The sequence below is a fragment of the Arachis ipaensis genome, chromosome B4 (genome assembly GCF_059453495.1).
Source record: "Arachis ipaensis isolate K30076 ecotype BB chromosome B4, ASM5945349v1, whole genome shotgun sequence".
NCBI lineage: Eukaryota > Viridiplantae > Streptophyta > Magnoliopsida > Fabales > Fabaceae > Arachis > Arachis ipaensis.
Window position 1 is genome coordinate 138052529 of NC_142439.1, and position 71521 is coordinate 138124049.

The 71521-nt window shown below is 36.4% G+C and overlaps 7 protein-coding genes and 1 pseudogene across 8 annotated transcripts; 4 read left to right on the forward strand and 4 right to left on the reverse strand.

Annotated features, from left to right (window-relative positions):
• The first annotated feature begins 2642 nt into the window (after positions 1 to 2642).
• On the forward strand, positions 2643 to 5196 carry LOC107635141 (inositol diphosphatase DSP3). Its single transcript, XM_016338519.3, has 5 exons — positions 2643 to 3163; positions 3658 to 3751; positions 4168 to 4225; positions 4348 to 4391; positions 4483 to 5196. Exons 1-5 carry the CDS (start codon positions 3006 to 3008, stop codon positions 4738 to 4740), a joined length of 612 nt encoding a protein of 203 aa, XP_016194005.1. The 5' UTR covers positions 2643 to 3005; the 3' UTR covers positions 4741 to 5196.
• A 12639-nt stretch (positions 5197 to 17835) lies between these two features.
• Positions 17836 to 18796, forward strand: LOC148569412 (uncharacterized; annotated as a pseudogene).
• A 703-nt stretch (positions 18797 to 19499) lies between these two features.
• LOC148569413 (uncharacterized) lies at positions 19500 to 20807 on the reverse strand. Its single transcript, XM_088485030.1, has 2 exons — positions 20272 to 20807; positions 19500 to 20130 (listed from the first exon to the last, which is right to left on the reverse strand). Exons 1-2 carry the CDS (start codon positions 20805 to 20807, stop codon positions 19500 to 19502), a joined length of 1167 nt encoding a protein of 388 aa, XP_088341156.1.
• Positions 20808 to 31022: 10215 nt separating this feature from the next.
• Positions 31023 to 31902, forward strand: LOC107635143 (protein METHYLENE BLUE SENSITIVITY 1). Its single transcript, XM_016338521.3, has one exon. It carries the CDS (start codon positions 31252 to 31254, stop codon positions 31564 to 31566), a length of 315 nt encoding a protein of 104 aa, XP_016194007.1. The 5' UTR covers positions 31023 to 31251; the 3' UTR covers positions 31567 to 31902.
• Positions 31903 to 33285: 1383 nt separating this feature from the next.
• On the reverse strand, positions 33286 to 37545 carry LOC107635142 (WRKY transcription factor SUSIBA2-like). The gene is made up of 5 exons (XM_016338520.3): positions 36850 to 37545; positions 36565 to 36726; positions 35211 to 36094; positions 34955 to 35113; positions 33286 to 34313 (listed from the first exon to the last, which is right to left on the reverse strand). The coding sequence occupies exons 1-5, from the start codon at positions 37198 to 37200 to the stop codon at positions 33578 to 33580; spliced, it is 2292 nt and encodes a 763-aa protein (XP_016194006.2). The 5' UTR covers positions 37201 to 37545; the 3' UTR covers positions 33286 to 33577.
• A 13840-nt stretch (positions 37546 to 51385) lies between these two features.
• On the forward strand, positions 51386 to 55077 carry LOC107637176 (uncharacterized). The gene is made up of 3 exons (XM_088485031.1): positions 51386 to 51968; positions 54742 to 54837; positions 54941 to 55077. Exons 1-3 carry the CDS (start codon positions 51386 to 51388, stop codon positions 55075 to 55077), a joined length of 816 nt encoding a protein of 271 aa, XP_088341157.1.
• A 9825-nt stretch (positions 55078 to 64902) lies between these two features.
• LOC107635144 (Putative adipose-regulatory protein (Seipin)) lies at positions 64903 to 68162 on the reverse strand. 2 transcript variants are annotated; one of them, XM_016338522.3, is made up of 2 exons: positions 67494 to 68162; positions 64903 to 65971 (listed from the first exon to the last, which is right to left on the reverse strand). In XM_016338522.3, exons 1-2 carry the CDS (start codon positions 68085 to 68087, stop codon positions 65294 to 65296), a joined length of 1272 nt encoding a protein of 423 aa, XP_016194008.3. In that variant the 5' UTR covers positions 68088 to 68162; the 3' UTR covers positions 64903 to 65293. The 2 variants fall into 2 exon arrangements, with proteins under 2 accessions (XP_016194008.3, XP_088339876.1); XM_088483750.1 differs by having other exon boundaries at positions 64978 to 66004.
• Positions 68163 to 68620: 458 nt separating this feature from the next.
• On the reverse strand, positions 68621 to 71042 carry LOC107635145 (Ribonuclease E inhibitor RraA/Dimethylmenaquinone methyltransferase). The gene is made up of 2 exons (XM_016338523.3): positions 70827 to 71042; positions 68621 to 69587 (listed from the first exon to the last, which is right to left on the reverse strand). The coding sequence occupies exon 2, from the start codon at positions 69572 to 69574 to the stop codon at positions 69074 to 69076; it is 501 nt and encodes a 166-aa protein (XP_016194009.1). The 5' UTR covers positions 69575 to 69587; positions 70827 to 71042; the 3' UTR covers positions 68621 to 69073.
• Between the last annotated feature and the right edge of the window lie 479 nt (positions 71043 to 71521).

Consider the following 71521-nt stretch of genomic DNA (forward strand, 5'->3'; position numbering starts at 1 on the left):
ACCGACATTAAAGTTTGTTTCCAACTTGAATGTCGGAATATTTTGTATCATAATTTCATTTCATAAAAACTTTAGTGATTATATATATATATATATATATATTTTTTGGGATCATTAGGAGGCACATGGATAATCATTTTGAGCTAAGCTTCAGTTGTCTTTAGTGATTAGATTAATTTATAAAATTTTGTTAGATAGACAATAACTTTTGTAAATAAGAGAAATGTTAGAGGGCAATAATTTTAGTGTTTTGTAACCATTAATTGGCCATCAATAGTATTTTTAATGGTGTGAGATTACATCTAATGGTGGGAAATCACTCACTTTTATTTTAATGGTTAAGTATTGGCCAGAAAATACAAAAGTTGCTGGCTCCCTAGACTTTTCCTGTAAATAATATAAATAATAGATTTTAAAATTGACCTAATAAAGTAAAAAAAAATACTTCATTCCTCAAATTACTTCATAAACTTTAATATTAGGATAACTATACGTATACCTAGTAAATTGAACATCTATTTATTATTAACTGTGTATGAGTAAATCGAATAAAAAAAAATAACCATCCAATTAAAACTAATGAACATAATCATCTGCATACATATTGAATTGTATTAAACATTCGACATATCTATTATTCATACTGTTTAATATTTTTATTATTTATCTATATTTTTTCTAATATAAATTAGAAAAAAACACACGAGGTCAATTAGTAGTACAAACCATGAAACCAATTAATTGAATTCCACTGACATTCCATTTACAGTAAAAAAAACAACCACCATAATCCTTATTCCTCTCTCCCACATCCGCACCCAGCCACCCCTTATCCCTCTCTCCCAGGGCCATCGCTCACCATGCTCCCTCCTTATCAATTAGTGTCCCTCTTGATTTTGAATGATTCTTTTTTTTATTAATTTTGGATTCTTTTAAGTTTTAAATTCTTTTTATGTTTTAAATATTTTTTTTTTAATTTTGGATGATATTTTTAATAATTCTAAATATATTTTTTTAATTTTTTTAATATTTTGTTGGATATATTATTTTATTAGATTTTGAAATTTTAAAAAGATAATGGATATATCGTTTTTATTAAATTTTAGATATTTTTTTGTTATATTTTCAATATTTCTTTTTATTAACAATTTTTAAAATGCATTTGCAATCTTTAAAATGAAATTTTAAAATAATTTTTAGATTTTTTAAATAAAAATTTAAAATAATTTTTTAATTTTTAAAAATAATTTTACAATAATTTTAGATATATGTTATTATTTAATTTTAAATTTTTTAAATTTAAATTTTTTTATTAAATTTTAAATATTTTTTATAATAATTTAAATTCATATCTTATTTAAAAAATTTCAAAAAATAGATTTCTAATTGACACCCTTTGTTAGTTATTTAACGGAGTTATATTAATAATTTAATATATATCACTAATGGCAGTTGGCAATAATTCGATGAAAAAAAAGGTTACACTAGTTACCGATGAAATCATCAATGACGTGCTATATATAATTCTGAACCCTCATCATCGTTATCATTATTAATTTATTATTGTTTAAATAAAAATTAACCTAACTTTCTTTCCCAATAATATACTTTTCCTGAATCAAGTAAGAATTAGTCAGTAAATTACTTAATTCAAAGCTGATAAATTAAAGTAATTATATTTCAGAAAAAAATATATTTTTTTAAATATGTATATCTAATAAAACCATAAAAGAATAAAAAAAGAAAAGAAAAAAATTTTATTATTGTATTGTTGTTTTTGATATAAAAAATAATGCTATTTATTTATACTAAATTAATTTTAAATTTAAAAATAAGTTAAAACAAACAGAATTTTTAGATGATTCTATTAAAAAAAGATCAACATAACAGACTTAAAAAAATATAAGCATAATAAATTGTATTTAAAAAAAAATAAAATAACAAATAAAAATAAGATAAAAATTTAATATATCTAATTTCTTATCAATTGTTTTATGAGTTAATTCTAAAATACTAATAATATAAATAATTTTATATTATTGTTTAAGAAAATTCATATATTTAGATAAATTTATAAATAATAAATTTAAAAATTAATATGATGTATATAATAAAAATTAGTCACGTATATATATATATATATATATATATATATATATATATATTAAAATGTAAAATATATATTAAAAATAAGTTATATAATTTATATATTTATATAAAAATACATGCTGATTAATTTAAGATTTTATTTTTAATATCTATTTATTAGTTTTGTTGCAATATCATTAATTTTCTTTACAAATTGTTTTTACACTTAATAAGAATTAAATCTTTGTTTCATATGTGAAGTTGTGAACTATTTTCTTGTTATTTCTTTGCTAATATACGTGTTGTTTCATGCCACCCTCATACATCATAGTTTAACCAAGCATAATTTTTTTTGGTGACTCTAACCAAGCATAATTAATATTAGTTTTCAAAAATTAAAAGATAAATAATTTTTTTAAAAAGAACACCAATTCCAAACTCAACCCTAACTAAAAATTTTTTTATTTATTAATTTAGTAATTAATAGAAAAAAGATTAGTTCTAGAAGCCACCTCACAAGAATTAATAAATAGGAAATTAAAAAAAAAAAAAGCGACATTCTCTGCATTTTTGGCGCTGTGAGGGACCTTCGCCAACAGCAATTTAGTTGTACCGCCGTTTCGGAATCCCACCCAATTCTCTAAAACGCCGTCGTTTCGATTCCGTCTTTCCCTCTCTCTTTAAATACCTAATAACTCATTAGAATCCCAATCCATAAGGAACAACCATGCATCAAAATTCGTTCAAAGATTCAAAGATTTAGGATTTAGAATCCTAACACCTTCCTCTCTTCCAATTCAATTCCATGTTGATTCACTGGTATCTCCGATTTTAGAGAGAGAAACAGAGAAAGGAGAGAGAATTTCAATTCTTTTGGGAAAAAACGAAAAAGTCTTCTTTTTTTGGTTTTAGTTAGAATGGGATTGATAGTTGAGGTTGATAACGTAGACGAGGACGCCGCCGTTTTGGTCCCGCCGCCGAATTTCTCAATGGTGGAGGACTGCATTTTCCGATCCAGTTTCCCCACTCCTTCCAATTTCCCTTTTCTCCAAACCCTAAACCTTCGATCCGTCATGTCAGTTTTATACTTTTATTCCCCACTCCCCTTTTGCATTTAATTTTATTTTTTTTTTTGTAATTATGAAAACTGGGATTTTGGCATTGGGGATTAAGGTTTATCTGAATTCTTCGCGTTTCACAATCTGGAGATCGTTTTTGAAATTCAATTTTAAGAGTTAGCTCTATGTTCTTTTGGTGCTTCAAATTTTTCATCTTTTGGATGTAATGTAATTTTTTTTTAAAATCCCAATTTGTTGGGTTTTCTTTCTTCTTCTCCTATTTATTTATGTATTTTTTTCACACTCAAAACTCAATACACCATATTTTTTTCAAGAGGAAAATTGCAACAGCGAGGAAAAAATGTGATTTTTTACAGAGTATGTTATCTTGGGTATTTATCATTGCTGCTTCTGTTCTTGGATTGTTGTTCTCATTATTGTTTTATTCTTGGTGTTATTGTTGGTATTAAATGCTTGACTTGGAATTTATGAGGATTGCAAATTGGTGCAGATACTTGTGTCCAGAGCCCTATCCGGAAGAAAATCTGGAGTTTCTTCGATCGCAGAACATTCGGCTCTTTCAATTTGGAATCGAGGGGAAGACGGTATGGTTTTCACTCTGTATTGTAATGTATTCATGTGTTTCTTGTTAATAGTTGACTAGTTGTTGGGGTTAGTAATGGTTTCAAATCAGGGTTATTTGATGATCTTTTGTTCCCTGTCCCTTGTGATTGAATTTGGTTATGTGAATCTTGGATTGGAAAGTGATTTTGTTGAAACATTGTTCTTTTTCACTACTCATCGTGTCTTGGGCTTAAAATCTGGATGTTGGTGCCATATGAATATTTTATCACTCAATAACTGCACTGGGTTTGCATATTTTCTATGAAACCCTGCCTTCACTTTTATTATTTCATTGAACTAGGAAGCATAGTTTGATGTATGCTCATCTAATTTGAATCATATGTATTATTTACTCAATGTTTTATCTTCCTGATCTGATACGCCCTCATGGTTTCAGGATGTTTCTTTACCTATTCTCAGGGATTCTATTATGGAGGCCCTGAAAGTTTTAATTGGTATTGAACTAAAACCATCTCATTCAACTTTGAGATGCAGCTTTTATTTTATGCATGCCCTTGTGCATGATGCTTCTATGATTATTGGATATTTAAACTCCTTTGCATTTTTATGGTTTCAGATGTGAGAAATCACCCAGTTTTGATTCATTGCAAACGAGGAAAGGTATTGTATCAATGTGCAAATTTATCATCTCATGATTATTGTTACTTATTGCTTTTGTCATTCTGATTGATCCTTCTTTTCTGTCTTGCAGCATAGAACAGGTTGCCTTGTTGGCTGCTTGAGAAAATTGCAGAATTGGTGCCTATCTTCTGTGTTTGAGGAGTACCAACGATTTGCGGGTGCGAAATCGAGGAACGGGGATTTAACCTTTATAGATAGGTTTGACATTGTAAGCCTGAGGCAGTGCCTTTACAGTATCATCTACCAGTATCAAGGATACGGTTCGAAGAAGCGGCGATTGCTGTATACAGACGAGAACTTGCAGAAGCCCCGACTGGCATCGTTTTAGTTGTGTGCCGGGATTTGAAACCCTTTTCCTTTGCCCATGAAATGGTAGATTTTCTAGTAGTGTCATGGTTCATTTTTACATGCTCCAACTCAAAGTTTTAGGTTTTTCAGAGTACTGCTAAAGAAACGGTCTTTTTTCTTCTTATCTTTTCTTTCTTTCTCTTTTTATTTTGGTTGTGTTGTTGCTATGTTTCTATGTTCCTTCCATTTTTATTTTCTCAAAAAAACACACACACACACACAATACAAGAATGCAGCCAATTATTTTCAGAAAAGAGGCTTCTCACGCCACACATTGCTTGAACTTTTGAACCAAACAAGAGCTTATTTCATAAGGATTGGATCCCAGTAATTTTATTCATAAGAGTGAACAATGTAGTCTGCACATTTGGTAACATGTTTCAGTTGTTGAAAGTTGGTTCAAACTTAATGGAAGATATATACATACTTATTTTAGTATCATAGTTATTATTATTATCAATATTCGCAAAATGTAAATTCTTTTCATGGCACATAAACACTACGATTAGTCTATAAGAAAGTGTAATAAGTATTATAAGGTCAATGATACAATCATAGGAGTTAGAATAATTGCATAGGTATATCAATTGGGAGTTTAATTGGAAGGGCAAAGTTAAAACCAGCGTTCTAAGAACCCGATTAGGGATCAGAAATTGGTATCGTTAACTGCAAATCGGTCATTGAACTAATTAGGGCCAGAATTGGTACTAGTAAAAAAAATTTAAAAATCAGTTAAACAATTGTTTAATCAATCGAATTGGTTTAGTTTTTTAATGGTTAATTGGTTTAAAATAATAAAATATAAAAAATTATTTTTTAAAAATACATATATATTTTATACATAAATATTATTATTATATTCAGTTGAATTTTGATTCAACTTTTAAAATTTTAAATCTTTAGTTTTACCGTTTTAATTATTGGTTTGGTTTGTATAACTAGTTAAAAGAAAAACAAGGTTGTGAGGAGCTTGTGAGCTATACTTTCACGAAGGAAATTTGGAAAGGTTTAGTCCCACGCGGATCGAGGGTTTGTATTGATAGGCAGGGTCAACACAAAGGATCGGCTAAGTAGACTGGGAATCCTACAACAGAATGATAATGTGTGCGTGTTGTGTAAAAAAGGTGTTGAAAACATACAACACTTATTTGTTACGTGTGAGCACTCTTGGCAGGTGTGGTGTGCATGGATATCGGCATTTGGACAAGAGTGGACTGCTCCCGGTACTTTGAAAGACCACTTTGAGAGTTGGCGAGTTATGCCGATGAGAAGCGAGCAACGCAAGTTTTGGCTAGTTGGGCTCTTCTCAGTAATATGGATTATTTGGCTACGACGGAATGAAGTCATATTTCAGAGCAAGACAACAGGAGTTGTAGAGTGTGTAGATCAATCGTTTTCATGTGCTACAGAGTGGTATAAAAAATAACTCATATGGTCGATAGCTATACCAGAGATAACATAAGAGTTATTTGTCTTTTATGATTTGTGTCTTTTGCTCCACCATAAATGTTGAGTTCTTTCTTTCTTTCAAAAAAAAAAAAAAGAAAGACGAGATAGATAAGAAAAATAAACGCTGTAGAAGACTAGAATCCTAATGCATTCCATGCGATGCTAAAAAGAATGTATTTATGTTCGCAAATTTGAGAATGAAACTATGAAAGTGAAAGCTGTTGTATTGTGTTCGGACATATTTATACTTCTTTATTGAAGCATTTACTCTTGATAAAAATAAATAAATAAACAATTTTTTTTAAAAGACATTAACTGATGTGTGTTTTTGGGCCAGAATGTGAGGTATAAATGCACCTGAATGTGAGATACAAATGCCTTGGGTTAAAGATTTTAACTTGTCTTTTTGCGACGGTAGGAATTTCGATGTCTTAGACAGTGGTAAGAATATTTACAAGGAATTCTAATACTTAAATTAGTAAAAATTTTAACAGACTTAGATGAGAATGAATTGAAAAAAATACAAAAAATGAGACTTAGTTATTTTTTTAAAATGATTTTTGAAGATCATGGATGATTATCTCCTTATTAAGTGGGAAGTTACCATATGTTTGAGTTGGTTTATGGTGATACCAAAATATTAGGAAGAAGCATTTAGCTTGCTTCCGTTACCGTGTAGGAAAGCCATATGCAAGTGGGTCCAACATGCATAGATTAACCCATACGGATTAGATGTTTTACTATTGGGTCAACCGGAGAAAGTCCCATTTTAAAAATTACTCATTCGGTCATTCCTTATTTAGAATGTGAATTGGACCTATATTAGTAAGCTCATGTATAAATAAGATTAAGGATATATGCGGAGTGAATCCGATTGAATAAGGCCAAAATTTTAATCTATTCCACACTAAAATTATCGAATCTAATATTTGTATTTTTTAGTTTCAAAGGTCAAATTGGATATATTGTGTATATCCGTAAAACATAAAAATATTTTAAAAATTTTATTTTTATTAAAAATATTAATAAAATTCTTTTTACTTTTTTAAATATTTTTATTCTTAAAATATTATTAAATATATTTTTTAAATAATAAAAATAAAATAATACAAAATATATTATCATTATTAATTGAAATAAAACATAAAAAAATTACTCATTTATTTATTTTTTTACGGATCTGCAGATATGCGGATATCTATATGAAATCCACAATCCGATTCTATTAGTGTGCTGATCAGATCCGCTCCTATAGTCTTGCGAATCTGATCATATATGCAATTTTTTTATCGGATTCGAATAAACACCACAAATATGTGAATTGAATCCAATCCATTAATACCCCTTAACTAGAATAATACTCTAAATTTCAACTATTTGTCTAGTGTTAAATGCTTACATATAGTAAAGAAATAGATTAAATTTCTAAAGTGGTCTCTCATATTCATGACATTCACCATTTTAGTTTCTCAAATCTAAAATTTATTATACTAATATCTCAGATTGACCAGGCACTATTTTAATTTCAGGACCCTTTCATTTTATGACCCAAATTAATTCTTCTACTTCGTAACCCTAATTCACCTCTATTAATGATCTCTATTGCATTCTTCTTCTTTTTTTAAAAAAATTGACATGTTCAATGCTTCTTCTTGTGGCTTTTTTACTTAAATAAATTAAACAGGTTCCAAAATTACTCAAATCCCCTAAAATAATTTTTGAAACGTGAATACCTTAATCCTAATAATATATAAATCGTGCTAAGGGAATGTGGTTTATATAATATATTAACCACTACACCCCATAACGATTTATACATGAATGACTTCTTAGGAATAACACATAAATCGTTTCAAGGTGACCAACTTTATTAATTGTATGTAAATCGTCCCATGTTGGGAGAATTTACATGGTTTCAGGCAAAAACAAAAGATTTTGCCATAATTTATGTGTAAGTTGTAACCCCCACGATTTATGTGTCAACTATAACCCCAGCACCCTGTCACGATTTATGTTCGAGTAGCACACCACAAGAACCAGTCACGAGTTACCCACAACTCTTCACGTTGCATACAAAAACTTCCATTTTCAGCCTATCTAAGCATTCAGCGATAAGGTTGGGGAGGAAAAGAGTTTGCAACGGTTGGGAAGACGCCTTGCCATCGTCGAAGCTCCATCGCCGCCGAAGCCCCACCGCTGCCACTGCCAAGCTGCCGACGCTGACGAAAAGGAGAGAGAGGGATGCCGTTGAGTAGAAGCGTGCGAGAGAGGAAGATTCCTTTGCGCGTCGCCGTTGCCGAGGAAAGGAAGGGAGGAGCTACGTCTTGTTGTTGCCACTGCGCCAGTCATCGCTGCTGTCGTAGAGCTGTGTTATTAAAGGCTGGGTATTCTGGTTTGTTGGTTAACTTTGTTGAATTGGTTTTCTTTATTTATTGAAAATGATTTGATATCAAAATTGATTTGATATTGAAAATAATTTGATATTGAAATGATTTGATATTGAAAATGGTTTGAGATTGGAAGTGATTTGATATTTGAAAATGGTTTGATATTAGAAATGTTTGAGAAAGTTTTGAGAGATGTTTGGAGGGAACTCTTGATTGAAGGGTGGTAAAGTCCTAATTTTAGGGAATGTCCTGCCAAAATTTTTATAAGTTTAGACTAAATTGAATAGTAAGAAAATGATATTGGTTGTCTCCCCCCTAAAGTCTAAAGACTTTGCCATGTGGTTTAATTTAATAAATCCTAATTTAAGGTAATTGAGTGATTAGTTTTAAGAATAAATGGTTATGATATTTCAATTAAGATTGTAATTTGTGAGTTGGACAATTTTTGAGTCTTTTGAAAGAGGTTTAGACTTGAAATGGTTTTGAAGTTAGTTTGAGAATTTTGGTTAAGTGAAAATGAGTTTTATAAAAGAGAAATGGTTTGATTATGATTATGAGTATGATTGATTAAAGTAAATGATTATGTCTGATTGTGGCCTGAATGACCAATTTGGCAAGGATGGTGATTTTATCCCGCTTACATGTTTGAAATCGATAATGATTATTGATTGGCAAGTTAAGGATGAAGGATTCTCTCTCTTATTGTGGTGCGGATGTGGAGAAGGTGGAAAGACACTCTCCTTCGTATTAATTCCCCCACATCTCTCTCTGGTTGCAAGGTAAAAAGGCACACTCCTTCGTAATACCTCCAGGAGAAGGTGGAAAGGCACTATCCTTCATTTATATTCATCCTAGGGATGCACAACCAAGACAATATCCGGATTAACTACCAAATGTGTCGGGTTCTGACACTTTAACCGATAAGTGAGCTCACGGCCAGTAGGATAGGCATGCATTATATTACATTTGGCTGCTAGTGTTTGGGTGTGCTTAAGTATTTTGGTTTGTCTATCTGATGAATTTTGTCTAACTGTTAATTGTGGTGTTTGCTGTGACTACTCTCTAATTGTGTTTGCTTTGCATTGTTTGTTGCATGTGATTGATTCTATTTTGAGACTGAGTTTTGGTGATGGATTGATGATTCTGAGACCAAGTGTTGATTGATTATATGTTGGGGCGGAGGCCGTGATTTAATTTTGTATTGGGCCAGAGGTCGTACTTGATTATGTTATGGTTTAAAAAGATTCGTAGGATGAGCGATAATCATTTACATTTGAAATCCCTTCATTTCTTTATATGTATCCTCTTATAACAATTTAAGAACTTCTCTGGTGAGACCGTGTGGTTAGGTTCTCACCCCGTACAGATTTCTCTTTTCAAGACAAACGAAGAGTTTAAGAAATTTTTTCTGCGCATTTGATTGTGTTATATATATCTTAGTTATAGTTTTTTCTCGTGTTGTTATATATTTTTGTAAGAGGGATAGGAATTGTGATTTGTAATGATATGTATGTTTAGTATATTTGTAAGTTACTTGTATATATAAGAAGTCTTTTGTGTGTGTGTGTGTGTGTGTGTAGATATATGAAGATTGTGATTGAATTTGTTTATATATGCATGTTTATAAAAAGAAAAAAAGTTTTCAATTTTTCAAAGAAAACAGTGATACAATTTCGAGTTAAAGGCTCCTATTTTATCATTAAGTATATAGAAGTCGTCGTAATATCCTCGCTATCAAAGTGATGCAACTGGAAGCGTGACATTCTGATAAAAACAGTGTTACACTCATAAAGTCTAATTTTGACATCATTGAGATGTATATATATTGTATATTCTTCATTCAAACCCTTAATAATGGCTTCAAAGTGCTCATCAAGTGTTAAATGATGACCCATAGTAGCCAAAGAATCATTTTTTTTTTAATTTTCTTGAGATACTCACCAATTGAACTTCCTTCTTTCTTGATGCTTTTCAATTCTGTCCTCAATTGCTTGATTTAATCTTCGAAAAATTTGCAAAGTGCTCTTGAATTCTTTCCCACATCTGATAAGCAAATTTACAATCAATCATTTTTGTTTTAAAAGATTCATCCATGAATTGAAGGAGCCATATAGTGAGAAGATTATCACGTTGTTTTCACTGTTTGTAGTTCTTTAAAGTTGTGTTGGATGCATGATTTGCTTTAGAATCATACATTGATGGGACCAACTCTTTTTCGAGGTGATCCTCAATATCATTAGCTCCTATTGTGAATAAAGCAAGTTTTTCTCAAGTGAAAAAGCTTGCTTCATCAAAATTGTCACCAATTGGTATGAAATTCTTAAGTATTATTTGTGAGAAGGAAAAGATTGTTGGTTATGGTGGAGGTTCTTAGAAGATGTGGTTTTTGGTGAATCTGTTTCTGGATCGAAGTTTTGCTCTGATACTATGTTAGGTACCAGATATCAAGGATAATAATGAAAATAATGAAAAGAAGAATGCAATAAAGATCGCAAATGAGGATAAATTAGGATTATAAAAGGGTGGGACTAATTTGGGTCGTAGAACGAATCTAACTTAGAGATAGTCCAGCACTTCATTTGTTAATTCAGCGTCAAAAAGAGTCTAGATGCTCGAAATGATTGAAAGCTATAGATATAACACACACATAAAGAGATCATTTTTGAAGAAAAATGAATGATACTATAGTAACTAAAACGACTATGTTACGTTATATATTAAAATTAACCATTAATATAAAATACATATTAGGATATAAATACACGTTAAAAAAATTAAATCATAAATGTATTTATATACAAATATACTAGTAGCTGATTTTAGTGTAAGAATAATATTTTTTTAAACTAAAAATATGGTAAACAGAAAATAATTAGTGCTAGGTGTTGTAAAATAAATAAATAAGGATAAATATAAAATAAAGAAGTAGAGGTAAAAGACTCTAGTATTAATATTTACCATAATTAATATCTCAATATAATAGAAATTATATATATAGCAGCGTATATAAAAAGGAGAGAGAAGAGTGTTTTAGTATAAAAGAGAGATAGAGAATTTTATTGATTGTGTGTAATTCACGGGTCACACCTTATCTATTTATACATGTAGAAATATTCTCTTTTCATAGCTTCATAAATGCGCAGTCCAACCTTGGAACTTTTTACACCGTCTACTATTAAGTTTTTTTACTGCCCAAAATGGTTCGATTGGAGGAATGGACATTCATATTTATCATAACACTCCCCCTTGAATATCCATTTAGGATTATGCCTCATTAAAACTTTCTAAAGAAAAATGAAATGGGAAAAAAATTTTAGTAAAGGAAAAAAAAGTACAATATCCTTTGTGATGGAAACTATCTCATTAAAAACCTTGTCAAGAAAAATCCATTAGGGACAAAAACCTGACCAAGGGAAAAAGAGTACAATATCCTTTGTGATGGGGACTGCCTCATTAAAAACCTTGTCAAGAAAAATCCATTAGGGACAAAAACCTAACCAAGGGAAAAAGAGTACAGTCTCCCCTTCTTGTCGGCATTATTTAATATCTTGGAATCGGCGCATCCCAATCTGATGTACCAATCTTTCAAAGGAGGATTTTAGGAGTGACTTTGTAAATAAGTCTGCCAAATTATCACTTGAGCGGATCTGTTGGACATCAATGGTTCCTTGATTTTGAAGATCATAAGTGAAGAAGAATTTGGGAGAAATATGCTTTGTTCTATCACCTTTGATGTATCCACCCTTAAGTTGAGCAATGCATGCTGTATTATCTTCAAACAGAACAGCTGGAGCTATCTTATAATCAATCAGTCCACATGATGACAGAATATATTAGATCAAACTCCTGAGACAAAAACACTCGCGACTAGCTTCATGCATCGCTAGTATTTCAGCATGATTAGAGGATGTCGCTGCTATTGCCTGTTTCGTGGACCTCCATGATATAGCTGTACCACCATATGTGAACAAGTATCCTATTTGAGATATCCCTTTGTGTGGATCAGACAAGTATCCTGCATTTGCATAGCCAACTAGTTGTGACATGGATCCATAGGGATAAAATAATTTCATATCAACTGTTCCATGAAGATATCAAAAAATTTGTTTGATTCCATTCCAATGTCTTCTAGTTGGAAAGGAACTATACCTTGCTAGTAAATTCACCGCAAATGATATGTCAGGTCATGTATTATTAGCAAGATACATTAGCGCTCCAATGACACTAAGATATGGTATTTCAGGACCAAGAATATCTTCATTTTCTTCTTTAGGACGGAATTGATCCTTTTCCACATCCAAAGATCTTATGATCACCGGGATACTTAATGGATGCGACTTATCCATATAAAATCTCTTCAAGATCTTTTCCGTCTATGTTATTTGATGAATAAAGATCCCATTTTTTGTATGCTCGATCTGCAAGCGAAGACAAAATTTAGTCTTTTCAAGATCTTTCATCTCAAGCTCTTCTTTTAGAGTTTTTATAATTGTTGGAATCTCTTCAAGAGTTCCAATGATATTTAAAACATTAACGTACACAGCAATTATAATGAATCCAGATGCAGATTTCTTTATGAAAACACATGGGCAGATATCATCATTCTTAAATCCTTTTTTGGCCAGATACTCAGTAAGACGATTATACCACATTTGTCCAGATTGCTTCAGACCATATAAAGATCTTTGCAATTTGACTGAGTATAACCCTTGCGAATATTCATTAGATGGTTTAGATATCTTTAGTCCTTCAGGGACTTTCATATAGATATCACGATCTAATGATCCGTATAAATAGGTTGTTACTACATTCATTAAATATATATGTAGTTTATGATATGCGGATAAACTGACCAAATAGTGCAATATTATTGCATCCACTACAGGGGAATATATTTTTTCATAATCTATACCGGGCCTTTGTGAAATACCTTGTGCCACAAGTCAAGCTTTGTAGCGTACAACTTCATTTTTCTCATTTTGTTTTCTCACAAATACCCACCTGTATCCAACAAGTTTTACATCTTCTGGTGTATGGACTACAGGTCCAAAGACTTCACGTTTTGCAAGTGAATCTAGCTCAGCTTTCATAGCTTCTTCCCATTTTGGCTAATTATTCCTTTGTCGACATTTTCAACTGTTCTTGGCTCAAGATCCTTACTTTCATTCATGATATTTAATGCTACATTATATACAAATATTTCATTGACAATTGTCTTATTTCGGTCCCATTTTTCTCCTGTAAAGACATAATTTATCGAAATCTCATCATTTTTAGAATTTTTAGGTATCTGAACATCTTCTGGCGTTAAAACTATATTAGAATTTTAGACAACTGCAGGTGTCTTTACTATGTCTTTTTCAACAAGAATAGTACTTATCTCTTTTCTTTTTTCAAGGATTTTTGTCTTTGGAACGACAGATCTACCACACTTCTGGCGTGAATTTGTTTCAATGGCCACTTGTTCAACTGGCACATATATTCGAATTGGGAAATTTTTAGCTGGTATATAGGATTTGGTTATCCTCTTTGTATCAGAAAATGCATCAGGCAATTCATTAGCTATTCTTTGCAAATGTGCGATCTTTTGAACTTCTAGTTTACATTACCCTGATCGAAGATCTAAATGCATCAAGGATGATGCATTCCAACTAAGTTCCTTCTCAAGAAGCTTATTCTCTCCCCCCTAATGTTAAAAATTTTGATTCATCAAAATGACAATCTGTAAATCGGGCTTTAAATACATTTTCAGTTTGTATCTCAAGATACATCACTATAGAAGGAGAATCATATCCAACATATATCCCCAATTTTCTTTGGCGTCCCATTTTGGTGCGAGAAGGTAGTCCAATGGGAACATATAGCACACACCTAAATATTCTTAAATGGAAAATATTTTGGCTGCTGGCCAAAAGCTAAATGCATAGGAGAGAACTGATGGTAACTTGTTGGCCTCAAACGAATAAGTGCTGCGGCATGTAAAATAGCATGCCCCCAAGCCGAGGTTGGGAGATTTGTTCTCATAAGTAAGGGTCAAGCATTTAATTGGAGGCGTTTAATAAGTGATTCTGCTAACCCATTTTATGTGTGAACATGAGCTACTAGATGTTCAATACTTATTCCACTAGCCATACAATAAGCATCAAAGACTTGGGAAGTAAATTCACCAGCATTATCAAGACGAATTGCTTTGATAGAATTTTCTGGAAACTGTACTTTTAATCGAATAATTTCAGCAAGTAATCTCACAAACGCCAGGTTGCGAGAAGACAATAAGCACACATGTGACCATCTCGAAGATGCGACTCTTAGGACTATAAAATATCTAAAAGATCCACATGGTGGATGAATAGGTCCACTATATCGCCTTGAATCCTTTCTAGGAATTAAAGGAACTCAAATCTAATCTTTACTGGTGATGGCTTTAAAATTAACTTTTCCTGAAAACATGCATCACAACAAAATTCACTAGATTTAAGAATCTTCTGGTTCTTTAGTGAATGTCCATGGGAGTTTTCAATAACTCTCTGCATCATGGTTGTTCTCGGATGACCCAATCGATCATGCCAAGTTATGAATTCATTTGGGCTAGTAAACTTATGGTTTACAATGGCATGTGATTCAATTGCACTAATCTTGGTATAATACAACCCAGATGAAACTGAGGGTCATTTTTCTAATATAACCTTTTTATTTAAATCATGAGTTGTGATACATAAGTACTCATGATTTCCCTCATTCATTGTTTCAATATGACATCCATTTCGGCGAATATATTTGAAACTCAATAAGTTTCTTAGAGACTTAGTAGATAATAGTGCATTATTTATTGTAAATTTTGTTTCTCCAGAAAACAAAATTATAGCTTTTTCCGAGCCTTCTATCACATTGCCTGAGCCAATAATAGTATTAACATATTCTTCTTTTGACACAAGATGGGTAAAATATATATCACTTTTAAGAATAGTATGCGAACTTGCATTATCCGCAAGTCAAACATCTTCACTATATATCCTTGCCATTTTTTTTCAAAGACAAATAATAATAATAAAGAATGAGTAGAAGTATATGTGCATAAAATTATTTTCCTAATTATTTTTCTAAGAAATACTGTACATAGTATCATATACTAAAAATTTTATTATTATTTTAGAACTTGGAACATTTAGTAATTTTGAAATTCATAAACATAAATACTTTATCAAACATTATTTATATACATCACACTTGAAATTCAAATGCATAGAAAATAAAAGGGCAAAAAACGCTAATAAGCCAACATCACTTCATATTTACGTATATCAGCCAAAATGAAAATCGTTTCAGCAATGAGCCAAACCGTATTTTAATGTAATTCGAACTAGGCTGGTTCGAACTGCATTTAGCAATAAATCGAACCAGGGCAGTTCGAATTACAAAGAAAGAGTTGAACATAATTCGAACCAAGGTGATTCGAACTCCATATGCTCATAATTCGAACCAGCCTAGTTCGAATTATCCATGTTAATGCGTACCAAGTAATTCGAACCACCCTGGTTCGAATTACTCAATATTTGGCTCCAACAGTAATTCGAACCAACCTGGTTCGAATTACTCATTATTTGGCTATATAAGGAGTTCGAATCAGCCTTATTCGAACTATTGTTCCTCTTCCCTACCCCACCAAATCCTAGAGAAAACGACCCAGATTCGATCCGACAAAGACCTGAACAGAATACTCAGCCGATGGGGGACGATCCGGCAAGGTTATATCGGTTGGACGGAGTTGCTCATATAGTCGGGGTCATCAACGATGAGGTTAGTACATAAAAAACTTCGTGCTAGCGGTATATCTGAGTTAGTGGTTTTGCATGCGATTTTAGTGGCGGTTTATGTTAGCGGTTAATCGTAGTGGTATTGCTAGTGGTTTAGTAGAGAGGTTTTGCATGCGGGTTAGATGGTGGTTTAGTTGGTGGTTTATGTTAGTGGTTTATGTTAGTTATTTTATGTTACCTGTTTTATGTTAGCGGTTTATGCTGGTTGTTTTATGTTGGTGGTTTAGTTGGTGGTTTATGTTAGTTGTTTTTAGTTAGTGGTTTATGTTAGTTGTTTTATGTTAGCTGTTTTATGTTAGTGGTTTACGTTAGTTGTTTTATGTTAGTGGTTTAGGTTAGTTGTTTTATGTTGGCGGTTTATGTTAGTCGTTTTATGTTAGTGGTTTGTGTTAGTTGTTTTATGTTAGCTATTTTATATTAATGGTTTAAGTTTAACTGTTTCATGTTAGTGGTTTAGTTGTGTGGTTTATGGTAGTTGTTTTGTATGTGGTTCTCGTTAATGAATTTTTATGCGGTTTTATTTTGGTATGATGTTTTGTTGATAATTTATCGTCTGGGGTATTTTTGTCATTGGTTGTGAAGCTGGTTCTAACAATGTGGTGCATGTAATGCGCAGCCACAGTGATGCATCAGGAGCATGCAGCGGCAGCAGGGCATGCGACTCGATGACAGATACGTTCCTTACTTGCAGATGGCCGGATTATACCATCTTGCCAGGCTGAACGACAGATGGTTCCGGTTAGATGAGGCCCTTGTTAGTGCCTTTGTCGAGCGATGGCGTCCGGAGATGCACACGTTTCATATGCCGTTCGGAGACTGTGCGGCGATATGCCCGTGCGTACATCATGATGTTGTTGGGTACGCAGCTGTTTGCCGACAAGAGCGGCAACCGCATTCACATCAGATGGATTCCCTACGTAGCCAGGCTTGAGGAGATGGGTACCTACAGTTGGGGGTCTGCAGCACTGGCATGGTTGTACCGGTACATGTGTCGAGTGGCGAACAGACATGTGGTCAAGTTAGTGGGCCCACTACAGCTACTTTAGTCTTGGATCTTCTGGCGATTTCCCCGGTTTAGGCCTGCAGGGTATGAGACGTTCAGCTGGCCATTGGCCTCGAGGTACTCTATTTAGCCTTCTCTACTTCAATTTAATATACATAGCTCCATGTTTATTAATACTCTATTAAAAATCTCTCAGACATTTAATTAGCCATATGACCCATGTGAGATACAGGTGGTCAGGTTACAACCCTTCTGCTAGCGAGAAGGGTCCTAGAGTGCAGATGTGGAGGCTGAGGATAGACAGGTTACAGGACAGGAAGGTGAGTACGCAACTTACTAAGTTGCTTTAATTAACCACACTTTATGAATTGCGTCCAGGAGTTGCCATGACAATGTTGAGTTTCTCTGTGCAGTTTATCTGGATGCCGTATAACAGCCCCGACGTACTTCAGGTTGTGCATCCAGAGGCTTTAGAGCCTTGACATATGGCTTTGTGGCGGTCTGTGACGTCACTGATATACTTTGCCGTCATAGAGTGGCATCAGGTCGATAGGGTTCTTCCACAGTTCGGCGGGGTCCAGTCCCGACCACATCCCGCCCTGAACATCGACTTTCTGATGTCGAAGGATGGCAGAGGCGGCGATCGATGGTTCCCGTACCACTTGCAGCAATGGCATCTCCATTGGGAGTCCCGTGCGGAGACCGTGCTGAGGTTTGATGTTGTTGCCGACCCTGGACCGTCGCATGAGTTCCTGGAGTGGTGGAGTCAGCATGGGAAGAGGTTCTTGTCTCCGGAGATGTCTTTGGGGGATCTGAGAGCCGTTCCTATTCCGGTTGCTGCATCACAGCGGGGTGCTGAGCGAGTTCCTGACATGGATCGTGTTGAGGACGTGTCAGACAGGCGTCGGGTTGAGAGGAGAGCTCGTGTGAGGACACGACGGAGCTAGCGTGATTGGAGGTGGCTTGATCAGGCTATGGAGGAGGATGACGATGCCGGTCCCGCTGGAGGCGGACGACGAGACCAGGGAGCGAGACGGAGAGGGCGTGCTGCAGTGGACCACCCTCGTTGTGCGGGGGACGACCATGATGACGATCAGCATGGGCCGGTTGGCAGGGATGGTGCAGGAGCTGTTGCAGTTGCTGGTGTTAGTGGCCATGGTGGTGGACAGGGAGGTGAGTGGTATGGGTCAGGTATGGGTGATGGGGCTGATACTGGTGACGCTGGACTTGGGTCGGGGCCTCTTGGAGATTACTTCGTTGGTGTACCCGCCCATGACCAGACTCTGCAGGAGAGTACCCCATGGGTTAGTTCGGGATCACAGTGGGCAGACTTCCTTGCCTCAGATACGCTTGATGCGGACTTTGGGGGTTCACACTTTTTAGACGAGATTACTGCCATCATGCAGGAGGACGTGTCGGCCCGGAGGCGTGGTCAGACCTCCGGCACACAGGCACCTTTAGATGTTGATCTAAACGAGCCTTCTACGACATCAGTTGCTGACCATTTTGCTTTGGGAGGTACCCCACCATCTGCCTACACTGCTGCATCAGTTTCTGTTGCCGGTCCGTCTGCAGCACCGGTCCATCCGACGTCACCGGCACAGCCTGCCCCGGATGATGAGGAGGATGAGATCGAGGACGAGGAGCCGCTTATCCGCAGAGGTCATAGGACACGGGTACCCCGTCGTTGCTTTACGGGCTCGCATCTGTTTAGATGATTCATGTTTAGTGTATGTTGGATCTTCCAGTTCATTCATGTATGATAGCCGTGTGTACTTTTGTTGTTATTTTAGCCATGTTTACTTTTGTTGTTACTTCATCATATTGTACTTTGAAAACGGGTGTTAGTTCATTCATGTACTTTTGTTGTTATTTTAGCCATGTTTACTTTAATATGTAGATTTTTTTTTAGCCTTTCCATTTGTGGGACTTGTAGTTAGACGCAAACTGAAACATAGCATATTCATTAGTTAACACAGCATGCACAATACAACGCAGAAAGATCAACAAATTACATGAGTGCCCAATTACAACATCGAACAAGGAAACTTAAATAAAATAACTACCAACACTAAGAACATGGCTACTAATGGCCCCCTCCAAGCTGTGGGCAACTCCAACGTGTGTGTCCGGGTTGGCGACATAGGCCACATCTCTTTGGCCGGTTCGGATCTGCCTCGTCAATATTTGTCCGTATCCTAGTGGACCTCAGACGACCCTCTCTCGCATGCCTCTTGTCAGGGTCAGGTATAACAGTGGGCCCGTCGTATGGTGGCCAGAAACCCTCCGGAATCGGAGGGGTGAAACCCATCCGATACACACTGAATACCGAACTAATCCGATACACGCTGTGAACATAAGCGGTCCAGGTAACCCGTGAGTAGGCACAACATGCAAGTGCGTGTTGACACGGGAAATGAAGCGCCTGGAAGTACCCGCAGTCACATGTCTGAGAGGCAAGCGAAACTCTGTAGCTACCCAATGAGAAAGAACCAGTCGGAGTGGTCTCTGCTACGGTGAACTCGGAGTTATCCCTGTCATACAACGTCACCATGAAGCACCTGTCCATCTTCAAGTTGGCCTCAATACACTTTACCAAGTGCTGACTGAATTGTTGTCCGGTTTCCATCTGGGCCTCCGCCTCTCTCCCCTTGCGAACAAAGAGTTCCGCAAGCCTTCCATATGTTGCCTTCACGAGGGAGCATACAGGGAGGTTTCTGACACCCTTGAGGATTGAGTTCACACACTCAGAGATATTCATCGTCATGTGACCGAATCTCCGCCCCTCATCACAATGCTGAGTCCACAAGGAATAATCAATCCGGTTCGTCCACTCACACATCGCTGGGTCTTCAAACCGCAGAATATCAAACCAGTAGTCAAACTCAACCTCGATCTTGGCATATGCCGCATTCACAAGAAGCCTCCGTGCATCTTTGCCCTTGAAGGTCAGGGCAAAATTAACCGCTACGTGTCGAATGCAGAATGCACGGTATGCAGATGGAGGTAACCAACCTTCGTCAGGAGCCTCAAGCGCAGCCTTGATGCCGTTATGCCTGTCCGATATAACCAGAAGACTCTGCTGCGGTGTCACGTGCTCTCGAAGGTGGGAGAGAAAGAATGTCCAAGACTCTGCATTCTCACCCTCTACTAGTGCAAATGCAACAGGTAGAATGTTGGAGTTCCCATCCTGTGCAATCGCGATGAGCAACGTTCCCCCGTACTTACCATACAGATGGGTGCCGTCAATACTAACTAGCGGCTTGCAATGTCGGAATGCCTCGATACAAGATGGAAATGTCCAGAAAAGTCTGTGAAAATAAGCTTGAGACTCGTCTACTTGTCCACCAACTCGAACGAGGCTCGTCCGTAGGACTGCAACTGTACCAGCCATCGTCAACTGGACTCCCAACACCCACATGAGGAGCTCATTGTATGACTCATCCCAGTCACCGTAGATGAGGGCAATAGCCTTCTGCTTCGCCAACCAGACCCTCCTGTACGTCGGTCTAAACCCAAAGTGTGCTGCTGTGGCATTTAGGAGCACCTTGATGCTGACGGATGCATCAGCCCTAACCATTGGCATAATGAACGCCGAAATCACATGATAATCCAAACTCCTGTGGTCACTCGAGATGGAGGTGGCCAGACAAGTGTGAGGTCCATTGTACCGTTTGACCTCCCAAATGCCCTTGCGCTGCCGGAGACTCAGTCGAATCAACCATGTGCACCCATTCCCAAACTCAGAACACTTGCCCACATACCGGCGATAATCAGACTCCACTACCTTGTACTGTACCCCTCGCCGGATGCTATAAGTCTTCACACTTAATAGGGCCTCATCTTTATCCTGAAATTGCTGACCAACCTGGAACTCTGTCAGACCAGCAGTCCCTTCCGCATCTCTAGCTCCGAATCCAACAGAGTGCCCAGAAACCCCCTCCTGCCTCATGGCATCCAGGTCCAAAGAGGAAAAATGTGGTGGATACTACTGTGTGCCAGAACTAGAACCACCGACCACCAATGCAGGCTCACTCGCTCCAATATCATCGCCGCTGTCATCCTCAATCATATCCGGCTCGACGTCATCCTCCTCTGCATCACCCAATAATCCGTCTCCGACGCCAAGCGGTGGAACGCCCTGTAAAGCGTTCGGCAGAATATCAAATGATCCTACCTCGTCGCCTACGCTGCCATTGAGATCAACAGCAAAAGACGGGGAGGCGACAGGTTGGACCGCTGGCTCGTACACAGGGACGGAGGAAAAAGCGACGGCAGGCCTGGAACTAGAACCGGCTGCCGTGGCTAAAGTGGTGGTATTCCGGTTCGAACCCCCTGAGCTGGATACCACATCATCCAGCTTTGCCAACAATTCTGGTGTCCTCACCTCCGGAAACTGCCGCCGACAAAGAAACATGACTTGCAAGTCCTCATCACTACCAATCGTGAAACAATCATACTTCAGGGTATCCTGGAGGACCGTGATTGGAATGCGATAGAAAAACTTCTTAACCCGCTTCGCACCTTCCAGACCAAGTTTCATCAGCACAGATCTAACAAGGTCATCATAGCTCGTCGTTGGACTCACGACAATACAGAGAGGATCCTTATCTGTGAACTTCACACCGGAACAAGTTTTCCTCTTAATGGATCCTCTGTGGTGAACCAAAACAACAAAACTCTCCTCACTAGCCATCTTACACCCTCTAATGAGAGCAACTCACGTTTACAACCATATATATACTGCTCTGTCTCCCACTAATTCGAATCAGCCTTCATCGATTTAGGGATTGTGTAATTCGAACCAACCTGGTTCGAATTACTTGATGCAGCTTCTCTCTCTGTAATTCGAACCAGCATGCGTTGCTAGTTCGAACCAACCTGGTTCGATTTAGTTAGATCTCTTTATTTATAATTCGAACTGCTTTGGTTCGAATTATTAATGAATGCAGTTCGAACCACTCTGGTTCGAATTATATTAATATATGCTTTGGCTGATTACTGAAACAATTTTGGTTTTGGCTTATATACGTAAATTTGGCCTGGCATTGGCTTATTATGGTTTTTTTCCCAAAATAAAACTTAACAATAAGTTTTTTGCATTATTTATTTACATGAATACTTAACAATCTCACATATCAAACTATTCTATCATTTATCAAATAACCAATATTTCCTTCAGGATCTTCAAACAAATCAGATACATCATAATGAGTGGTGGAATTTTCAGCATCATTTGAAACGAAATTCATCTCTTTCCCTTTGTCGTCCTTTTTCAAAGATGCTTGATAAAGATTGACTAGGTGCCTTGGGGTACGACAGGTACGCGACCAATGGCCCTTTCCACCACAACGGAAACATTTATCCTCTGTTGATTTATTTTGCCCAGTGTTTCTTTCTTTATCCCACTTCTGGTGAGATCCTTTCTTGTGAACATAATTCTTCTTCCTTCCATAATTTTTCTTGTTACTAAAACCTTGCCATTTACCTCTTCTAGGGTAATGATTTGCCATATTTGCTTCAGGAGATGGAGCGGCGCTAACTGGGCGCGCTTAATGATTTTTTAAAAGCAACTCATTGTTGCGTTCAACAACAAGAAGGTAAGAAATTAACTCAGAATATTTTTTAAATCATTTTTTTCGATACTGCTGCTGCAGGAGCACATTCAATGCATGGAATGTCAAGAAAGTTTTCTCTAACATGTCATTATCAGTTATCTTTTCCCCACATAATTTCATTCGTGAGGTGATTCGAAACATTCTGAATTATATTCATTTATGGATTTAAAATCTTGTAGACGCAAGTGCGTCCATTCATATCGGGCTTGAGGAAGTATCACTGTCTTTTGAAGATTGTACATTTCTTCAAGGTCTTTCCATAGATCTGCAGGATCTTTTAATGTGAGATATTCATTTTTCAATCCTTCGTCAAGATGGCGATGAAGGAAGATCATGGCTTTGGCTTTATCCTTCTGGGATGCATTATTTTCAGTCTTAATGGTATCTCCAAGATCCATTGAATCAAGATGGATTTTAGCATCTAGTATCCATGATAAATAGTTATTTCCAGATATATCAAGAGCATTAAATTCAAGATGAGAGAGTTTTGACATAATAAAAATTTGTTATCTGAGTCTTCCTAAAATTTTATCAGAGTATCGTGCTGATAACGTGTTGTAAAATAAATAAATAAGAATAAATATAAAATAAAAAAATAGAAGTAGAAGACTCTAGTATTAATATTTACCATAATTAATATCTCAATATAATAGAAATTATATATATAAGAGAGAAAGAAAAGAGTATTTTAATATAAAAGAGAAATAGAGAATTTTATTGATTGTGTGTAATTCACATGCTACACCTTTTCTATTTATACATGTAAAAATATTTTCTTTTCGTAGCTTCATAAATGGGCTCATTTTTTTGCAAATGGAAAAAAGTATGGTGTAACACCATGAAATGGAGGCTTAGCAAAAATATTCACTGCTATGGTGTTAGATGAAATCGTAACCTGCGTGTTAGATTTTTAATTTTTTTTTTATTTCTGAAATTCACTAAACGCAGGCAACGTTTAACATGTTTCAAAATTCGAAATATTTTTATTCTTTCTTTTTAGCCCAAAACGCAGGTTGCGTTTGGAAATGGGCGTTTTTTTTTTTATTTTTTTTTGTGGCCCAAAACGCAGGTTGCATTTAGGAATGGGTTTTTTGTTTTTTTTGGAAACTCCAAAACGAAGGCTGTGTTTTTCGTGGGTCAGAAAAATTTTTGGAAGCTGCAAAACCCAGCCTGCGATTTGAATAAAAAAATATTTTAAACAAGAGCCTTGCCTATAAATATGAAACGAGACTCGTGCTAGTATCCTCACTTCACTTCTACTCCTATTACTCTTTCTTCCATATTTGAATGATACGTAGTGAGTTTTTTTGGCATTTAATATTGTCAAAAAAGTCAGATTAGGTGAGGTTGAAGTTATATAAGGTATTGCAAATATGCGAGTGTATTTTAACGGTGAGATTATACCAAACACACACGAAAGAGTGACTTTTGTATGTGAATGTCCGTTTTCATTTGCTATTCCATGTACCATGAGTTTTGTAAAGTTGCAAAATAGTTTTTGTGAGAACATACAAAGTCACATTTCGAAAAGGATGAGCAATATTTTGTATAGAAATCATGTATAAGTATTTGGTGGAATGATACAGTTTCAACTAATGTCCATCACTGACGACGCATGCATGCAGCGGATGTTCTATATTTATCAACAAACCCGATTTTCACGTGCTGATGATAGAACTGTACGTTGAGTTTGAATAGCATACGGGGATGGATGCGGTTGGCGACGATGTCAACGTTAATGAACTCGGGGATATAGATTAGGAAGAAGATAACAACAACAGTGAATAGGAGTTTGAAGCCAACTATGAAGTCGATGACGAAAACGATGACGATGACAGAGACTTGGCAGGCAATCCGACGGTACAGAATGAGGCGGATGCGTAACGTCTTCCAGCGTCACCATCATTTTCCCAACTGGAAGGTGAAACGTGTGAGTTTCCAGCCTCAACCATTCTACCAATACACTCAGTAGTGCAAAATGGCTTTTCATTTCGCCTACTCGTGAAACGTGTTGAAACCCAGTAAACACCTGTAGCTACCTCGTTAAAGGTGTAACACCCTCACTATCAGAAGTCACGCTTCCGGCTGCGCTACTCTGATAGCAAGAAGTATTACGACTACTTTACATACTAAATACTAAAATAGGAGCCTGTGACTCGCCACTGTATCGTTGATTTCTTTGAAAACCGGAAATAAATACTTTATCTTAAGAAAAACAAGCAGGCATAGATTCATATATAAGACTTCTTACATAATATCTTATAATATAATATATATAAATCATACAACTCTTATCCCTCTTGCAAAAATTGTAATAACAAAGACGAGGGAAGAAAATAATCTAGTTAATACAACATATAAAACTAAACGGAGTTTAACTCTTCTTAATGCTTCTTCATTCGATTCCTGAAAAGGTAAAGCTGTAGCGGGTGAGAACCTAACCACATGGTCTCACCACGGAGTTTCAAAGTTGTCATAAGAAGATATTTCAATAAGAAAACTGTTTTCAAATTCAGTGATTATCATTGCCTTATGAATCCTTTTAAAATCCAATAGCTAATCGTTCAAAACCTTTTCAAAGAAACAATGTTCAATATTTTCAGAAATCCAAAGTCTTTCTTTTCTCATAAGCAAATCTCAATCAGCAACCAACCACGCAATCAAACAACACAATCATTAATTCAGCACCCAAGTCCATTCTCAAATGTAACACGCCAGGACAAACACAGGCAAGACAGACAAGGAAAGCACAAGTAGGAAGCAGTTACAGCAAATAGTTCAAGTAGCAGTTAAGAACAGTTTAGTAATTAGGCAAACCAAAACAAGTTCAAACCCAAGCAAAGCATACAAATGCATATGATGCATGCCTGTCCTATGGCTGATGAGGCTCATTTGCCGGTTATCCAGCCAACCCGACAAGTCTGAATTGTCCTTAGACTGTCCCCCGATGTGTATCCCCAAGAGTCTATGCATAGCTTTTTCTCAAATAATCAATATTGCTCAATGGGGTAACATTCCCGGGAATTTATATAGTGCCCGGTCACACTTACGTCGTAGGGTCAACAAAGTATCGAGTTTTCAACCTGGTACACGTGGTGGCAAGCCACGGCACTCAATCCAGGGAACCTCGTATCTCAGATATTTCAAATTCATAAGCCATATAAATAATTCAAAGATCATATCTCAACATTCTCAACATTCTCAACATCATAATCATTCATTAATCCAAATCTCATTTCCAAATTCATTCAAAAACCATATTTCAGAGAAAATTCTCAATCATCCTTCTTTCCATTCCGTTCACTAACAATTCCCAATCCAAAACATAACTCTTCCTTTGATAAATGAGATAGTTTTAAATCATATAATACTTAAAACCTTTTTAAAATAACTACTTTCAATGAAACTTCTAATTTTATAAAATTTCGACAGCATCTCCTCTAAAACTCGAATACTGCCACCCTTTTCGGGTCCCATCCAAACATTTCTCAAACCATTTTCAAATCTCAATCACTTTCCAAAATTCAACCAATTCCAGTATCAAATATTTTCAGACCAGACCAATTCCAATAATAAAACTCTTTTTAAAGTCAAACCAGCTCAAGTATTAAGTCATTTATAACATCAGACCGACTCAAAATCAAACCGCTTTAACTTCAAACCAAGAAAAACTACTTTTCCTAATAATCAAGTAAATAACTTTTCAAATCCACTTCTTATCAATAACCGTACTTGACTCAAGCAATCAAGCGCCCAATAATCCAGTCCAACAAATCATCACATCCACAAGACAAATATAATCACAGAAATATATCTTTTTGCATCAATATTTATTTATCACAACTCTGTAATGTAAAATAGATTTTAAGAAAAACCCCTACCTCAACTCATCGAAACTCTCAAAATCAAAACACATCAATCCCTTTTCCCTCGGCTTGCGACAGCGGCAGCCGCAACCTCTGCTTTATCCACTATCCGTAGCAGCAACCAAAACTCTAAGCGCGACACGCAAAAACCGGAACTCGATCCTACGTTACCAACATCTCAAAATCTTTATCAAATTTATAACAGAGCAGACATACACTAGAGGTGAAGGTTTTGGAAAAGATATGCTTACTGGAATAAAGGAGAAACATGGAGACGAAGCAACGACAGTAGCTCCGACACTTAGAAGAACAAGACTCAGCATAAACGAACCACAGTCGGAACCCAAACTGGAGTGGGCTAGGGTATGGCAGCTGTAGGGACGTCCTCCAGCGGCTGCAGCAGCGGTTTTCTGGCGCCGTTCAGTGAGGTAGAACAGCGGTGATAACTTCCACCGTCGTCATCTCCTCTCTTCCGGCGACAAGCTCCTGCGGCAAGGATGGTCGAGCTCCCTTCCAGTAACGGCAACGACGTTACTTTCTTCCTCTTTCTTCGATGGCGGCTACGAGATGCGGCTTCTCGATCGTGTCTCTCTTCGACTCCCACAAGCGACGGCGACACGCGGTGGCCTCGACTATGGTGGCAAGGAACACGGCGGCACGAGGACGAACGGCGAGGCAAGCTTGACGGCAGGACATGGCGCAGTGGCGGCGCGGGTTGGAAGCGGTCTGGTGGCGCGGACAGCTCCCCCTTTTCCCGGCGTTCTCCCTCTCTCGGATCCTCCCCCTACTCTCGCAACCCTCACTCTCCTTTCTTTCTTTTCTTCTTTCTTTCACTGAACTCTATGTGTGTGTGTTAGTGAATGAGTGTATTGTTTGTGTGTGTGTGCTGATTGTGTGGGTGGGGTAACCATGAGTGAGGAGGGTGAGAGAGTGAGTGTCACATGTGAGGGATGGTGAGTGTCACATGTGAGGGATGGGGTGTTATTTAGTTAGGGTTTGGGGTAGATTAGGAAATTTTAATAAAGATAGGGGTAATAATATAATTTTATAAAATAAATAAAAAGATAAAATAATAATTAAAAACCAATAAATGTAAAGTATCCATCTTTAAAAATATCTTTTAATTACCAATCTGTAAGTTATTTTCAATTAAATACCAATTTAATAAAAATTAGAGATAAGTAAATTAATTCTCTTTTATTTATAAAATAAGGTTAAAAATCTATATATTAAAATTAAGGCATACAAAATATTCATTATTTTTTAGTTATAAGAACTCTAAATAATAAATAAGAGTTTACTCAATTTTTATACAAAAATATTTTAAATGTAGTCTTAAATAAATATAATACATCATAATAATTTATTAATAATTTTTAAATATTTATGGGTCTTACAAAAGGTATCTGGCGAATCGAGTTTCCTGAGAAACAAATTCCTTATAGCCTATAAAAAGAAAAATAATAATTATTTAAATTCTAAATAATATCAGGTAATAGTTTATTCAAAAAATAATAACAGCAATATTATTAAACGGTATTTATTTATTATTATTCAAAAAATATTAACAGTAATATTTATTATTATTAAAAATAATTTATTTAACAAAGGAACTCTTTAATAAAGGAACTCTTTACTAAAAATGTCCATATATGAACCCTTTTCTACACGATTAACACTAAGCTTATTGCTCTGGTCTTTGTTTTTAACAAAGGAAACAGAACAGTTTGTGATTCTCTCCATAATTAGAACACTATGAGTATGTTTCCTTTCATAAACCAAATCACTTTGATCTTGAAGGGTCCATTCAGTACTCAATAACAATTGTAAAATTAGAATAAAATCAAAACTCAGAATGCATAAGAATGATAAATCAAAACCAAATATGCACTTTTTCATGTTCTTCTGCATATAACTAATCAACAAAGAAGCCAAAACAACTTTAATTTTTCAAGTTTTAGTCCAACTAAGTTTGAGAAATTGAACCAACAAACATATTGTTCCCTAAATCAAGTTGTTTCAACCCACCAAACTTAGTAACAAACTTAGGAAACTCCCCAAAGAATCTGTTATCACCCAAATCAAGAAACTAAAACTTTTACAAAAAGAAGAGTTAGGCAATGCAGGTTCTGAAACATTCCCATAAAAGGAGTTTCCATGAACTCTAAGAGAAACAAGTCTATCACATAATTTCCAAATTGAAGTAGGAATCTGCCCAGTCAAAAGATTCTATGGACTGAATTTTAAATGATCTTTTGAGCATCAAAATTAATTTTAGTTTTAGCTTGACTATTTTAACATAAAACATAAATCATAAAAATTAACTTAAAAATAAAAGCTGAAGAAGCACAGAAGCAGTAAATAGTCAGCGAGGAGTGCTTAATGCTTACCAGTTACCAGAGAGACGACGAGAGATGAAGGAGGGACGACAAAGACCAGAAACCACAGATTGGAGAGGCAGTGACGGCGAGAAGCGAGAGCGACGCCGACGTGGGGATCTGGTGAGGATCTGAGCCCTAATTCCTAGGGTTGGTGAGCGACGGCGGCTGTGACAACGCCGACCGGCTTACAGCGACAGAACGAACTGTGACGGCGAGTCGGTGACTGATTGGTGGTCTGGTGTAGCTGAACCGAGGCTATGGTCCTTGGAGAAGAATCGAAGAAGTGACGAAGTGAGTTTTAGGATTGGGAACTAAAAGGGAGTGACAGTGAGAACTAACCCTAATTTCTAAAATTATATATATATATATATGCACTTCGGAGCGGGTAGGGACGGATTTAGCCTGAATCCGACCCCAACTCACCACGATTCAGACCCGCCCTGCTCCGGGTCAGGTTTAAATTCGCCCCGACCGAATAGGAACGGGCGGATACAAGTATTGCTGCCATCCTTATAACAATTTGTTTTCCCGAGACTTAATAATAATAATAATAATAATTCATGACTAGTATGATAAAAAACTATTATTGATATAATAATAATAATAATAATAATAATAATAATAATAATAATAATAATAATAATAATAATAATAATAATAATAATAATAATAATAATAATAATAATAATAATAGTTAAAACATATAAATAAAGAACATAAAAATAAACATATTTATTCATCATAAAACTAAAAAAAAAAATCACTTACTCATTGAGAATGATTCAAATATTTAATAATGTGTTTTTCAGGTAAAATAAATTACGAACCTTCTTCACTAAATAAAGTCTCAAACCTTCACTGATCTTCCTCCTCACAAATTTACTCCCTTTCACCCTCAACCCCAATCCTTTCACTCTCAAAACTCTCACTCACAGCAAGTAAAATGAAAGGAAAACGCCTGCCTTTTGCTTTTAAAGGCCAGCTCCACCACTCTCCTTTACATGTGTCACACATGCAGGTGGGGAGGTTGCCAATCACAGGTTGCGTTTTGTCTGCTAAATGCATGTTGCATTTTGGAGCTTTGAGGATGGTCAAAGTTGCAGGATATGTTAGCCATGCAGGGAGCAGGAACATGTTTCGAGGCTTCCTTCTCCTCTCCTGCCAAACATAAACTGCGTTTTGCAGCTACATACAACTTTTTAATTTCACCTCGGTCAAAACGTCTGCATATTACATATTACTGACTTTAACAATTCTACATTTGTGAATTACACACAATGACACAATATAATTACACATCACCATTTTAACTTTTATAAATAAATTAATTTCTGTTATAAATATGCAGTTCAACCTTAAAACTTTTTACATCTACAATTAAATTTTTGGACCGTCCAAAATAATTTGACGGAAAAAATTGACATTCATATTTATCATAACACTAGGTAAATTTTTAAACAACTAACTATTTGTTAACAAAAATTCGTTATCAGACTACCCTTACATATTGCTATGGATTAAGGTCGTGCGAGAATCTATGTATCTAATACCCTGCGTTAATCACAAGGCATGTGAATGATATATGGCCTAAAGGCATTGGTAGAAGCAATCAGTTTATCCAATGAAAATTTAACACGTGTCAAATGTCTTCTTTAAAAGAAAGAAACATAAAAAAAAAAAAAAAAAACCAGTGAAAACGAAATGGCTCACAGATAAGCCTCCATTCCTATCCGTTTTCCCTATTAATAACCCAACTCACTCTTCCAAAACGCCCACGCACCCAAAATTAGGGTTTCTCATCCTTAGGGTTTACCTTGCCCTCCAAAAACACCCCCCAAAAATCTAACTCAAAATCGAAACTTCCGATTAATTTCTAACAAATCCGATCACCAATCAAGAACCCACAACGATAGATTTATTCTGCATAGAACGATTCCCCTAAAAAAAGAACAAAGGAACCCTAGTTTTACGCCATGACAGGGAAAGCGAAGCCAAAGAAGCACACGGCGAAAGAGATCGCCGCGAAGGTCGACGCCGCCACCACCAACCGCGGCGGAGGAAAGGCAGGTTTGGCGGACCGGTCGGGGATAGAAAAGGGCGGTCACGCGAAGTTTGAGTGCCCGCTCTGCAAAGCGACGGCACCGGACATGAAATCGATGCAGATCCACCACGATGCGAAGCACCCTAAGCTTCCGTTCGAGGAGGGGAAGATCGTTAATCTCCACGCCACCCACGTCGGCGATACCTCTAAGCCTAAACCCGGCGTTCGTGGAAGCCTAAAGAAATAAAATAATATGAAATCTCTCCAATTTGGGAACCCCCTCACTCTTTTGATCGAACCTTTTTTGTTTTTCCATTTTTTTTTCTTTTAAAGTTGGTGTCTTTTGGGGGATATCGAGTGATTTGATATTATGGGTATGCTTAAGCTTAATTGTGTTTCCTGATCTTGGTTGTAGTTACTTTGATGATGATGATAATGGTCTATGTACTATGTGAAGAGAAGGGTTCTTTTGGTTTGAAGGGATTTAAACTTTGGTGGTTATTGATTTTGAGGCCCTTCTTTTCTAAGCCTGGAATGTATATTAGTTAACTCATAATGGCTGTTAAGATGTTTTTGAGCTTAACTTCTTGTCCTCCTCATAATATTTATCTTAATTTTAGTGGATGATCTTAATAAATCCAATGATATGCTCAACTTTTTTTTCCTTTTGAACATAAATTCTTCCATGAAGGTTGAACACATTGTGCTTAAATCTTCAGTGTAAATTGAACAAGAATTTTGGGAGAATTTGCTTGTAAAATCTCCTTTCACTCTTGATATAACCTATTTATATTAGTATTGGTCATATTAGTTGAAGGACCATTTACGTTAGTACTGGTCCAATGGAACTCAACTTCAAATTTAAATTGTTTTTCTCGGGTGTGATGTTGATGTTAAGACTGTTTTTAGATGATATAGTGTGTGTTTGAAGGTGTCTCTGTGATTCATCTGTTTTATAATTAAATGCTAAATGGCTAATATTTTGCTTGTATGATAACTAAGTCTTTTTTTTTTATTCTTATTATATCAAAATATCTCGAGTCAATGAATGGAATCATGGTGAGTGCTTCCTCTCCTCCTCTAGTGCCATTGATAATTTGATATGTTGGAATAAGAATAAGGTTCTATGTTTGTGTAGGGTCTTGTGGCATCTTTCCCTATCAATATCTGTTTTTGACAATATTTGGTTGGGAATTTATATTTGTGTAGGGTCTTGTGCTATTAAATGCTTGTATCACACTTGGTTTTTATCATTCCAATGATTTTAGCATAGACTTTCATTTCTTGGTGGGGACTTGTTTCCTACAATTTAGAGTAGGGCAAGGTTAACCTAATCATGCCCTTCACCTGCAGTCTCACGCCTGGTATGTTAGAAATATTAGATTTTGTTTGACCTTTTATTTCCAACTAAGCAGTGTTCTTGTACATTTCATTAAGTCAACTTCCACTCTTTCATAATTGGATGGGGCTCGCATTAAGTTCTTCTAAAGTAAGAAAGTTGGTAAAAAAAGATTTCTTAAACTAAGATAATAGGGTTCGCATATGATAGAAGTTACATATTAGATAATAATTAACCTCTCATTTTATCATTTTACTAATCACCTCAATTTAAATTATCTTTTCTTACAAATGAAGCAAGTCAAGTTAGGAAGTAGATCAAACATGCTAAGTTGCTAGCAGTGTAGGCCAAAAGAAAAAGATCTCTTGCATCATTTCTGCTCTAGCATTATGTATTCTTCCCAAATCAGAAAAACAAACAAAAAAAAAAGAAGTGGTTTATGAAAATGTTAACAGCTTCTAAGGGCCTGTACTAAGTGTCTGATCCCATTCATACATTGATTCTTATCATTCATGTACTCATGTGAATCTATATTTTTGTTTATATACACTAAATAGCTCAAGCATTTCAAAGCGAAAATCCAAATATAAAAATTAGAAAAATGAAGCTAAAATTATACACCAACAGTTTGATACAAATATTGGTATGCAATTTTATATTAAGAAGACTAAACTCTGTTCCATAAATATTCAGAGAAAAATGTAAACTATAATGATAGGACAACAAAACAATTAACCTACCAAGAACTAGTTACAAAATACAGGTGTTCGATTTGTGCAAAAGAGCACACCACAGTTTGTTTCCTCAAATACCAAGGGGAAAAAAACTAAATAATTTATGACCTTTCTTTAAAAAAAAAAAAACACTAAATAAAAAACCAATTGAATTTGCTGTTGCTAACAGAAGTTAAGACCAAAATTTATGAAGGGAAATTTTGCATGACTTGCTGGTAAATGGATGATGGTGCTGCTGATGAAGAATTTCCATGATCAACTGGAGGTAAGCATGTTCCATATATTGCATCATCCTTCTGCTCCTGTTTAGGCCTCAAGAACCCAGTATCAATATCCTTCACTTGTTGCCCTGAAAGGAAAGGCTGCACTGGATTCATTGGCTTTGCACAGTTGAAGTTTAGTCCAGCAAGAGAGAAGTTTCCGGATGAGGGAAGATTCAAGGGAAGCGGCATTGGAAAGTCGGGATACACTGAGGGAATAGATCCAGCTTGTGGGGCAGTGCAGCGATCGGGATTCAGTCCAAACGAACCGTAAGGCATGGTGCTACTCAAGGAAGGATACTTCATTTGGCACATGGGGGAAGAACCGAACTTCAAATTGTTGCTGAATGCTCCAACCAAACTCGGCCGAAGAAAGTCGCTGCCGAATTCAGGTTTTCGATCAAAATGAGACGTAAGAGTTTGATGATTTTCAGACTTCGGGATAACAGCACTGCCAGGTAATGCAAGAGCTGATTGGCCATTAGGACCACTGGGAGGTAAACCACCATCATTCGAGCTTACATGATTGTTGGTTCTGGCCGTCGGCACTTCATGATTATGTTTGCCCTCATATGTAGTGATTACATATTTCGTATTGTGCGAAGCCCTTTCGACGTGTTTCCTCACGGGACATCCGGCACTTGTGCATTTATAGTAGCTCCTGGAGGAAATTCATGAGAAAATGCAAATGAGCAAATGCGCAATCGGTATACCATGACTGCTCAATTCGGCTACAAGTGTAGATCTAATGTGAAAAGCATGATGCGAGTGAAATGTATAGAGAATGAATTGATACCTGAAGAACAAACCATTGATCTACTTAGAACATGCACCAGTTCAGATAATGAAATGAAGACTTAACAGAACTACCAACATAAGTGAATATCTACAAACAATATCAAACAATAGCAACTCGCGTCAACAAAGAATGGAAACTTTCTACCTGTAAAGAGGAAAAGACAATGGCAAAGAATGAAAAATTACAGCTTTCAGAAATAACAATAACTCACTCCGCTCCCATTAATCTACCTGCCACTATCACTTTCGGTGCATCACCGGATCAAGCTATAAATTGCAAGCAAATTCATTGATCCAACAATGTTAGACTGTACGAAAAAGTGCAGTGACAAATAAAAAGGAACAAATTGTAATAAATTAGAACTTAGTATACTTGGGTGTATTTCCTTAAATCAGGTTAAAAAGCCAACGAAATAACTGAAATTACCAACCATCCAATATTAAGACACATTACAAACAAAACCATATCCAATGTGTAAAAATAAACAAAGGAAGAATTGATACCTTGGGTTTGGGTTTCCTTTGACAACCTTTTGTCCATACTTGCGCCATCGATAACCATCATCGAGTATGTCAATCTCGGTCTCAATTTGGACCACCACTCTTGGCTCACGAACAGCCCTAGAAGGCAAAGTTGATTCAACCAAGTAGTTCTCTTTTTTCCTGCAATAGAAAAATAATGCAGAATCATAAAGGTTGTGTTTCTAGTTGTTATAACTAACATGAAAAGTTGCAAACAATATCAGATGGAGTTTAAAACCTTCTTTTGGAATCTGATTCATCATCTTCAGCATCATCCTCAGCTGGTGCTAGTGCTTGAGTGGTTCCATCTTCATCACCATCATTACTGGCAAGTGTGGAAGAATGTTCGGGAGTGTCTTCCGCTTCAAAGGCACACAAAGGTTTACCTTTGTTAGTCGACATAGGATCCGAAAGTTCAGTCACGACAGAAGTTGAGGATGTTCTTTCCTGACCATCAGCCTTCCAATCCAAACTGTGCTTTGTGTCTTTTGCTCCCGGTTGAACATTTTTCCAACCTGGACCTTCAAGTTTAGCATAGTTTTCACCAGCTTCACCCATCTCTGACATCTCATCAGTGGAAAGCCCTAACGCTCGACGACCAAGGTGTGGTTTTGAATGGTTATGAGTACCCTTATAGATAATTTCTGTTATTTGGCCATCATGGGATCTTTCCACCTTCTTCTTGACCTGACAATTAGGTTGAGTACATTTATAATAACTCCTAGGATACTCGCTACCTTTTACTTGTTTCTGACCATACTTTCTCCAATTATAACCATCCTCCGAGGTCCTTACCACTCCAGTTGCAAGCAAGGTCTCCTTCTGGTCTTTCTCCATAACAGGTTGCCTTCTGATATCCCCACCAAGAGTAACATTTTTCGGCAGAGTGCTTTCATCACCAGCTTCATCGGAACGTGATATTTGCATCATCTCAACTTTATTAACATTAACAAGTGAACAATTTACCATTTTCACATCATTGAATGAACGGGACTCAATACTTTTTGCGTTTTGTCCTTTCGAAAAGTCTTCCGGGAACGAAAAATCTATCGGCGGCAGAACTGGAACAATTGATTGACAGTCTGTATTTCCTCCCTTTACCATGTGCCAATTACTAGAAACCTAAAGAATTCAAGGTTACCATATGATAAATGTATTGTTATTACAATTTAGAAAAATAACAGTTAGAAATCTTTCACATATCACAAATGAGAGAATGATGATCAATTAATCATATCCTGATTTAGCTAAAAGAACTGGACACATGCCCAATTGGATTTTTTTTTTTAAATTTAATATCAAAATTGTCAAAAATTTCAAGTTGTAAGCTATAATGCTTTATCATTAAGGACGTAAACCAAACACAAACGCTGCTCTTCACATCAACCACATCCAACTGAAGAAAAGTGATTTTCATTCTTCGTATCAAATCAAACTATTAAAAAAAGAAAAAGAAATGAACAGAAATAAATCATTAGCATCAAAAATGAAAATTCAACACAGAATTGAATCACATGATAAGAAATCAACACACCACCGTTTCTTTTCATAATATACTAGTGTTATTTTATTTTAATTTTTAAGAAAATTACCTGATTCAGAGACGCAGAGTAAGGAGGCAAAGGATTAGGATCGGCAAGGGTGGCATTGTTCTTAAACTTGAGGGAAGAATCAGGAGCATCATTGAGATTCCCTTGATCAAGTGGCAAAGAACTTAGCCAATGAAATGAGCCAGTAGTTGGAGAAGGCATAGCCTGGAAAAAAAATACAACATACCCAAAAAAAATTGATCTTTTGATCAGATTGAAACAGAATAATCAAAAGGGTCACTGAAAAAATTAACAAAAAATATAAAAAGAAGGAGAAAGCCAAATAACCTGAGAATTGGGAAGCATGATCGGAGAATCAAGCAATGCAGTGGGACTAATGCCTGGGGGTATAGTAATGCATGGTGATGCAGAACAAGAAGATGGAGATGGAGAAGCGAAAGGGCTTGTTGTGATTGCGTTTGTTCTGAACCTAGCTGTGTTGATCCTTGCTGCATTGGAATTGAAACCCCTTCTCTCAGCTATGCTTCTCTTTGCTGGAAAAGCCGGAAAGACTCCACCTTTTGAATCAGAATCCATGTTTTTTGAATCACTACAATTGTTACTACTAACGTTGTTGTTGTTGGTGGTTGTGTTCGTGTTCTTATTATCTATGTTGTTACGGTGGTTGTCATCTTCCATGGTTTTTTTTTTTTTTTGTCTATTCACAGAAGAAAGTTAATCAAGATATGTTTTTGATGTTGTTTATGTGTCAGAAATGACTTAAAACTAGGTGGGTATGAATCAAAATTAAGAATTAGAAATGAAAATGAGAAAAGTATGAATCTTTTTTGAAAGGTGGTGGTGGGGTGGGTTCGGGTTCGGTTCAGCTCCAGAGAGAAGAGGAAGAGAGTGGAGCTGAAACCAATGAAGGTGAAGAAGCGTGTTCTGCAATGCAATCTTTGTTTTCTTCCACACACACAAACGTACACAAAACACACTTCACTTGTTTGTAATTGACAAATTTGGGTCCTCACCTTATGCCACTCACTCATCTATATATATACTTAAATAGTTATATATACACTTACTCACATAGGGACTTGTGCTTTTTCTATGGAATAAATGAATAATAAAACGAATTAAAACTAAAAATGAATTTCATTTGTATTTGGACTTTATTTTTATTGGTGGAATCAAAGAATAAAATGAAGTTCAAAAAATAAATTTTCCATTTTGGTTTTAAGAAATTACTCATCTTTTTCTAAATAAATTTTCCATTTTGGTTTTAATCATAAGATTAAAATAGACAACTTTTAAATTTCACCACCAAATTTAAAAAATATATATGACTAAAAAAATATCTTATAAGAATAAAAAGTTTATTTGAACCAATAGATTAGCACAACTTTTTTTCTTTCATTGATTATTGATATTGCGAATGTAAAAGGTAATTATTTTAGCATTTAAGTAATAATACATGATCAAATTCGTATTTTTATTTTATAGTAAAAATTCATGAAAATACCTACTTATACATTATCACATTAACAAATTTATCTTTTAAATTTTGTTTGTTATGTTAACTACTTATTAATACACATATATATCTTATAGATAACAAAAACATTAAAACTCTTGTACCATATAGGTTCCCATCATTTCTTAATTGATGGTTATTTTAGTCTTCTAGAACAGTAAAGAATCAATATCAATGTTATATATAATGATTGTTAGTTAGTGGTCCATGCACAAATCTAGTTTATTTGTTTGCTAATATAATTTGATGTGGGGGGTGCATAATTTAAAGAAGGAAAGTGAAAGTAATAGTTGTATGAGAGGGAGAGAAAAGTGTTAGTAGTTAGCACACGTAATGGTTGTAACAAAAATAAGTGACATTAGTATCGGAAGAAATGACACATGTGAATAAACCCTACCCATTTTAGCATTTGCTTTGCGGGATTTAGTTGCTTTTCATCAAATCTATCAGCAGCCATTTCCGGATCTTCATTTCTTATATTAGATATCTCATAACGTTAATTAATATTATTTTATCTTAATCTTCTTTTTAAGAATAACCAATGAGATACTAGTAATTAATTTGTTAATTATCATCTTTGTCGTTGTTTATTGTATTTTATTGTGTATCTATCTATATACACATCACTAGTGGCAAATCTTATCACCTTAGTCTCAATGGCTTTTAATTGCAAGTTTGCTTTGCATGAAATTAATTAGCATACAGAAATGGCAGGATTATTACGTAATTATTATTACTATTATTTAATTGCTTGACTTTGACGACCCTTATATTATAATACAATGTACCAAAAACTTACTTGAATGAGAAGAGCCTATACTAATTTCATCAATAAAAATCTAGGGAATGAACTAAGCAAAGCAATCTCAATTGGAAAAAAAACCTCTAAAATAATAATTATATATTATAATAAATTTTATATAACATAGTATCTATAATTTTATAATTATATATTTAAAATTATATAATTATTTTAATAATAACTAATAAATATTAAATAAAATAATTTAAATTTAAATTATTTTTTATTGTCTTCCAAATATTTTGTACGATATATAGAATGTACCAAAAACTTACTTGAATGAGAAGAGCCTATATTAATTTCATCTATAAAAAGAAGGGAATGACCTATGCTAAGCAATTTTAATTAGTGTAAATCCAATAGTAGATTCTTTACCATAATATCTCTCTAATAAAATTATCATTGACTAGTAATTGATGATAAAAAAATATATACCATTAAATACTATGTATTATTTGCCCAAAAAAAAAATATGAACGATATTATATATATTATATTGTATTAGGTATATGATTAATGAAAAATCTATAAATATTAGTAATATATAATAGAATGTTATTTATAGTTGATTATAATAAGAAATATTTCTTTTTTAGAGTAAAGTATCGTTTTTGTCCCTAACGTTTTGGGTAAGTTTCAAAGTTGTCCATAATGTTTCAATCGTCCTATTTAAATCCCTAACGTTTCAAAATTGACTCAATGTTATCCTGCCGTTAGGGATCCGTTAACAGAATTGACGGCGGAACAAAATTGAGACGATTTTAAAATCATACTCAACGTTTCTGGGGTCAAAATCAATTTCGTCCCTGACCTTTTTTCCTTATTAAAATCATCATCAACGTTACAAAACGTTATAAAATCATCCTTTTGTCCATAAACAATATTTTTTGGACAATTTTACCCTTTTGCCCTTTTACAAAAATAAAATAATATTAAAACTAATATTAAAAAACAAAAGAAACCCTCTCCATCCCTGTCGTATCTCTCACTCTCTTTCGGTCTTTCTCTTCTCTCCCTTTCCGCCACCCCACCATCGCTGCCCCCACCTCCTTCTCCATCTTCTTCTCCCTCTCCACCACCACCTCTCTCTCTCTCTTCACTACCACCACCACCACCTCCACCACCATACCACCCACTACCCTTAACTCTAACACCAATTCTGCTAACTCTTCATCCATTAAAATCAATATCTGAATGGTTGAACAATATCACCCAATCGGTTGAACAAAATCAACACCCCCGCACCAACATCAATTGAATGCTCAACGCAATACTCGAACAGAGAAACAAAACCCCCACAAACTCAGCACCAAAAACAATTTTATAACCGCAACCCAAACAAAAATAAAGAAATCCATAATTTAAAACAGAATTGTAAGGGGGTTTGTTCCTACTTTCGCATTAAGTCAAACACCTGCAAAACAACCCCGATATCTCCATCTCATTTCTCCTACTCTCTTCGAATTTTCCCTTCCCCAAATCACAATTCTTCTTCTCAGCTTAAACAAAAAACCTTTCCCCTTCAACCAGTTCAGCAACAACAACCACAAAATAAATTTCAAGGGTTAAGTACTTTAGATTTAGCAACAACAAATTCAGCATTTTCAGCCATTTCAACAACAACAACCATAAAATAAATAAACAAAAATTTTAGATTTAACAATTCAACAATCATCATCAATTGCAACTTCAGATCAAAATCAGCAATAATAGAAATGTTTTATGTTCTTCAAAAATAAAAAAAATAAAAAAGGAAGCACGAAAAGAGGAAGGAAGTGACAAAAATAAAAAAATTCTTCCTACTACTGCTGGCGCTGGCGCTGTCGCAGCTGTGGGTGTGATGGAGCTCGATGCTGACAAGAAGAGCTTTTTCTGCAGACCCGAACTTGATCCGGCCAAAGGCCCGTGTGATTTTGCGTGTGGTTGAAGAGGATGCGATTGCATGTGAAGATCCCGTAGACCTTGCGGTAGCGGAGATGTGGGAGCGCACGGCCTCTAGAAGGCAGAGGGTCAGGGCTCAAAGTTTCAATCTTGGTGACCTAGCTGTTGTTGCTGATTCTGCAGTGGCTGTGGTTGTGGTTGCTCTCTTTGGGAGAGAATCCAGTCACCGTTAACCCGCTCATGATGAACCCTAATCTTATTAGAAGGATAAGCGATGTCTTCGTTGGTTGTACGAAAATAAACATAGTAATGGTGAGGCCCAAGTCTGCCGGTGATCTCGTCGGACCACCAACCGTCATTGTCGAAGGCATCAACTGCCTAGTAGAGAGAGAACTCGCCGCAGGAGGAAAGGCCGGATGTCTCTCGGGAAGAGCGTTTCGGTTAACGGCTCAGAAACCATCACGGAGGAGTGTCTTGTAATGGTGGTGGGCATGAGGAATATGGGTTGGGTCAGGGAGGTGAAGGTAAGGAATTAGTGGTGAATTATGGTTGAGGCAGTATGGTGAGTCCATTGGTACTTGGTGGCATGCATAGAGAATGGGAAGAAAGGGAAGAGATACGGGAGTGGGGTGGGGTGGGGAGAGAAGAAAGGGAAGAGACACGGAGTGGGGGTGCAGGTGTGGGGTGGGGGTGGGGGTGGGGGGAGGGTTTTATTTTTATTTTTTAATTAATATTATTTTTATTATTTATATTAATTATTAAGGATAATTTGGTAAAAAAAAATAAAATTGATATAGAAAATGACGATTTTATAACGTTTTGTAACGTTGGGGATGATTTTAATAACAAAAAAAAGTTCGAGACGAAATTGATTTTGACCCCAGACCTTGGGGACGAAAAAAGTACTTATCCCTTATATTAACTTATAACTTTAAGTGTAAAATTATAAAAAAAAATAAATTTATTTAGAATAAAAGTAATGTGATTAAGTATAATTTACTTAGATGTGATTAAAAAATAATTGAATATTATGTACAGTAAAAAATTGATATTATTAAAGGATAAGAAACTAAAATTTGTTTCTATATATCGTTTTTGTCCAACATTTTCGTCCTATTTAAGTCTCTAACGTTTCAAAATCGTCTCAATTTTGTCCCGCCGTCAATTCTGTTAACGGATCCCTAACGGCAGGACAACATTGAGTCAATTTTGAAACGTTAGGGACTTAAATAAGACGATTGAAATATTAAGAACAACTTTGAGACTTATCCTAAACATCGAGAATAAAAACGATTCTTTACTCCTCTTTTTTATGTCTAAGTATCCAATTGTGTGAGAGTTTCTTTGTGTGCTTTTCTTGTCTGCTATGCACGCTTATTAAAGATATAATCTTGTATCAAAAATCAAAGTGTTACAATATCCTTATCCCTTATAACATATAAAATATATTTTATGAAATTGTGATAATTTGAATTAATTTTTTTAACAATTAATTTTTTTAATTTGATTTTGATATACTAATAGTATAAAATAATTCTACATGTGCATTTAATTATATAACGTCACATCAACAAAAATAATCATTTTTAATATTGACTGCTTGAATAGTTATCTAATAAAATAAATACAAAGCGTGTAAAATATTTTATACTGTCAATGTATCAAAATTGTTTCTTAAATTATAAAAATTTTAAATATGTACTAAATAAATTTAGAATTACCTTATGTAGGACAAATTAATTACATCTATTAAAAATATATACTACGTTTTTCGAAGGTTATCTGAAACTAGTGATTTGGCCCTGAACGTGAGGTCCAAGTTCCTTTTTATAATGATGCTGACATCTCCTCCGAAGTGGTGAAACCGTCTGAGGTCTTTAAGTGAGAATTGGGGGTGGTACATACAAGGGACTCCGATATTTAAGTTAGCAAAGATTTTAGATAGATTTTTTTAATAGATTAGAGTTGAGAAATACCTGAACTTGATGGTATTTATATAGTAGAAAAGATAAGTTTGTTACCTTGTTATAACTTGTCCACCTATCATGGTGGGTGGTTATTTCTCATTTTATCTAGAGATTGTTGAGATCTCATATTTAAATATATCAGCATGTTTGTAGGAGCAGTTAAGATTCAGCATAATAAGTCAAATAAATGAGATCAGACACGTAAGGAGAGTGACTTTGGACTCTGAAGTGAATTTTAGTCATTTTGGACCTGACTTTGAATTGTGGTTTAAGGTATCAATGGTACCCTACTCAAGGCTGAGTTCTTGTAAGTTGGGTTTGAGCATTCAATCAAGTCGTTCTTTGGATCTTACTATTGTCGCTTGAGCAAGTCGATCACGTCGGATTCCCGATGCGATTTGAGAGAACAAGTTGGGAAACTCGATGTGATTTTGAAATTGATGTGGCGTTACATTTTCGTATTCTAAAACTGATCGCACATCTTTTTAATTACCTTGGTAACCACGCACGTTATTTAAAGTGAGATGATTTTACTTTTTTTTGCCCATATTCACATTTATCTATTCTTGGCCCTTCTTCTTCTTCATGTTGACATTTTTTACTCCGTCATCTTTATTGTTATTGCTTCTTCAGGTTTCATCAAGCGTGTTTTCACTTCATCTCCTATCTTCTAGGTTTTGATGTTAATATGATGCTAATGCTTTAAAGATGAATGGATGTTGGAAAAAATAATTTCTTATGAAAAAAATGATTTCCTTCCATTTATTTGTCTTTCTTTTGGTTGTGGTTAGTTATGTTGTGGGATTTTTACTCTCGTCAGAGATGATGGTGTTGCTTTTGGTGCAGTGGCGCTATCGCTGTCTTCACTATGAGTGTTGTTATGTTGAGTGTTTTATTAAATGGGTGAAGATGAATAGTTTTTATCCTTTTATCTTGAATTATTTGGTGAGACCGACCTCTAATGCCATTGTACAAGGTGCCCCTGAATCTGAAGATAAAACTCTCGAGGTCTCTTCTACCGATCTCCCATCCAAAGTCGTTCCTTTTGATGATGTTGTTGCTTATCTCTTTCTTTGTTCTTTTTTCTTGTTTGTATATTTTTCGAGTTGTGGACTTTCTAACAAAGATATTATAATATTTTGGATATTTGTCCCCTTTTGTTAGGAGGTTTTGACTTCAATTGCACTAAGTAATGTTGCTTTGTTTGCATGCTTCTAATCTACATCTATTATTGAATAGCATTGTTAGCTTTAATTTCGCTAAGTGTTGTGCATGCTTTTAAAACTTGCATGCTTTCAACTTGTAATGTAGCTTGTAGACAACCTTGTAACTTGTATCTTTTTACCGTATGGTTTTCACCTCCACACTTTTAATTCGTCATCTCCGATTTCATTATCTCATTTGGTACAAGTTGTTTTAATTGGAGCATTATTTTATGTTTTGATTTTGTTTAAAATATTTTCACAATCCTTTCTTTTCTTTCCAACTCATTTTTGTATGAGTTGTTTGGTTGGAAGATTATTTTCTTGTTGTTTTCGCTCCTACCCTTTTTGATTTGTCATTTTCGACTTTCTCCTAACTCATTTTTCGTACGAGTTGTGGGGTATAGGATTATTTTTACGATTTTGAATTTACTTCAATTCATTTATACAATCTGTCATTGAACTCAGACATCACCCTTCATAGCCCTTACTTTGATGCGTCGTTAAAAATGCCTTCAGTAAAATCTTGAAGTCGGAAAAAATGTGCATTAGGGAGTAAGGTTCGCTTTCTATCTGTAGTATCTCTTTATTTGTACACATGGTATGATCTAGGTAGATCATTTTCGAGTAAGTCGAATATTTTGTAGTAGTTATTTTCAAATTCTTGAGTGACTTTGTTGGGATTTTTCTATTTTGTTTCTAGCTTTGTTTCACTCGGTTTTGGCCCGGTGTCATTTCGAATCAGAACGAAGTCGCCAGTTGATAAGCTTCTTCTTATGATATTCTCAGTGCATTTCATAGCCATTTTTTCTTTGGAAGCTTCTTCTTGAAGTTGTACTTTGGGGAAGAGGTCAGATTTTCCTCTATAAGCTTGGAGGTTTTCAAACTCATTATAGAGTCTAATCTTTAGGCTTTCTTCATTTGGCCCTGTTGGAATCATTGCTTCAATGTCGTGGCAAGTAGAAAGATAAATCCCCATTTGTGGGATGGAGAGTTGTCTGATGTGCTTATGGCCTATATTCGAGCTCGAAATTGTTGAATTTTTTGCATGTGGGGCTACTTCTTAAATTAAAACTTTTGTTGTAGCATCTATGCCCCTCTTTTGACCCCTGTAAATAGCAGTTATCCCCTCCTTTGTTGGAAACTTCATGCATAGATGAAGGGTGGATACCACAGTAACTAGTCGATTTAGCGTTATTTGACCTATTAATTCATTGTTGGTAGATGGGGTGTTTACTATGATGCTGTTAACACTGACGGTATAGGCTTTAGGACTTTTGCTGAAGGCAGTATAAAGGCTTATGTACCCAATAGATCAGTTTGGTGTTTCTCCTAATTTGAATAGAGTGTCTAGGTATGTCTTTAAGTCATTTTCTTCTAATTTGAACTCGTCAAAGGCAAATTTGAAAAGGATGTCTATAAAATTTTTTAGATCCACCAATGTTTTGTTGAGGCTGGCATTGGATAGGACTATTGTTATCACTAAGGGATCATTATGGCCGGGGTACCCACCTTTAATATGTTCTAGTGCAAAGGTTATAGTGTAGAGGTCGTGTTCTGTATAGTCTTTCTTGACTTGGTAGGCTTTTTCGAGATATCTTTTTTTGAAACAACTTAATTGTCTGCCTACGGCAAATTCTCTCATGATGGCGTGGACACATCGATCTGGGTTGCTTATGGGATCTGACAATCTTTCTCATTCTTTGCACTCCTATTTTATTTTGTGGTCTTTTTCTATGTACCTGAGTTGGTAGTTATTTTGCCAACTTTATTGAGGCTTCATGATCTGGGAGGTCTCTTACAGATTTATGTACTTTTCATCCCTTTCTTGCACTTCAGACAATAAAGTCAATTATCTTTTGGATATGGACGATGAGAAGGGACCTATGAGGCCATTAACGAGCCCTGTAATAACTGCTTCAATAAGCAAGTTCTGAATCTTTAAATATGCTTTGTTGAATATTTTCATGTAGGATCTAGGAGATTCTCTGACCTCTTATTTGACACCCAAAGGACTTGGAGCATATTTAGCTTTGTCTTTCTGAATGGAGAATTGAGTGAGAAAGCTCTTGGCCAAATCATCAAAAAGAGTGACCGACCTAGGTTGTCAAACCACTTCATCGCTATCTTGGTTAATATAGTCGGGAAGGTTTTGCACCGAGTTGCATCAGAGGCATCAGCCAGATACTTGCGACTCTTGAAGTTGCTTAGGTGGTGTCTCAGGTCGTTCGTTCCATCATAAAAGTCCATATCTGGGCTTTTAAAGTTTCTAAGGATCTTCACTCCCCAAAGACGTGGATTCTCGATCAACTTGGGATCTCCTACCCTTGAGGTTGGATTCCAACCTCTTTAATTTTTCTTCCAACTCCCTTCATCGTCGTACTTTCTGTCGTAGGGCTCTTTCGGACCCACATTATCATTCCAGTTCGACCGATCTTGATATCCATGAACCAACCCCATAAGTTCTGTGGCGTTTCGATCTCCAAATTCGCCAGATATATGAATTTTAGAGCCTATTCCTTGTCTTTCTGTGTTTCTTTGATCTATCTTTTTGTCAGTGCCTTTCCTTCTCTCAGGGTATGCGTTGGGTTGGTTTTTTTTTATGGGGTTCCGAATCAGACGTAATGTGTCCTATCTTTTGGGTGGTTGTTTGCGATGGTTGTGTCCAATATTCCGAGACTTAGCTGAAACTAGTGTGATTTGGACCTGAATGTGAGGTTCAAGTCCTTTTTGGTGGAATGCTCCGACGTCTCCTCTGGTGATATGATACCATCCGAGTTTTTCAGAGAGGTTGGGAGTGGTGCCTACAAGAAACTCCAATGTTTAAGTTAGCAAAGATTTAATTAAATTTTTTTAGTAGATTAAAATTGAGAAATACTTTACTTTGATAGAGTATTTATATAGTAAAAAAAATAAGTTTGTTATCTTTTTTGTAATTTATCCATCTATAGTAGTAGGTGGTTATTCCCCTCTTATTTAAGAATTGTTGAAATTTTATATTTAAACATATTAACATATTTGTAGGTGCAGTTAAAATCTTGCATGTTAAATTGAATAAATGAGATTGAACACATAAGAAGAATGACTTTAAACTCTGACGTGGACTTTAATTATTTTAGACCTGTCTTTAAATTGTGAACCATGATATGAACCATAATATCTAATTTGATAAAATAAATGTGTGTGCTAAATCACATATTATAGATCAAATCAAAGTACTACCATGAGGCCATAACAAATCCTATAATATTTTTTAAAGAATTTACCGTGGACAAGTTTATTTTTCAAGTGATATATAATAAAAGTATTTGTTATTATTTTTCAAGTGATATATAATAAATGTATTCAAATTTAATAACTAATTCAGTAATCTCATCACGGAGCCTGTGAAAAATATAACGAGCATAAAAGCTTATGTTCGTATCTTTACCCTTTATTTTTATTTTTTTTGAAAGAGGAGCTCAACGCAAAAAGTGGAGTAAGAAACAACAAACAAAAAAACAAATAACAAAATATTAAAATATCCGAAGCACCTGTTATGGCCATAACACCTTTATGTCATCTCTGACATTACCATCAACAACAAAAAGAGTTTGTACTTAATCATTCAGTGTAGTTCTGAAAAGACATGTTAATAATCTCCTCTACTCCTTTTTCTTTATTCTAAAAGATCCTCTGGTTTCGCTCCAACCATATGTTCCACATAATGGCACAAAAGCACACCATCTATCTCCTGCACTCCTCTTTCCTATTTGATACCTCAGTCCAACTCTGAAAATGCTCCTTGACCGTACCCGGATATGTCCATAGAATACCAACATATGATATCCAAGTACACCATACCTGCCAAGAAAAACTACATCCAAGAAACAAGTGGTGATTATTTTCATCACCTCTGTTACATAAAAGATATAAAGTATCTTCTTGGTTGATAACTCCGAACCAACTTAGTCTCTCCTTCGTATTGATCCTACCAGTCAAAATAAACTAAACAAACAACTCCACTCTAGGTGGGACAAGCCCTTTCTAAATAGTCATAGTAAAGCTGTAACTTGATATATCCTCTGGTGCCATTTCTACTTGCAACACCTACATAAATGAGTTAGTAGAAAAAACACATTGTTTATCATATTTCCACACGACTCTATCCTTTCTGTCATATGCAAGTTTGACTAGCTTCAAAGTATGGTGAAGCTGGTTCACTAGTTCCAATTTTTATTGGAATAGTTCTTGCCTCCATTGGAAGTTCCATATCCAGGCTAACTCATCCCAGAACCCACAATCCCCTATCATGGAACCTTTTTGGTTTGAAATAGAGAAGAGCCTTGGAAAATGATCTTTGAAGGACCCTCCAAGAATCCAAACATCCTTCCAGAATTGAGTTCGTCTTCCATCACCCACCTCCATAGACAACCCATCATCTTCTGCCTAACGTCTTGATTCTTGAACTGTAACTGGCAAATATCATTCCACGGACCCCATCCTGTAAACCCCAGTTAAATTAGTAGATAATTAGTCAATAAATTAGTTTTTAATAAGGAAGATTAGAAATGGGAAAATTATATCAAATTAGGATAGAGCTCGTCGAAACGAGAATTTTGACACTAATTTCGAAAAAAACGGTCTAAAATTGGACTGAAAGGACCGAACCGATTGAACCGGATCCGAACCAGGCTATCGGTCCAACTGGACCAGCTCTTTTAAGTGAACCCAGCAGTGCTTTCTCCCTCATTTGGCTGCAGCAGCGTGAAACGCTTCCAGGGAGGGGAGAAAGCTTCCGTAACCTTACAGTAAATTTCCGATCCCCGTAACTTCTCCATCTGAGCTCCAATCGCCGCACCATTTGCGGCCACGCGTTCACCACATTGAGCTCTATATTTCTACCGAAACAATTTCACTGGTAACTTGTTTAATCACTCTCAGCTCTCTTTTCCCCCAATTTTCCAATTTTTAATGGGAATGTTGAATTTCTTTGATTTCTAATGTTTTAGGATCCAATTAGCTTGAGGAAAATGTTCACTCTTGCTTATGTGAAGTTTGGGTAAGGTGAGGATACGATAATTTTATTTTAATTTCATTGAATTTGAGCTTTGAGTATTAAATTGGATATATATGTATTATGAATGTGTATTAGGTTGTGAATAAATATTTGGAGCTTGAAATTGTGAATACTGAAACTTGGAGAAAGCGGATTAGTTGAGATTTTGAGGGCTGTGTTCTTTTAGAAAAATTGTCTTGGAATAATACTTGGGAATCGGCTAAGATATGGTTTAGGTTTCTTGCATTTAATATATAATGTTCTATGAAAACTTAGGCTAGATGACCATAGGATAAGCTGGAATGCAGGTGTATGTTTAATGTTTAGTAATTTGTCGATGAATATATTTGGTTGAAGTTTATTGGATAATTAGTTATTAATTTTGGATGGTGAATGTTGTTATGTTAATTTGGAGAGAATTATGGTTGAATGTTATTGTTGATGAACATGGTTGGTTTGGTGCATGTTGATTAACTAATGATTTGGTGAATTATTGATTTGAGGTATAACTATTGTGGAGGTTGTTGTGATAATGAGGTATTTTGTGTTAAAAGCCTAGGATTTGTGAACTATGATTCTTAGTTGAATTTTGGTTGTTGGATTTGAATATTGTATGAGTTTAATTGTTGATCCGAGGTAGATTTATTGTGGAGATTGTTATGATAATGAGGAAGGGTATGTTGAATTGAAAAGAATGCAGGTTTGGACCCGAAAAGGGTGGCAAAGTCCGAGTTTTAGAGGAGATGCTGCCGAAATTTTATAAAAATTAGAGATTTTGTTTATATGATTATTTAAAAAGATTTAGATTCAAAGGTTATATGGTTTGATTTTGAGTTATTAAGAAAATGAGCATGTTTTAAGTTTGATTCATTTAGAAAAGAATGAATTATGTTTTGAATTGGAACTATTGATAGACGGAAATGGGAGGTGTGATAATGATGGATAAGGATTGAATATGATTAACGTATAATGATGAATGATATGCGATTGAAAATGATGTGGATGTTGATTAATTATAATTGAATTATTTATATGGCTTATGAATTTGAATAATCTGAGATACGAGATTCCCTGGATTAAGTGTCGTGGCTTGCCACCACGTGTACCAGGTTGAAAACTCGATACTCTGTTGACCCTACGACATAAGTGTGACCGGGCACTATATAAATTCCCGGGAATGTTACCCCCATTGAGAAATATTGATTATTTGAGAAAAAGCTATGCATAGACTCTTGGGGATGCACGTCGGGGGACAGTCTAAGTACAATTCAGACTTGTCGGGTTGGCTGGATAACCGACAGATGAGCCTCATCAGCCATAGGACAGGCATGCATCATATGCATATTACTTGAATTACTTGCTAGTGCTTTAATTGGGTGTGCCTATATGTACTTGCCATGCTAAATGTGTATTTGTTACCTGTAGTAATTGTAATCTTCTTGTACTTGCCTTTATCTGTCTATTTGTCTGTGAAAATGCGTGATGGAGTTGGAGGTATGGAGGAATGGCAGTATGGGACTTAGATTTAAGGTTAAGTTAAGTTAGGTTTAAATGTTTTTAGAAAATCACCTTTTATGGCTTCTGTTTAATACTTTAAGCTCTATAATCTGAGTGTCGGCGTTCTAGGATTGCCTCTGGCATTCCCAGGACCTTATATATTATGTGTGTGGCACATTTACAATACTGAGAACCTCCGGTTCTCATTCTATACTATGTTGTTGTTTTTCAGATACAGGTCGAGAAGCATCTCGTTAGGCGTCTGGATTCTTGAAGCAGAGTGGTTACATGGTTATTTTGTTATGTTATGATGTATATATATGTACTTGGTTTTCTCTCCGCATAACTTGTTCTTTTGACCCTCCTAGAGGTTTATGGAGAGGCAGGATTGTGTATATGTACTTTTGGGTTTTGGATATATATGTATAGATATGTAAATATTCTCCGGCCAGTCTTGACTTCGCAGGCTGAGTTAGGAGCTTGTTATTTTGTATCTTTGGCACTCTATTCCTACTTCTGTTGTCATATGTTCAATAGTTATAGTTTCCTTGGCACGCAAGTTAACTCGTTCCTTGAGCGTTGCGCTTTTATTTCGCGATTTTTATTTCCTCTATTCTTCAAGGATCCTAACATATTATAATTCTTCTGCTATTATATGTACTCATTTTATTTTAGAGGTTGTAATACCACACCACCTCTGTTTTACGACTTAAGCGTAAAGCTTAGTATGGTAGGGTGTTACATTGTGGTATCAGAGTAGTTCGTTCCTATAGAGCCTGAAAGACGGACTTATTGTACTTCTGTGCATTCTCTGTATATGTGTGTATGTGCTATTAGGACATCTGATTGATATATATGGCATAAACGTTTGTGAGCATGCATTTGGAACTTAAAGCATTAGACCTGCGATATTGAGACTGATCAACTTAATATTACTTGTTTGGTGCGTATTGGGACCAGATGTCGACTCATGGACGCGGTCGCGGGCGAGGTAGAGGTAGGACAGGCACCGTTACTCCTGCCCCCATAGGGACTGATCCAGTAGACTTTATGGCTGCCCTGGGAAATATGGCTGCAGCTATGCAGGCGACAGCTGAGGCATTGGGTAATCAGATAAACCATGGTAATCATGGGAATAATAATGATGAGGATGGTCCTATGACACTTGCTACATTTCTGAAAGTTCACCCTCCGACCTTTAGGGGAACCTCAAATCCCACTTATGCAGATAATTGGATTCAGGATATGGAAAGGGCGTTACAGGCCCAACAGGTTCCTGAAGAGCAATGGGTTGAATTTGGAACTTATCAGTTGCAAGGTGAAGCTCAGTATTGGTGGCAGAGAACACAACGTATCCTACAGCCTGATGGTGCTGCAATTTCTTGGGAGGTTTTCCGAACAGAATTCTATAAGAAATACTTTCCTAATTCAGCCAGAAATGCCAAGGAACTTGAATTAATGCAGTTAAAGCAGGGACAGATGACTATTGCTGAGTATACCAGCAAATTTGAAGAGTTATGTTGCTTTTCTCGTATCTGTCAAGGTGTGCCTGAAGATTTTGCTGAATGGAAATGTATTAAGTATGAAGGAGGTCTTCGGAGTGATATTCTGAGCTTCGTTGCCCCAATGGAGATCAGGGTGTTTTCTGAATTGGTGAATAAGAGTAGGGTGGCTGAGGATTGTGTGAGGAAGGCGGCAGCAGAGAAAGGGAGTTTGAGGGTGCCTTTTCAGAGGCCTTCAGGGAGGAATTTTGCTCCGAGAGGTAGGAATTTCAAGCGTGGAGGTTTTCTTCCGCAGCAGACTCAGGGTCAAGGTAATTACAGAAGGCCGAATACTAATGCTAGTCAAGGAAAAAGGTTTGGGAAGCAACCACAGCAAGATCTGAATTGTCAGAAGTGCGGAAGGTATCACCCTGGAGTTCCGTGTAGATTGGGACTTGGACTATGCTATTCTTGTGGATAGCCTGGGCATATGGCCACCAATTTCCGGGAGAAGAAGAAATATGAGACTGGTAGAGTGCAGCAGCCAGGGAGAGTATACACCACTTCTACCATTTGTAAGGTCCACATCGGTTGGAGAGGGGAACGAAACATGCCTTATAAGGGTGTGGATACCTCTCCCTAGCATGACGCATTTTGACGAGTGAGTGTGGGGGGCTTAGGCTATCATCCCTTTCGTCAAAGGCAAAACCGTGAGGCCTTGTGTGCCAAAGCGGACAATATCGTGCTAGTGGGTGGTCTGGGCTGTTACAGATGGTATCAGAGCCAGAACCCGGATCGATGTGCCAGCGAGGGAGCTGGGCTCCCTTAGGGGGGTAGATTATAAGGCCCACATCGGTTGGAGAGGGGAACGAAGCATGCCTTATAAGGGTGTGGATACCTCTCCCTAGCATGACGCGTTTTGACGAGTGAGTGTGGGGGGCTTAGGCTATCATCCCTTTCGTCAAAGGCAAAATCGTGAGGCCTTGTGTGCCAAAGCGGACAATATCGTGCTAGCGGGTGGTCTGGGCTGTTACACCATTGGTGCTGAGGGATCTGAGACACTGATTAGAGGAAATTGTGAAATGGCTGGTAAAATCTTAAATGCTTTATTTGATTCAGGAGCGTCTCATTCATTTATTGCATTTAAAAAGACCCATGAGTTAGGATTGAGAATGGTGGTTTTAGGTTATGATTTGAAAGTATATAACGCTACTCATGAAGCTATGGTGACTAGGATAGGATGTCCACAAGTTCTCTTTCGAGTACAACAGCGTGAATTTGTGCATGATTTGATTTGTTTACCTATGACTGGTCTTGACCTCATTTTGGGATTGGATTGGTTATCCAAGAATCATGTTTTGCTTGATTGTTCTGAGAAGTCAGTACAGTTTATGCCGAAAGGGTCGGAAGCACCGGTTGTGGTGAATAGTTACTATTTGAATTCTATGATAGTAAACTATTCTGGAACTGAATGTCAGGGTATTATGTTATTAACTGCGGGAGTATCAGGTGATGATCAGAGTTTAGAGCAAATTCCGGTTGTATGTGAATTTCCAGATGTGTTTCCGGATGATATTAATGAATTTCCACCTAACCGGGAAGTTGAATTCGTAATTGATTTAGTGCCTGGAGTCAGTCCGATTTCAATTACTCCTTATAGGATGTCACCTTTAGAAATGGCTGAACTAAAAGCTCAGTTGGAAGATCTGTTGGGTAAGCATTTTATCCGACCAAGTGTTTCTCCGTGGGGAGCACCAGTATTACTGGTAAAGAAGAAGGATGGGAGTATGCAGTTGTATGTCGACTATCGGTAGTTGAACAAGATCACTATGAAGAATAAATATCTGTTGCCTAGAATCGATGATCTAATGGATCAGTTACAGGGTGCCGGTGTGTTTTCTAAGATTGACCTGCGATTCGGGTATCATCAGATAAGGGTTAGATGCGAGGATATTCCAAAAACTGCTTTCAGGACGTGTTATGGTCATTATGAGTATACAGTGATGTCTTTTGGGTTAACTAATGTCCCGGCAGTATTTATGGATTATATGAACAGGATTTTCCGACCGTATCTGGACAAGTTTGTTATTGTCTTCGTTGATGACATTCTTGTTTACTCTAAGACTGAAGAGGAGCATGCTGATCACTTGCGAACTGTGCTGCAAATTCTAAGAGACGGGAAGTTGTATGCTAAGTTATCTAAATGTGAGTTTTGGAAGAGTGAAGTAAAGTCTCTCGGCCATGTGGTGAGTAAGCAGGGGATAGCTGTGGATCCTGCTAAGGTGGAGGCAGTGATGAATTGGGAGCGACCAACTTCAGTGACAGAGATCAGGAGTTTTCTAGGTTTGGCGGGATATTATCGCAGATTCATTAAGGGATTTTCACAGCTCGCCTTACTTTTAACTAAATTGACTAGGAAGGATACGCCTTTTATCTGGACTTCGGAGTGTGGGGAGAGTTTTAAAGCACTGAAGCACAGGTTGACTACTGCACCTGTGTTGGTATTGCCCGAACCAAGTGAACCGTTTGAAGTGTACTGTGATGCATCACTGAAGGGTCTAGGGTGCATTCTGATGCAGCACCAGAATGTTGTAGCATACGCCTCACGGCAATTAAGGCCGCATGAAATGAACTATCCGACACATGATTTGGAACTTGCTGCTGTTGTGTTTGCTTTAAAGATCTGGAGGCACTACCTCTATGGCGTTAAGTTTCATGTTTTCTCAGACCATAAGAGTTTGAAGTATCTTTTTTAGCAGAAAGAGTTGAATATGCGTCAGAGGAGGTGGATGGAGTTTCTGAAAGATTATGATTTTGAATTGAATTATCATCCAGGAAAAGCGAATGTTGTGGCAGACGCCTTGAGTCGGAAATCTTTATATGCAGCTTGGATGATGTTACAGGAAGAAGAATTACTAAGGGCAATTCAAGGTTTGAATTTGGGGGTTAAAGAAGAATTTGGAATTCTGTGTTTGAGTCAGTTGCAGATCTCAAGTGATTTTAAATCAGAACTTCTAAAGGCTCATCGGGATAGTGAAACGTTACGTAAGGTATTACCAGCAGTTGAACAGGGAAAATAATGGAGAGCGTCAGAAGGACATGATGGTTTGTGGAAGTTCAAGAATCGGATTGTTATGCCAGATATTGGAGACCTGCGACAGAGTATCTTGAAAGAAGCTCATAAGAGCGGGTTTTCAATTCACTCGGGGAGTACTAAAATGTATCAGGATCTGAAAGTGATGTTCTGGTGGCGAGGTATAAAGAATGACGTAACATTGCATGTATCTAAATGTTTAACGTGTCAAAAGGTTAAGATTGAGCATCAGAGACCATCAGGGACCCTTCATCCTTTGGAGATTCCATAATGGAAATGGGAGAGTATCACAATGGATTTTGTGATAGGTTTGCCTAGAACTCGATCTGGTTGTGACGCTATTTGGGTGGTTGTGGATCGACTGACAAAATCAGCTCACTTTCTTCCTATCCGAATAAGTTGCACAATAGAGGAATTGGCTCGAATGTATATCAAAGAGATTGTCAGGTTGCATGGTGTGCTTTCTACTATCATATCTGACAGAGATCCTCGTTTCACATCAAGGTTCTGGGGAGCTTTTCAGCGTGCATTTGGGACTTAGTTAAACTTGAGTACTGTGTATCACCCTCAGACAGATGGTCAGTCAGAAAGAACTATTCAGACCTTGGAGGATATGCTAAGGGCTTGTGTTTTGGACCAGCCGGTGAGTTGGGATCGGTATATGCCATTAGTAGAGTTTGCTTATAATAATAGCTATCATGCAAGCATCGAAATGGCTCCATATGAGGCTCTGTATGGCAGGAAATGTCAATCTCCGTTGTGTTGGTATGAAACTGGAGAAAGGAGTTTATTAGGGCTGAGATGATAGCTGAAACGACTGAGCAGATAAAGAAGATTCATAGTCGAATACTTATAGCCCAAAGCCGCCAGAAAAGTTATGCTGATCAGAAGCGAAAGCCTTTGGAGTTTGAAGAAGGAGAACATGTCTTTCTGAAAGTTACACCAACCACTGTTGTGGGAAGAGCTATTAAGACTAAGAAATTGAATCCCCGTTATATTGGACCGTTTGAGATTCTGAAGAGAATTGGACCAGTGGCTTATAGAATTTCCTTACCGCCATATCTTTCAAATTTGCACGATGTGTTCCATGTGTCACAGCTTCGGAAGTATACTCCTGACGCAAGTCATGTTCTGGAACAAGAACCAATCCAAGTAAGAGAAGATCTAACACTTCCAGTAATTCCAGTAAGAATTGATGATACTAATATTAAACGATTACGCGGAAAGGAAGTATCATTGGTAAAAGTAGCTTAGAGTCGAGCTGGTATTGAGGAACATACCTGGGAACTCGAATCAGATATGCGAAAAGACTATCCACATCTCTTTTCAGGTAACTAGATCTGAATTTTGAGGGCAAAATTCTTCATTAGGTGGGTAGGATGTAAACCCCGGTTAAATTAGTAGATAATTAGTCAATAAATTAGTTTTTAATAAAGAAGATTATAAATGTAAAAATTATATCAAATTAGGATAGAGATCGTCGAAACGAGAATTTTGACACTAATTTCGAAAAAAAAAACAGTCCAAAATTGGACCGAAAGGACCGAACCGGTTGAACCGGACCCGAATCGGGCTATCGGCCCAACCGGACCAGCCCTTTTAAGTGAACCCAACAATGCCTTCTCCCTCATTTGGTTGCAGCAGCGTGAAACGCTTCCAAGGAGGGGAGAAAGCTTTCGTAACCTTACGGTAAATTTCCGATCCCCGTAACTTCTCCGTCTGAGCTCCAATCGCCGCACCGTTTGCGGCCACGCGTTCACCGTGTCGAGCTCTACATCTCTACCGAAAAAATTTCACTGGTAATTTGTTTAATCACTCTCAACTCTCTTTTCCCCTAATTTTCCAATTTTTAATGGGAAGGTTGAATTTCTTTGATTTCTAATGTTTTAGGATCCAATTAGCGTGAGGAAAACGTTCACTCTTGCTTATGTGAAGCTTGGGTAAGGTGAGGATATGATAATTTTATTTTAATTTCATTGAATTTGAGCTTTGAGTATTAAATTGGATATATATGTGTTATGAATGTGTATTAGGTTGTGAATAAATAATTGGAGCTTGAAATTGTGAATACTGGAACTTGGAGGAAGCGGATTAGTTGAGATTTTGAGGGCTGTGTTCTTTTAGGAAAATTGTCTTGGAATAATACTTGGGAATCGGCTAAGATAAGGTTTAGATTTCTTGCATTTAATATATAATGTTCTATGAAAACTTAGGCTAGATGACCATAGGATAAGTTGGAATGTAGGTGTATGTTTAATGTTTAGTAATTTGTCGATGAATATATTTGGTTGAAGTTTATTGGATAATTAGTTATTAATTTTGGATGGTGAATGTTGTTATGTTAATTTGGAGAGAATTATGGTTGAATGTTATTGTTGATGAACATGGTTGGTTTGGTGCTTGTTGATTAACTAATGATTTGGTGAATTATTGATTTGAGGTATAACTATTGTGGAGGTTGTTGTGATAATGAGGTATTTTGTGTTAAAAGCCTAGGATTTGTGAACTATGATTCTTAGTTGAATTTTGGTTGTTGGATTTGAATATTGTATGAGTTTAATTGTTGATCTGAGGTAGATTTATTTTGGAGATTGTTATGATAATGAGGAAGGGTATGTTGAATTGAAAAGAATGCATGTTTGGACCCGAAAAGGGTGGCAAAGTCCGAGTTTTAGAGGAGATGCTACCGAAATTTTATAAAAAGATTTAGATTCAAAGGTTATATGGTTTGATTTTGAGTTATTAAGAAAATGAGCATGTTTTAAGTTTGATTCATTTAGAAAAGAATGAATTATGTTTTGAATTGGAACTATTGATAGACGGAAATGGAAGGTGTGATAATGATGGATAAGGATTGAATATGATTGACGTATAATGATGAATGAGATGCGATTGAGAATGATGTGGATGTTGATGAATTATAATTGAATTATTTATATGGCTTATGAATTTGAATAATCTGAGATACGAGATTCCCTGGATTAAGTGTTGTGGCTTGCCACCACGTGTACCATGTTGAAAACTCGATACTCTGTTGACCCTACGACGTAAGTGTGACTGGGCACTATATAAATTCCCGGGAATGTTACCCCCATTGAGAAATATTGATTATTTGAGAAAAAACTATGCATAGACTCTTGGGGATGCACGTCGGGGGACAGTCTAAGTACAATTCAGACTTGTCGGGTTGGCTGGATAACCGACAGATAAGCCTCATCAGCCATAGGACAGGCATGCATCATATGCATATTACTTGAATTACTTGCTAGTGCTTTAATTGGGTGTGCCTATATGTACTTGCCATGCTAAATGTATATTTGTTACCTGTAGTAATTGTAATCTTCTTGTACTTGCCTTTATCTGTCTATTTGTCTGTGGAAATGCGTGATGGAGTTGGAGGTATGGAGCAATGGAAGTATGGGACTTAGATTTAAGGTTAAGTTAAGTTAGGTTTAAATATTTTTAGAAAACCACCTTTTATGGCTTCTGTTTAATACTTTAAGCTCTATAATCTGAGTGTCGGCGTTCTAGGATTGCCTCTGGCATTCCCAGGACCTTATATATTATGTGTGTGGCACCTTTACCATACTGAGAACCTCTGGTTCTCATTTCATACTATGTTGTTTTTCAGATGTAGGTCGAGAGGCATCTCGTTAGGCGTCTGGACTCTTGAAGCGGAGTGGTTACAGGGTTATTTTGTTATGTTATGATGTATATATATGTACTTGGTTTTCTCTCCGCATAACTTGTTCTTTTGATCCTCCTAGAGGTTTATGGAGAGGCAGGATTGTGTATATGTACTTTTGGGTTTTGGATATGTATGTATATATATATGTAAATATTCTCTGGCCAGTCTTGACTTCACAGGCTGAGTTAGGAGCTTGTTATTTTGTATCTTTGGCACTCTATTCCTACTTCTGTTGTCATATGTTCAATAGTTATGGTTTCCTTGGCACGCAAGTTAACTCGTTCCTTGAGCGTTGCGCTTTTATTTCGCGATTTTTGTTTCCTCTATTCTTCAAGGCTCCTATCATATTATAATTCTTCTGCTATTATATGTACTCATTTTATTTTAGAGATTGTAATACCACACCACCTCTATTTTACGACTTAAGCGTAAAGCTTAGTATGGTAGGGTGTTACACCTCCCCCGATCAGGCAATTTTTGATAGGATAGAAGCTCATTTGGATTCAAGTTATTACAAGAGCAAACTACTTTCTTCCACAATGGACACTCCTCCTTTGAGAACCACCACCACCACTTAAACAGAAGGGATGTGTTGCGAACCATAGCATCTCCAACTCTCAGCCTGCCCAATCTCTTAGGAGTCTGGACCACTTCCCACTTAACCATTGCCGTACCATTCCTCCCGTCCTCCTTACTCCGTAGAAATCTTATTTACAAGGAAATAAGTTTCTCTGCAACAGCTTTTGGCATCTTGTATAGGCTCAAATAATATTCCGGAAGGCTATTTAGCACAGATTTGATAAGCACCAACTTACCGGATTTATTTAGCGCATTGGCTTTCCAGAGGCTCAACTTTTCCTCCACTTTGTCTATTATTGACTTTCACGTCTTAACCAACCGTGGGTTCACACCTAATGAGATGCCCAAATATTTAACTAGAAGAGTGTCTTGCTTGCAACTTAACACACTATACATACGTTGTACCCATTGCTCATCACAGTTAATGGGAATCAAACTTGATTTATCAAAATTAATGCTTAAACCTGACATCAACTCAAAGCAACGAAGCAGCCTCTTATAATTCTTGATGGTCTCTTCCTCAGGAGGATAGAATAAAATAGTATCATCAGCAAACTGGAGGTGCAACAACTCAATATGATCTTTCCCAACCAACAACGGCGATATGCAACCGTTCCTAACAGCCTCCCCCAAGTATTCTATGTAGGACATCAACAACGAGAACAAACAAGAACGGAGACAAAGGATCACCTTGTCGCAGGCCCCTTTCCATCTTGAACGGCTTAGAAGGCAAGCCGTTTATCAAAACTGACATAGAGCACGAACTCACACATTCCATAATCTAACCCCTCTATCTTCATCTAAACCCCATCTTCTGCAACACTAGGTCTACAAAGCTCCACTTTACTCCGTCATAAGCCTTCTGGAAGTCTAACTTTATTATTGCTGCTTCCTTCTTCCTCAATTTGATCCACTAAACCGTTTTGTACGCGATAAGGGCCCCATCATGAATCTTCCAACCCTTGACAAATGCACTCTGCGTCTCGCCTACTAGTCCTGGCATAACTGCTTTTCATCCTCCTAACTAACATATTCACGATTACCTTATACACACACCCCACCATGCTAATCGGGCGCAAATCTTTGATTTCCTTAGCACCAGGAAACTTAGGGGCTAGTGCCACCCAAGTGACATTAGCATCTGTCAGCAACCTTGAAGATTGGAAGATACCCAGTACCGCTGCCATGAACTCAGAGCTAATATCATCCCAACACTTCTTTATGAAATTCATATTGTAACCGTCACTTCCTGGAGCCTTAGACGATTCACAATCCCACACTACCTCCCTAACCTCCTCAGGAGTTGGTAGCCTCTCTAGAGCCATAGCATCCTCATCATCGATCCTTTCCACCAGCCCGTCTCTGAACCCCACCATAGGAGACTTCTCTTGATGATATAACTCCTTGTAAAACTCTCTGATGGCAATTTTGATCTTAGCTTGATTCCTTATCAATCTTCTATTAATAATCAGAGCATCAATCCTATTATTCCTCCTTCTTGCAGAAGCTAAGTTATGAAAATATCTTGTGTTTTTATCCATGTGCCTCGCATGGATAGACCTCGACATCTGCTTCCAATGTAGTTCTTTCTTCACATACCACTTCTCGCAGCACGTAGCTAACGTCCTCCTTCTTGCTTCCAATGTTCCATCATATGTCCCATTATCCACCATGTCATCAATCTTCTTGATCTCTTCCTTAAACTTCATGATTTTCTTGTCCATGTGACCAAAGTTGTCTCTGTGCCATCTCCCCAATGGACCCGTCAAATCCTTCATCTTATCAGTGAATTGCATCTCTTCCAACCCTCTCCATTCCTTCTTGACCATACTTAGAAATCCTTCATGTGTAAACCATGAATCTAGGCTTCGGAACGGTCCCGGTCCATCCCTTATTCTCTTGTCTTCCACTATAATAGCGCAGTGATCTGACAAGCCCCATGGACCCCCCTTAAGCGAATATCCAGGAACGCCTCAAGCCATTCCAAGCTAACCAGAGCTCTGAAAATACGATTGCAAGACCGTCCTCTGAACCATGTAAACTTACGGTTAGTAATTGACAAGTCCACCAAACCCATGTCATTTGTCCAATTCTTGAAATCTTGCACTGACAAAGATAAACTAGCAGTACCTCTCCTTTCCTCCACCTGTGCAATCTCATTAAAGTCCCCCCAAAAAACAACAGGGTCCCTGACACAAGCCAGTCACATATAGCTCAACTCCTCCCATACAACAAGTTTCTCATCTCTAGCATGCGCACCATAAACCAAGAAGAAAGCACAGTAAATAGAATTCTCTGACAACACACCTTCAACACACAGCCATCTCTCACCTTTATAACAATTATTCATTTAAAAAAAACCCTCATCCCACATTAACAATAATCCTCCAGAAGCACCATCAGACTCCACATACTCCCACCCCACACAACCATTCCCCCAAATTTTCAAAGCATCAAACTTTGTTACTACCTATCTTTTGGTCTCTATCAGGCCTAGCATATTCAACCTTTGTTTTTTCTTAAGGTCTTTAACCATTCTCAACTTTCCATCACCCTTTAACCCCCTAACATTTCAAGAACTAATAATTATTTTAAAATATTATTACACACCTGATTGTGACTTTTAGGCTTGTTCCGTCTTGCTTTAGCCTTCTGCTTTGCCAATCTTCTTTTTTGAGCAATTTCTTCATTCTGTTCTTGGAGGATAGCCATTATGTCGTCTTCTTCATTGCATAGCATTGCTCCTGATTCATTTTATAAATCTCAATTCCAACAATTGCTCTTCCAGGCTTACACACTCGTCACCCCTGTTATCATCATCATTGCCCTGCCCTTCTTCCTCCATATGGTTTTTTGTGTCTCCATAGCCCTCTCCCGCATTTTTCCCCAGCAGGGTTCTGCCATCATATGAATTGAACCCAGGCCTTCGTTAACTTCACCTACATCAGTAATACCTCCGATTTGATAATAATCCCCAAAACTGTGTTCGTCGTCAACTCCTCCATTCGCATCTTCCTCTCGTTGAATCCCCTCAGGTAATAACATTGCCTTAACAACCTTCTTGTCCTTGTTAGCACCAACGTCCTCTTCACATGTTTGCTTCATTCCAGTAACAAGGAGGCCTTCAATTCCTTCAGAAAATTCATTATGTTCCATTACCCATTTCATATATCTTCCTGCCTCTGTTATGGATTCCTGTGCAAGCTCAAATTTTGTTCAATTGCCCCCTGTCACCACTAGTTTTGCCCTTCCTTCTATCTTCCTCACCGCACCAGCATTGTCCAGCTCCAGCGCCCCACCGGCAGGCCTTGGGACAGCTTCAACCTGGGACACCCTCCTCATTGACTTGCCTCCACCTCCTAGTGCACCACAGTCGCTTCCCTTGCAGCTGGCACAATCGCCCGCCACCGAGACAGACACCGCCACCCAGTCCACCCGACGTCGTGCCACATTGTCTGCAGTGTGAGCGGCTCGGATACCTTCATGCTCCTTAACATACCCTCTAGGTCCAGGAGTCCTCCCTACCAGCACTGGAGAAGTGCCAGACCCGATCCTTGCCACCAGATCCTTACCAACCCGACCTAGCTGGCCTTGAACCAGCCCAGAACAGCTAAGAACGCCTCCCTCCTGGCCATGCGGTACAGGACTTGGCCCCTGGCTTAAATCGCAATTGTTTTGAAAATCAACATTGTTGGCCCAATTGTTATCCCTTACCCCTTTATTATTTTTTATCCCTCTTACTAGCCCATTAAACTTACACCTATAATTTCACGGGATGGTGAGCTCAGAATCTGCTTCATAACTCTCTTCATATCCCCCAAAATCTGCTAAGCCTTCACCAACATTAATTGGTTGATGCGTTACCAAATTTGTTTGATTGAGCCTTAAATTATCATAACTCCGTTCGTTTAAAATTGATTCAGAATTTACCATTCTATCCTCATCTTCAACCTCCTTTCTTTTCTCCTCCGTAACCACTACCGCTGCCTGATCTCCGTAATCTATCAATTTTGTTAATATTGGCGACGTTATAGCTACATCATTGGAGACCCTTGTTCTTCCGTTATTCTGGTGAACGCCACCTTCGACTTCCTACGCCACATTTTTTGACCTACATTGCAAGCTATATACTTCCTGTCCCAAGTCTTTTATCAATACATCAAATCCACTGGTACCTAATGTGATATGGATCTATTCGTTGATCACATCCATAACACAAGTATCAATTAGAACACGTCCAATACTAAATGAGGTACACGATTCCATGACTTTATCACACGCAACCACCTTCCCCCATTGTCCTCCTATCATCTTGAACGTATCCATTGATCAAATATGTAACGGAACCCCAAAACACTCTAACCATACTCTTCGAGATTCACTTCTCTCCGAATCGTTTCACCTCCATACACTATGAAATATCTGAAGTAAGCTATTCATTTTGAACGTGTAGGTCTCTTCAGCATTCAACAGACTTTCAAAAGTTAACAGTGCTTTATATGCTCCCATTTTGCATATTGAGAGGATGAAAATGTCTAATCGTTTTTTAAATTTATGTAAATCTTAGAAAGGTGGAGTATTCAATATTCGTATCCACAAAAATTAATTTTGCGAAGATTTATTTGTGATTACTGAGAGTTTTAAACTTCGATAAATTTTTATCCACATTATTTATTTTTTTTAATTTAACCGTTTGAAAAGCTTTAAAAATTATTTTTTTGAACTTTTGAATTATAAAAAGTAGTAGTATAAATATCTGGTACAATTTTCAAAACCTAAAAAACTATTTTAAGTGATTAAGGACCCGTTTGAGAAGTTTTAAAAGTTATTTTTTTTAGTTTTTGACTTATGAAAAATAGTAGTATTAATGTCTAGTGCAATTTTCAAAACCAAATTATAGCTTTTTAAGAAACTATTTAAATACTCATAAAAAAAATAATTTCTCTCATAATAAAAAAATTTTTATCACATTTTTTTTAAATAAGCACTTTTAAAACTAAAAAGCCAAACACAAAATAACTAATTTATAAATTATTTTTAATATAAATATTTATTATTTTAGCTATTTTTTCAAAAAAAATAATTAATTAAACTGTTTATCTAAATGGAACCTTAATCGATCACACTAACTCCTAAACTTATAAAAATACGTAATTATATAATTTTGTTATACTGAAAAATATAATGTTAAAGACTTCAAATTGTATTTTTTAATTTTATTTAAAGACTATTATTCACTAAATTACTTACTTTTTTTAATTTTATTTGATTATTTATTTATTTTATTTTTTTTAATTATCACACTTTTAATTATTTAAAGACTGTTATTTTTATTTTTAATATTCAGTAAATAACTTATAACAGACGTTAAATCAGACTAATAAACCGTATTACATGTCTAACTTGGCCTATTTCCACCCTTCCCTTCAATATCACATTATTTTCATTTGACTTGTGTAACGCCTACAAATAATATATTACCTTTTGAATATACTAATTTTGTTTAGATAAATTTAGCGTAAATTTTCAATCTAGTTTTTATAATCAACACAAAAATAGCTTCACCCAAAAATAATAACCAAAATATTAACACATATATTAAACAATTTAATTAAACATATTAACCCTTTAGGCCTTTAGTAACCAACGAATAACTTTTATTTATTTATAAGTTTATAAACACAGTGATTCTCACTTTACCAACAAACTATAACTCCAATTATAGCTCCAATGACATAATTTCTTCATACTCATCTAAAAGTCGCAAATTAAAAACGACTTTATTTTTGTTACAAACACCAACTTTGTCGCAATATTGCAATATTGAAAAATGCTAGAGAGCCAACATAATTTATTATTTTTGACTAACAATTAACCGTCAATGTTTAAAAATATGGACTAAAAATGTTTTTTAATTACTATACTAAAGAAATTGGGTTGACAGCCAAAAGTGATCGCCAAAATAATAAATTTTGATAACTTTCTAGCATTTTTCACGGTATTTTTTTACTCTCAAAATTAAGCCTTTAAAAACACACCGATCCAGAGTCCTCATCGACTTGTTCTACGGGAACACTACCTGTACCATCTTCTGTATTATTGATTTCACCTGAAGATCCAACAATGGTTTCTTCAACACCATCACCATCATCATCATGGTCCGATATAGCTTTCCTCTTGTTCCTCCTCCTCCTCCTCAATTTCCTCAACAACTCAGAAATCTCACTTTCATCATGCTCTCTAGGAGGCTCTTCCCTTGGGAGTTCGCCGCCGCGGCCGAACAAATCCGGTGTGACTAGAAACAATAGTCTCCTATAGCAACATAGTAGGAACATGAGAAGAACAATGTAGACATAAATTGACACCCAAACATAAAAGGTCCATTTCCAATTCCGGACCACTTCTTTGGACCAAGGTAACCGTGACTTGATCATGATTTGAGCCTCATACAATTGTGGAAGTGATGAGGTTCCTGATCTTGGATGCATGGTTACTCTAATGGCCTTGGTTCTTCTATACTCTTCCTTGTGCCTCAAGATATCAACAATGATGCTCTGGGTTTCCTCGGACATTCCGAGTACTAGAGGCAAACCCATCATCAATGTCCGGGCTAGTCGAATCGGTGAGCTTCTGAACCGTAACATTGAAGGCCGGCTCGATTTTGCTATCACGTTTCCGTTCACCGTAAGGAGTTCGGCTGTCAACTGCACAAGAACAACAACAACTAGTGTAGCTAACTCTTCAGCAAATATACACGAGACTATAAATTTGTTAGGGTGACATATAATGTAAATTAGCATGGGTCTAGTTTTAGAAAACACTAATAAGCTAAAAACAACTTTTAGGTATAAAAATTATGATATTACGGTGAAAACTCAAGTGAAGTCAACTTCACGTGAAGTTGATATCTGAAAGCCGTTAGATGAAAATTTAGTCAAATCAGTCAAATCATCTAACAGCTCTCAGATATCAACTTCACGTGAAGTCAACTGCACCTGAGTTTCCACCTGATATTATACTTCTCTTATTCAAAATGTTTAAACGGATAAATTACATCACATCACATGGTATGAATTATGGAATACTTGAACAGAGAGCCATTGTTTTTGAAATGCCCATCACTGAGAAAGATGTTGTTAAATTATTAGCTTAAAAAAATTGAATTGATAATTAAAAATAATGACTAAAAAATAAATTTTAATGGTCTTTTAATATTTTTTTATACTTGAAAATGAATAAATGGTAGCTGCAAACTTCACCCAATTTTTTTTTGTGTCTACACAAACACATCTTTGTTATCTAACCAATCATTTATTTATTTATTTTTTTGGATTTATCATTTATTTATTCTATGTCGACATATATTATGAACAATCAATCCATTGATAGGTGATAGGTGACTGCTATGGTACTTTTGGTTTTGTTCACTTTTGCCTAATTTACCAAAAAAATAAAACAATTTAAACACCAAAATAAAAAAAAAATCATAGAATTGGCCCATTGATATTGGACCTGCACTTGTGATAGTGAACGGTGGTATGTTGACTCTGAGTCAACATCTATTTTTAATAGAAAAATAAAAAATTATATACTATTAATTTAAATGCAAAACAAACAAAAAAATTTAAAACATTTTTCAAATAAATAAGAATGAATGTTATATATGATAAAAAAAAAGTGTCAATTTTTTTTATATTATAAAAATAATATACAATACCCAAAAAAATTTGAGTGCAAACATGGTTTTCTAATATGAAAAGCTATATTCAAGAAACATTTCTCTTAAGATAATCCAAAAGCTAAAGTACATTTGAAGAAAGTGAAAACTTCTCGTGCAATTATCTATAAATATCTTTATGTAAAGTTAATAATCTAGATTATAATCTATGCCAAATTATCTACCAATTCTTAACTGACAAGAAACAAATGAGGTTTAATTTCAGGTGGAGATTAATATGCATATGTCTTCTCACTTAAAATTGTTCGTTAAGAACAGTAGGCTCATTTGACATATTTAACTAAATTATTATCTAACAGTTTTTAACTAATAATTTCACATTAAAATAACTGCGTGAGTTTTCACCTTAATTTCATCCTCCTTCCTTATTGACATGTGAACACAATGTTGAAACAAAATGGAATGCATACACTGGGATCCTAATTAAGTTATTACTATGTTAATATATGTTAAGAATGTCAATGAAAATTGAGAGAAAGTGCAGGAACCTGAAAGACACCAAGTTGTGTATTGAAATCAGATTCGGGCATGACAAGAAGCAAAGAAACATGAAACATATGACCAACAGGCACACTTATATGCTTATTCCTCTTTGTTCTTCCAACAAAACCACTCATTCCCCCAACAAACGAGAACACAGCAGAAGGGTTTTCTTCAGTGTAATCAAAATGCACATTCTCTCTAACCACCACCGGCTCCTCCACCCACAGCTTCACCAAACAAACCCCCAAAACCGTTGCCACGATCAGAACCAAGAACAGAACTATGCACAAGTATGCAGCACTCAGAAGCCCAAGCCCAAGTTTCTTGAAGAAGAGCCCCGTGATGGTGGTGGTGGTGGTGGTGGTGGTTGTGGTGGTTCCTCCTCCATGATGAGCTTGTTGATGAAGTTCTGATGATTCTACGGCGGTGTACTTGGTTTCCTGATGATAGAACTCTGAGGCGAAGGACAAGAGTGAGTAGAATGGAGAGAAGATACAGACTATGCAGTTATAGATTAAGTCTGCGTGGAAGTTTACTAGTTTTGATACAAAGTTGTATGGTTTTGGAAGAAGAAGAAAGGGTTTTTGGTTTTCCTCCATTGTTGAAGCGGTTAATTGTTTGAATAGAGAAAAAGAGAGAGTTGTGTGTGTTTGTTTTGTGAAATGAAAGGGAGAAGAGAAAGATATGATCATATGACAGATGCTGCACTCTTGCATGGTGTGGAAGCACACGTGTCTTCCAAGGTGATGTCGTGGCAATCTGCATGAGAAACAGAAACAAGCCACGTAACCTTAATATTCCCTTTCCAGAGACCACCTTGTTTGAGTCGGGAATGTTTACGTTGTTGTGATTGGTTAATTCATTCAATGAGTAAACTTTTCTCTCTCTTTCTTTCACTGTTAAAAGATTCAAATTTGAGACTTTATTTAATGAGAATCAAACATGTATTACTAAACTAATTGTATGACTAAACAAGTAGCTATACCAAAACTTCTTTCAAACTAGCGATTGTTTCATGTGAAACATAATGTCCAAGCTTTGGCGTTTTCCCTGGGTTATGGCTTGATTCAGAGTCTCAAGCTTTGGCTTTCATGGTAAAGCCATTGGTTTGGAAGCATATTAAGACATGATATTTTTCAAGCCTCTAAATAATAACAATAAAGAAAACCCCGCTAAAATGAGGGGGCAAAATTATCTGCTACATATCATCATCATCTTAGGACAAAATACTGATTCCAATCCAAGTCAATCTTTCCAGAATGCTGAGAGTACTTCTATATTTGGTCAAAGTGGACAAACACTTCAACCAACTTTCATTATCATGGGTGATTAATAACGTTACAATTTAGTGGAAACTAGGAAACTGCTGGGCCAAGAACACAAGCACAGAAAGCACTACATCAGGCCAAGGAGATGCCTATAAATATAGTCCTTACATTTGTTGAAAATATCTGTCAATTTAGACAAAGTGGTTAGATAGAAAAACTCAATGTATCTACACTACTACATTCAATTTTCCAATGTACCACTTTATCCAGATTGATGGATATTTTGAAATGGAGGCAGTGATCATGAACTTTGGGAATCAGACAGCCAGCTCCGTTCGAGAGATCAGAATCCCATCCGTGTCCGCATAAAGCCATTCCCCATCACTGATTCTTGTCCCAGCAATATTTATAGGAACATGCTTTTCTCCCATGCCTTTCTTGTTAGCTTTCATTGGATGGGAAGCTAGTGCTCTCACCCCGATATCGCAGCCATTGATCTCATCCACGTCTCTTATACATCCGTTCACAATGATACCTGCCCATCCGTTGTTTTGCGCTTGTACTACAGGGTTGCCACCCAATATTGCGCAGCGCAAGCTCCCGCCACCATCGACAACAAGCACTCTTCCATTGCCTTTCTCTTCAAGAAACTCCCGAACCAAAACATTGTCTTCAAACACCTTCAGGGTAACTATCGGTCCGGAAAAGACCTGTCGACGACCATAGATTTGGAAAACTGGCTGAAGGGCACGAAGCTCGCCACTCAAAATTAATTGTGGGTTTGCATCACATACTTCGGCTGTGGTGACCAAGGCCATTTACCCGAAGCACCTAGGCATAACAAACATTCGCACGGAAGATTTAGACTATGATAAGTTGATAACAGATGACCATAGACCAATGGTTTATAAAATGCCATTTAGCATGTTTAGAGGAGAAAGGAGGAGAGGAAAGGAGTTTTGAACGGATTTCCTTCCCTCCCTCCTCCTCTTTCCTTCTTTCCTTTAAAAATAGAACTCACAAACACACCCTTAATAGTGAAGACTATGACTTTATCATCCCACTCTCTTTAAGCATGTAGGACAAGTTGCATACAGAAACCTCAAAATCAGAAGTCTGTGGCATCTTATAATTAATATCATGAAATTCATTATAAAGTTCATGCAAAGATTACTATCAGGTGCAACAAAATATCAGAAATAAATCAACTAATAGCGGAAACATCACATTAAGACAACACTTGATGGCATAAGCTCTATAATGAAACTGAGAGTGTGTTGTGAAATTAAGCAACTTTAAATTACCTAACTCCCTAGCAAGAGTAAAATAGAACACAAAATCCATATTGCTTTATTTCCAAAAAGTATAGCTAGCTCTGCTGACTAAGGACTGCACTCCCCCTTCCCTAGGAATGCCTATTACAAGTCCAAGAATATGGTCTTTGCTACGGTATCAGAACCTATCCGATCCAATGTAGTTGGGTGTGTTAAGCCCACACATTCGCCTATGGCTAAGGAAATTCTCAAAGTACATACAAGCACTGCAATTAACATAGGAACGAGTAACTCACTCTAAAGAGGGAGAAAAAAAAGGTGTATATCAAAAGCTAGATTGGTATTAAGTATTAACCATGATAAGGATAAATTACAGTTATCTCCCTCGGATTAGACAATATTATACATGAAACCTTTTGATTTGTGATATTTACATTGATCACCCCTCTTTTACAAAGTCAATGTCACATTCTAGAAATGTCACATTCTAGTTGCGTGCCTGAGAGTTTCTTTTCTCCATGTATCTCCCTAAACGAGTAAAACACATAAACTACCACCAAAGAGCTTAAATTCATTTCCATTAAGGTTCTGAGTTGGAGGAAATTAGCGTAATTAGTAAGAATGTTTGGGAATTTAGCATTGGGATGAATGCGATCAGTTGAGAATAAATAAATCAAGATTGAGAAAAATGAAAATCAATCAAAATCAAATTACAAGCAGAGAGAGAGAGAGAGAGAGATAAATCAATCAACAAAAGATTGAAATATCTGTGAAGAGGAGGGATCCAGAGACTCACCGATTAGGGAATAGATCTGCGGCGGTTTGAGGAAAAGAGAAAGAGAGAAGAGTGAGAGTGTACGGAAGTGAGGATGGGATTGTTGGTGATAGAGAAATAGAGTTCTCTCTCAGATTCTTCAACACCGCCCACCTTTACCTTCTCTGCTAAATCACTGTCTAATATTTAAGAACACATTATTGAGTAGTCTCATCTCATGGTGTATTAATGTTAGGCGAAGATTAGCGTGCAGTTAGTTAAGTATTATTAGACCATGATTTAGTTAAATTTATTAAATTATTTAATAATTTTTAAATATTAACTTGATATCCGTACTATTATGCTGGAAAAACATTATATACAATGTGTATTTTTTATAAATTTGACAAAAAAAATTTAATTTTTCCAATTTTTTTTAATTCTATAAATATTATTATTTATATGCTAAAAACATACATATATTTATATAAAAGTACAGTTGTTATTAAATTATGTATTTATGGATTGAAAAAACCAATTTTTATTTATTTATACTCTTAACTAATGTTTTTTATGCCAAATTCTTAGATTATATATTATATTTTTCAAGTATTTATTGAGCAGTGGAGATCATCATAATCATAGAAAAAAATATTATATTAAGAAAGGATATTTTTCCTAACGTATTATTCCTTCAAGCACCCAAATTAAAGTTAAATATGATCTCAAACAAATCA

Coding starts and splice junctions, on each gene's coding strand:
- LOC107635141 (XM_016338519.3), top strand. CDS start 3,006: ATGGGATTGATAGTTGAGGTTGATAACGTAGACGAGGACGCCGCCGTT. Junction 3,164..3,657: donor CTAAACCTTCGATCCGTCAT/GTCAGTTTTATA, acceptor AAATTGGTGCAG/ATACTTGTGTCCAGAGCCCT. Junction 4,392..4,482: donor TTCATTGCAAACGAGGAAAG/GTATTGTATCAA, acceptor TCTGTCTTGCAG/CATAGAACAGGTTGCCTTGT.
- LOC148569413 (XM_088485030.1), bottom strand. CDS start 20,807: ATGGCTGGTACAGTTGCAGTCCTACGGACGAGCCTCGTTCGAGTTGGT. Junction 20,131..20,271: donor TACTGGTTTGATATTCTGCG/GTTTGAAGACCC, acceptor CAAGGGTGTCAG/AAACCTCCCTGTATGCTCCC.
- LOC107635143 (XM_016338521.3), top strand. CDS start 31,252: ATGACAGGGAAAGCGAAGCCAAAGAAGCACACGGCGAAAGAGATCGCC.
- LOC107635142 (XM_016338520.3), bottom strand. CDS start 37,200: ATGGAAGATGACAACCACCGTAACAACATAGATAATAAGAACACGAAC. Junction 35,114..35,210: donor GAATCAGATTCCAAAAGAAG/GTTTTAAACTCC, acceptor TTTCTATTGCAG/GAAAAAAGAGAACTACTTGG. Junction 34,314..34,954: donor AAAGGAAACCCAAACCCAAG/GTATCAATTCTT, acceptor AATTTCCTCCAG/GAGCTACTATAAATGCACAA.
- LOC107637176 (XM_088485031.1), top strand. CDS start 51,386: ATGTCGACTCATGGACGCGGTCGCGGGCGAGGTAGAGGTAGGACAGGC. Junction 51,969..54,741: donor CTTTTCTCGTATCTGTCAAG/GTGTGCCTGAAG, acceptor ATTATCATCCAG/GAAAAGCGAATGTTGTGGCA. Junction 54,838..54,940: donor ATTACTAAGGGCAATTCAAG/GTTTGAATTTGG, acceptor TCATCGGGATAG/TGAAACGTTACGTAAGGTAT.
- LOC107635144 (XM_088483750.1), bottom strand. CDS start 68,087: ATGGAGGAAAACCAAAAACCCTTTCTTCTTCTTCCAAAACCATACAAC. Junction 66,005..67,493: donor CACAACTTGGTGTCTTTCAG/GTTCCTGCACTT, acceptor TTTGCTGAAGAG/TTAGCTACACTAGTTGTTGT.
- LOC107635145 (XM_016338523.3), bottom strand. CDS start 69,574: ATGGCCTTGGTCACCACAGCCGAAGTATGTGATGCAAACCCACAATTA.